A 72,089-nucleotide genomic window follows, 5' to 3' on the forward strand; every position below is an offset into this window, starting at 1 on the left:
CAAAGTAAATAAAGTTTAAAACAAAAATTAACTACACTTAAACAAGGTTTTAAGTAAAAACAAACTAACTTAAACAAAGTCTTAAACTCAACCAAATGCTTAAATAAAATAAACACACATTAAAATGGGCTTAAATGAAAATTAATCCAACAATAATAAGTTTCATTAAATATTAAAATGACATTAAAGTTTAAACAAAATATTCAATTAAAGAAACAAGAGAGAGAGAGATTAAACAAAAATTAGTCTAAATCAAAAAATTCTGCAACTCTAAAATAAGCAAACATTTAATTTCAGTAATAACCTTAAATGAAAGCAAAATAAATTCAGCAATGAAAAGAATTAAAACAAACATTAAATTTAAGCAAGGTAAGAGAGAGAGAGAGAGAGAGAGAGAGAGAGAGAGAGAGCCATGAGGGTTCTCCTTCCAAGCTGCGGCGGCGCAACCCCCAAGAAGAAAACCCCAGCTGCTCCTTTTCGGCCCCCCTCCAAAAAGCACACCCAACCCTAAAGCCTCCCTAGCCTCCTTTTGTATCCAGCGCCTGCCCCTAATCAAAGCCCTATTCTCTTTCTTTATCTTTTTATTTCCAGCACATGACTACCCACACACGACCCTTGAATTCGGCTGCCCTCAACTTGGTTGCATGGCCCATGCAAATGCATGGGCCTCACGTACTATGTCTCCAATTTCCAACCCTACAACTCTTATTTTTCTTTAAAGTAGTGGACGACCTCTTATAAAAAGTGCATGGCCCATTCTTCTTTTTTTTTTTTTACTTAAACACTACACACAGCCCAGCTATCTTTTATGCATGGCAGCCTCCAGCTCATGGCCCATTTGTTTGCATGGCCCATGCAAATGCATGGGCCTCCTTTGAATTTCTTTTGCAATTCAGGCACAGAAACTTCTAGCCCGATTTAGACCTTGATATAGCCAATATCTCTCAAAACTCAAAACATGAAAGTTGTAGAACTTTTTCTTGGCGTTCAACGGCATCTTGAATCATCTCAATCGGAGTTTAGATGAGAGAGTTATGCCCAAATTACGAAACAATGTCGAAACTACCTACAATCGCCCAATTAGCTTTGTTTTGCACTTAACACCTCTGTTTGCATCATTTTGCATGACCCACTTCACTTCTTTAATTCTCAAAATACCTTACAATAATTAAATACAAAAACTCAGAAATTTAAGATAAGTATAGGATAAAAAATTCAAATATTAAAAATTGAGCTCAATATTAAAATTTTGGACATAATTAGGCATTTAAGTGAAATTGCAAATTTTAAACGCCTAATTATGCAACTTTGACACGTAATCACTGACTTTTGTCCTAAACTTGTGAACTTTAAATCTAAACATTTTAAGTGTTTAGTAATTCTGAGCATTTTTAAATGGTGCGACCCTAATTTGAAGATTTTTGGATTTTTGGATCTATAACATTGAAAATTGATTCGACTTAGATTGAGAATCAAGAAATTGAATTCAAGTTGATTGAAATTCGCATACTCTTAAAATCTAAGTTCCTTGAATATTGAATTGACACTTTCTTTCAAAATCGAGTACTTTAAGATGTTTCCAATTTTGAAATTTTGAAACAAATCATTCAATTCACAACCATTTTTATTAAATGAAATAAAATACATGGAAAAAGAAACAAACAAGAAATTTAAAATTTATTAAAAGGAAAATAACAATTCGGACCATTCATAAATTTCTCGGACAAAATGAGGTGTCAATAATTAGTGCGTGACGCTTCTAATTTACTCTAAGTGGCAATCAGGGCATTTTTCCTCTTTTCTTTGCTTCATCTCTTCTTATGTCGTGAACACTCATATGAAGTGACCTTACTTCTTACATTCACAGTATGTACTCTCCTCTCTTTTCTTATTGTCTTCTTTATGAGACTTGTTTAGGAACTCCCCTTTGATCCCCTTGCATTTAAAATACGTGGCCATATTGGCAATTAGCTCTTCATCACTTTCTTCTCCAAAGCATTTGCATGGTTATACTATCTTGAAAGCTATGCTCTTTTTTTTTTCTACACGAGAAGTGTTAGTGTTATTCATTGTTATCTCATAAGTAATTAGTAAGTCAATCAATTCATCTAAAGATAAGGAATTTAAATCGCTTATGTTATAGCAATGATTTTTGCTTCCCATTTCTTTGCTAAGGATCTCATGATTTTCTTGACCTTGTCACTAGTAGGAAAAATCTTACCAAGCCCCTTCATTGGGTTGATGATACTTGTAGAGCGATTGTACATGTCTGTTATAGATTCTTCATTCTAATTTCATTCTTACTCATAAGCATGTTTACCTTTGACTCACTCCTTTACTTGGTTGGTTCTTTCATACAAAATTTCTAACCTATTTCAAATTTCTTTTGTAGAGTCACAACTTGAAACTTTATTATACTTGTCCTGAGTTAGAGCACTATATAAATTATTGACAGATTTTGTATTTAATTTTATGTTTCTTTCATCAATCTCATTTCATTTGTCCTCATACTTCGGAGTCAAGTCACCATTCTCCAATTTCATGGGAATTTTTAGACCTTTAAGGATATTTTTCTAAACTCCTACATCAGTTGACTAGATGTAGGTTTCATCTGTGCCTTCCAATAAGTATAGTTGGACCCATAAGGGCGATAGGTTTGTGGATTGTTCTTCATCGGTCCTTGGCTTGCCATGGATGCCTACAAGTATTTACTCTAGGGTACACACAAGTATTCAATGCTAGAGTCCTACTTTGATATCAATTGTTGGTCCAATAAGGCACCCAATGGGGTAAATTGAGTAATTTTAAAACTTTTACTTTTTATTGCAAATTATATAACATGTCCAAAACTTAACTTTGCTTTTAGATGAAATAAGGTCAAAGAGATGAACATACAATTTATCCAAACATGTAAGTTGGTTGATAAAAAAAATAATTACTATGAAATACACAACCACAATATAATTTACTCAATCACCACATTGGTTGATTAAAAGAGATTAACGTAAAGTACACAACCAAAATATAAAGTAAAGAAATGATAAGAGTGGCACATAGAATTTATAATGGTTTTTTTGTTTTTTTGTTTTTTACCTATGCCCACTCTCCAAACCAACTAGTTTGATCCTTTTACTAATACCCATTGGTATTACAAATTCTTGGACATCCATCCTACCATTTTTGGACAACTACCAACACCTCGTGTTGTAGCACCGGGGACAATAAAGCCTTACAAGGTCAACACAACCCCAACAACAAGACCCTTTGGCCAATATTAGTGCAAAAGCACCTCGGGAAATACCTATCCCACCGAGATTACACCCAACCAACAGACAATGTCATAGCACTCTAGGACACACGTTCCACCGAGATTACACCTAAATAAAGAACAAGAGTATAACACAATTCTAAGGTCTTTTCTAGTTTACACACGCAATGTGACTATTTAAAATTTATAAGCCTAGAAAACCTTCATAAAGTGCTTAAACTATTAGGTAGAATGAAATGGCAAGACTGTACAATAAGAATTCCAACAATAATACAATCAAAATTGAAAAGATGGCAGTGTGAAACTTTAGTGTGTAATTCTATTATTCCTATGTGTTGTACTTGATCTTGGTCTTTCGACTAGTATATATAGAGTTTAAGTTGTTTCGCAGCTCAAATCTTTTGGATTTTGTAGTAAATGGATGATCAAGCGTAAGAATTGTCACATATGACAATATGCATTGCTGCATTATCTAAAGATGGAAACTCGTGGCCATTTGGAATGATTCTTCTTGATTCTCCAACTTAAATTTAAACTTTAATAACTTTGACACATAAAGTCAACAATCTATCTAAGATATCAATCAATGAAATAGGAAATAATTTATATCATAATAGCTCAGCAAGTTGACCTAAATACAAATTTATCTAAACGATAATTTATAGTGAGCTTGTAAGTGCATCTATAAATACATTTGTGAATGAGTCTACAATTCTATGAAAAGAGTTTGTGATTAAGTCTGTGAATGATGAATACATTAATTATCAAGTAATGTTTTTCAATCATTAAAACTTAACTTCAACATCCCATTTAGGACAATTTTGGTATCGATGAGGTCCGTTGTAGATTAAACAACTAGACTTCTAGAAACTTTGGGAAACATCCTTCCCTTTCTTCTAGTTGTTGCCTTCACCTTTGGACTTCTCTTGTTTATCCTTCTTCTTCCCCTTCTCTTCCTTAAACTTTCCTTTATCCTTGTCTTTCTTAGGCTTGGCCTTGGGACCCTTGATCTTAGTGTTGATTCTGAAATCAGCCAAGCCATCTGTTACTGCAATGGCTACTAGGAGATCTTTCACTGCTTATCTTTGTAGTTCCATTTGTGCCCATGGTTGGATACCAAAAAGAAAACCGAACAACTTATCTTCCTATGACATGTTCTTAATGTCCAATATCAAATACTTTTCTAGTTCAATCGTTATAAGGACTCCCTTGCAACCCAAGTCATATTAAGGAAGGAATTAAACTTTCAATTCCTTCTTCAAGGTCTCCCTCGTCTTAATTTGGGGTCTCCCTACATTTGCATCATCCTCTATCCACGTACATCACCATGACTTAGCATCACCTAATAGATACATCGATGTTATGACAACCTTTTCATTCCTAAAATATGACAGTGTTGAAGTACTGCTCCATATCCCATAAGAAATTCTCAAGGTTCTTTGCACTATGACTTCCTTCGAAGGATTTTGGTCTAGGGACTCAAATTTTGTGAGAGGCCTTACCCCTGCCAAAGCTTGAGGAGATGGCATTTTTCACAAGGCTAATTTCACCATTTATTAAGCCAAGTATGCCATGCAAGGTCTTTGTAAGGATCATCATATCCTATAATATAGTCAATATCTTGGCTTATTAATAAACACAAAATCAATATTTCATTGTTGCAGTTCAGCCAATTCCTTGGTCAAATGTTTACACTGCACTACCAATAGAATTGAGTCATTGACTCATTGGTCTAAGGAAGTTCTTTGAACGATCCAATCGATATTGCTAATCTAAGTTTGCCATCACTAAACTAGACTCTCACACCAGTTATTATAGGTTTTAAGTTCACATCACACAACTTGGCATTGTGATGGCACCAAGTAGCACACTTGGTTAAGACAATGACACATAATTTCACAAACCTAGCTACTGGTTAATCCTGCCAATGTATAAGCCATATGACATGCATAGTGAACAATGACATTCAAGCAACAATTTACATGAGCAACACCTCCCAACCTTATTCTTTATTTAAAGACAAGGTTTGTACTCTTTACATGTGCAAGAACACCATACATGAATTCCTCTAGTGTCCCATGACACCCATATGTCATATTAATACACAACTGATACCTCCAACTGCTTAGGGTCTACATTTGACAACCCAAACTGTCTAAGTTGTGCTAGAAACAACCAAATTTGACCAACAAGGCCAAGTAAGTTAATATTTACAATTATATGGATAGAAACATTCTGAGATGTCAACCCAAGAATTCAAACTTCAGCCAAGCTTGTATGCCAGCCTTATAAGGAAAACTGCCAAGTAACTACCCTTCTTGGTCAACATGTCAACATTGCAACATTTGACATTAACACTGCATACTGCCCAAGGGTTAGAACTTTGTGTTAAACATGGTTTCCCTTTAATCATGACTTATTCCATTTCCTAACAACACTATATATATCAATGAGAAACTTGACATACCCGAGTTGACCATCTGAAAATGTCAACCGAAACCAACCATGGTTAGCAACCTTGTCAAGGACCATGGCCCTATAACCATGTCGACTAGGAAACTTAGCATCTATGTACTCTTATTTTAGAAACATAGACTATCCAACAACTGCATGCCAAGATAACCCATGACAGGTCATCTTAAGCTACTACCTTGGCACATGGGTTACCCACGTTGTGTGCTTTGGTGATGTCAAGCTAATTAAGAGTATGACAGTAGCCCACTCAGTTGTTATATAATGGAGTATTCATTTATTGGCTAGTTGTAGCTTGCTTGCAAGATGAGTAGTAATTTTTGGAGAATTAAAATTAATTAAATGAAAGAAATTTGCTGGAAGAAGGTTTTGATTTGTGCACACCTTGACATAGTGGAGAAGAGGGTGAAGGAGAGAATATATACTTGGCTGAAAGTTTTTGGCTTAAACCTGCTTAGTCATATTGATCTTGATGATCAAATGATGATTTCTCATCTGATTAAGCTAAAATTTTAGAAGATTTTTCTTGACTCATTTTTTTTATTATGAACAGGGTAAGCATCATTTGATTTGGTTTTGTGGCTATGACAACAACATTTGCTTTTAGGTGAGACCTCTTTATTTTTAATCTAGTTTGATTCCACCTTCTTGGTGATGATTCATATTGTATTAGGTGCCAAGAATTTGTAGTTCTTGGTAATTATAGTTGATGTATGCCTTCAGTTTCAACTACGAAAGACTTATTATAACCTATTATTTGATATAGTAGAAGTTAGAAGTAGACTTTAGTCTCATGGTTTTTCCTTCACCCTAAAGGGTTTTCTAGGTAAATCTTTCACCTTTGGGTATGTGTGGTTGACTTGTGTTGTTGATTACTTATAATTTTAATTTTTAGTGATTAATTATTCTTCTTAATTTTGATTTGAATTATGGGAAGGATTTTCTTGTGTTATTGTGTCTTGGCCATCATCTTTGTGTCTCCCCTTCTCTAACAATCCTAGAAACTATAACTCTCAATAAAGATGTCTCCTAGGGCCTTAAACCTAGGTGGAAACTTCAAATAAAAGGAAACATACAAGAAAACAAAACAACACAAAGAAGGAAACTAGGGAGGTATTGATCAGGCTGCAACCTTACTACCTTTCTAAAGAAAAAAAAAATGTTCATACCTTATCAAGCCAAAGCAGGCAATTATGGAAGAGGTGGGGCCCTAATAAAGTGTATAAAATCTAATGCAAATTTAATGTAGAGAGAGTGCTAGTGTGAAACTTTTTTTTTTTTTTTCCCTTTGCAATTAATCGAGTTAAAGGATAGTGGAAACACGCCAAACTCTTTGAAACAATATACAAATTACCTTTGCATAGCCAATACAAATGGAAGAGACAACATTTGCAATTTTAGGCTTAACCCTTTTTTTTTTCTCGTCAACAAGAATGTGGTGCAAGTCATTTATTAAAGTTAAAAGAAATTTTTTAATAAAAAAATGTCATCCTTAGCTAAAAGGTTCGGGCTAGGAATGTCACTTTTGTCTTGGAGGCTAGCCAAATTTTATACATCTACCACGAAAATAGATCTTAAAAAAAAAAAAATGTTCCTTCCTAAACATAAATACATTGATAATCTACGCTCAAAAGGCCAATAGCACAAAATGGAAATTTGGATTGATGTGGTTGGGATAAAGGTGCAAGGGATAGCCCTTTTGGCCACAAGTTCTTATTTAACATGCCTTTATAAGAGATGTATAAATGGTAAGTTGGAGGCCATCAATTCAAGTTGAGAAAGCTTTGTTGGAGACTATATAATAAAATGAAAATACCAATACACATGGATAATGCAAAACATGGCATGTGGCTGAAACTAAAAAATTTAGAGAAAGTATCTAGCATAAAAGGAAATGAAGAAAACCATTGCATAATTGTTCAAAGAGATGTTATATATAACTAGATAGAACCACAAACAAGAGGATTGATTCCAAAAGAAATCCATTGCGATCTCACTTGAATAAGAATGGGAGTACATTGCTAAATATAGGTACACCACAAGCAAATCATTTTCTGAAGTAGGAAGAACATGATTTAAGGTTGAATATAACTTCGAATCCATTGTGGAGTTAGTCTTTTGTATTTACTAAGTTTTTCCCTTGATCAAGAATCAACATAATTGACTTTCAATCTAAATCCTTATTCAATGTGCGTAAGTTGTTTTTATTAAAGCATTACCATACCTACCATTAATACAGTGACCAATATCTCCTCTTAAATAAAACTATATCACTCAATCCTCACATACCAAACAAATTGAGTGGAGAGAAGTGGTGACAATAAAAACCCCAAGCTCTCTCTCTCTCTCTCCAAAAAAAAAATCATTCACTCTCATTCAATCAAAATTAAAATTTTAAGGTGAAAATGAGTAATAAAGTTAAGAAAAATGCTAGTGTGACACAATTTTGTTTTTTGGGTTCTATCTTAGAGCTCGTTAGACAAGTGGTTAAGATTGTAGATCATTTTATGCAATGGACTCAGCTACCATTTGTTGGCGTGAGCTGTCATTGTAAACAACCAAGAGAGATTTGAGGCATTTGAAATTTGTAAAATCCCATAAATCAGGGTGGTTAGCTTGAGTCTAGGAGATGAAAAACTGTATAGCAAAGTTAAGTTTTTTGTATGTAAGAAAGGACAGACGGCTGAAAAAAAGAAGAAGAAAAGGAGTAGAATACAAAAGATAGATTTTTTACATGGTATCAGAGCCAACGAGTTTTGCCTTCCTGTATTGCATCCTAACCATACATCTATTCATGGCGGACTCTGATGATCTGAACTCTTCTGGTGACACGTCTAATCTCTCTGATTCTATCCTTGAATTGACTACAAGGATGACCGAGGTTTTGAACAACACTCGAACCCCGACCATCACCACTGAAACATCCGCTGCTCCGATCAGCATTAAGTTGGATGGTTCCAACTATTCACTATGGTCCCAGGTTGTTGAGATGTATATCTCTAGCAAGGATAAACTGGTATTCATTAATGGAGACTTTGCCCAGCCACTATCCACTGATCCCTCCTTTCGCAAGTGGCGCACCGATAACGCCATTGTTAAAGATTGGTTAATTTCTTCCATGGATTCTTCCTTGATTGGGAATTTTATTCGATTTCCTATGGCAAAGGCGGTTTGGTATTCCATTGCCACTACCTTCTTTGATGGTAGTGATGCATCACAAGTGTATGATCTTCGACGCCATGTGACACGGCTGAAGCAAGCCGCTGGCTCGCTGGAAAAATATTATACTGAGTTGCAGGGTTTATGGCGTGAAATTGATTTCCGCCAGCCAAATCCTATGGAATGCTCTGTTGATATTCAGCATTATAATCAGATCATCCAGGAAGATTGTGTTTATGTGTTTTTGGATGGTCTTGATGATCGGCTAGACAAAATACGGGCTGATGTTTTGCAGATGAAATCATTTCCTACTGTCGAACAAGTGTATGCGTGTGTTAGACGGGAGGCTATTCGACAGAAGGTTTTGACTACCCATGACCCCGATGGGCTCCAAGGGGCTATCTTGGCCTCAAAATCACTTACGTTAAGCACCTATGCCCCTGGTAAATCTTCCAAGCCCCAAAATTCCACTAATGCGAAAAAATGTTCTCATTGTGGAAACCAAAAGCACAAACGTGAAACCTGTTTCAAATTGCATGGGTACCCTGATTGGTGGCATGACCTTCAAGCCCGTAAACGTCTTGCTGGAACTGGAATGAATGGAAATTCAGGCACAACTGTTGTTGCTGCTGCAGAGCCTCATCTCTCCCTTATACATCCAGCCGCAATGTTCACGGATGCTCCTCCTAATTTAAACTTAGGTATCCCTGGTCTTGCTCTTCCTACCTCCCACCGAGATGCAGACTATAGTGCATGGCTTCTTGACTCGGGGGCCACTGACCATATGACTTTTGCTGCCTCGGACTTCTCTCATACCTCTCTTCCGCAACTCACCAGCATAGCCAATGCAAATGGTGTTATCTCACCAATCACTGGCGCTAGTTCTGTGACTTTATCTCCATCCCTGTATTTATCTAATACTTTACTTGTTCAGTCTTTATCCTATAAATTGTTGTCTGTAAGTCAGCTTAGTGCAGACCTTGGGTGTGTTGTGCTTATTTATCCCAATTTTTGTCTTATTCAGGATATTCTCACCAAGGAGATAATTGGACGTGGTACTTAGAGGGAAGGATTATATTATGTGGAAGACATTAGTATCGTCTAGGCCAATCACATGAACCATCCGCATGCCGATAAAGAGACACTACTTTGGTTGTGGCATTGACGCTTGGGACACCCATCTTTTCCTGATTTGAAGCATGTTTTTCTTGATTGGTTTAAGCATTTACAAACTCCTGATTTGAAATGTGACACTTGTATTTTGGCTAAAAGCCATCGCGCTACTTATCCTTTAAGCATGAATAAAAGTGACACTCCATTTAGGTTAATTCACTCTGATGTATGGGGGGCCTCACCTGTTACTAATATGTCTGGCTTTCATTGGTTTGTGATTTTAGTGGATGATTGTACTCGTATGACATGGATTTACTTGATGAAACACAAAGATGAGGTTCTTAGAGTGTTTGAAACATTCCATGCTATGGTTGGTACTCAGTACGGTGCCACCATGAAGGTTCTTCGCTCTGATAATGGTGGTGAATATGTCAATAAGCACCTTAAAGCGTACTTTACTCAACATGGTTTAATTCATGAAACTTCATGCTCACAAACACCTCAACAAAACGGTGTTGCCTAGAGGAAGAATAGACATGTTCTTGAGACTGCCCGTGCTTTGCTTCTCGGTGCTCATATGCCCAAACGTTTTTGGGCTGATGTCGTCTCAACTGCTGTCCATCTTCTTAACCGAATGCCTTCCAAGGTTTTATCCTTTAAGACACCACTCCAATGTCTTTCTACTTATGTGTCACTACCTACTGCACTAATGCTTCCTCCTCGTGTCTTTGGGTGTGTTGTCTATGTGTATCTCCACAAGAACCAGCGCACTAAACTTGATCAGTGTGCATGTCGGTATTTGTTTTTGGGCTATGGCATCCACCAAAAAGGGTACCAGTGCTATGATCCTACCACCCGTAAACTCTATGTGACTATGGATGTCCAATTCTTGGAGACTGATATGTTTTTTTCCTCTTCGACACCTACTTCTCCTCTTCAGGGGGAGATACATAATGAAAAGTTGAATTGGTTCCAACATGAGGCGCCAAATGAGTTTGATTGGTTGGCGCCAAATGAGGGGCCACGTGAACATGAGGGGCAGGATGGGCCGAATGATAACTTAGGCATTGTGAACTCTGAAGCTGAGATATATCCTATTGCAGAGCATGCAACATCTGAGACTAAACCTATATCCCCTCCCTCTGAAGTGTCAGTCGAATCATCTCCTGAGAATACTCCTGAGGTAGGTAATGTTATTACACCCTTACATACCGATGATATAGATGCTTCTATGGGTAATGTCTTACCTCACAAGTACAATCGTGGCAAGCCACTCTCCAGATATTGAGGAACGAAGGTCGAGGTATCCTATTTCTAACTATGTATCTACCAAGGAACTCTTTGAACCTCTAAAGAAATTTGCACAAGAACTCTCTATATGTCAAATTCCTACCAGTGTTCATGAGGCATTGGCAGATCCAAGATGGACCCGAGCTATTGAGGAAGAAATGGAGGCACTACTAAAAAATGATACATGGACTCTTGTTCCGTTACCTAGAGGAAAACGAACTATGGGGTGCAAATAGGTGTTCTCCATTAAACACAAAGCAGATGGATCTATTGAACGGTACAAAGCACGACTGGTAGCGAAGGGATATACGTAGACATATGGTGTCGATTATCAAGAGAATTTCTCACCTGTAGCCAAGCTAAATACAGTTAGGGTATTATTGTCTCTTGCTACAAATCTTGATTGGCCTTTGCATCAATTTGATGTAAAGAATGCTTTTCTCAATGGTGATCTCCAAGAAGAGGTTTATATGGATGTTCCTCCTGGTTATACAACATCTTCAAAGAATGGAGTGGTGTGCAAATTGCAGCGAGCGTTGTATGGACTGAAGCAATCACCACGAGCGTGGTTTGGAAGGTTTAGCTTGGCAATGAAGAAATATGGCTTCCAACAAAGTAACTCTGTTAGTTAGGCAAGGTAATTGCTTTGATAGTCTATATAGATGACATTATTATTACAAGAGACGATGAAGACGAAATCTCTCTGCTTCAAAAGCAATTAGCAACTGAATTTGAGATGAAAAATCTGGGAGGACTCAAGTATTTCTTGGGAATTGAAGTTGACAGGTCTAAGAAAGACATATTTCTCTCCCAATGGAAATACATATTAGATTTGCTAACCGAAGTAGGGATGTTGGAGTGTAGGCCTACAGACACCCGTATGGTTCAGAATCACAAGCTTGGAGAATACCTAGACCAAGTACCAACAGATAAGGGAAGATACCAAAGGCTAGTTGGTAAACTCATTTATCTCTCACATACTCGCTCAGATATTGCCTATGCTGTAAGTGTCGTAAGTCAATTTATGCATAATCCAAGTAAGAGTCATATGGAAGCAGTGATTCTTATACTTCGATACTTGAAGTCATCCCTGGGCGAGGGACTTATGTTCTCAAAACATAACAGTCAGCCGATGGTTTATGGGTATACGGATGCGGATTGGGCAGGTAATATCACTGATAGAAAGTCCACATCAAGATATTTTACATTTGTTGGAGGAAATCTTGTTACCTGGAGAAGCAAGAAACAAAAAGTGGTAGCCTTGTCAAGTGCTGAAGCTGAGTTTAGGGGAATGGCTAAAGGTCTTTGTGAACTCCTTTGGCTAAGAAAGCTACTAACTGAAATCGAGTTTGCCCCCACTTCCGAGATGGATCTCTTGTGTGACAATAAAGCTGCAACTACCACGTCTGACAATCCTATTCAACATGATCGTACTAAACATGTGGAGGTGGATCGGCACTTCATCAAAGAGAATCTTGAAGCAAAAACAATTAGGTTTTTGTTTGTGAAATCCGAAGATCAATTGGCAGACATCCTTACTAAAGTTGTATCTAGCAAGGACTTCTACAACTCACTTGACAAGTTGGGCATGCGAGACCTCTATGCATCAACTTGAGGGGGAGTGTTGGCGTGAGCTGTCATTGTAAACAACCAAGAGAGATTTGAGGCATTTGAAATTTGTAACATCCCATAAATCAAGGTGGTTAGCTTGAGTCTCGGAGATGAAAAACTATATAGCAAAGTTAAGTTTTTTGTATATAAGAAAGGATAGACGGCTGAAAAAAAAAAAGTAGAATACAAAAGATAGATTTTTTACACCATTTTGATCAATTTGATGGCCTAATGGATAGGGGTGCAAACGAACCAAGATGCACATGAGTGGCTCTAGAGCTTGGCTCGATAATGGCTCGTTCAGGCTCGTTTATTATCTAAATGAGCAAGTCCCAAGCCCAATTTTTAGGTTCCATTTGTTAACAAGGTGAGTGTGAGCACAACCAAGCTTAACTCGTTTCGGCTTATGAGCGACTCAATAACTAGCTCGAATGGGCTCGTTTATTAGGCTTGTTAATGAGCTCAATAATAAGCTCATTAAGTTGGTCCAATCCAAAGAGTCTAATACTAACAATATTGCCCAAGGTTAAAGGCACAAATTATGACCCAAACAAAATAGATGAATGACACTATTATTATTATGTCATTATAAAATTTCAACTCAAGCTTGAGTCCAAGCTCGAGCTCAAGCTTGAGCCTAGTTTTGCAAATGAGTCGAGCCCAAACTCAAACTTGAACATGTTGAAGCTTGGCTCAACTGGCTCATTGACAACCCTACCAATGGACCATTAACTTGCAACTGCGAGGAATATTGAGAATTCCATTTATTAGTTTGTTCCACATTGAAAAAAATAGAGTAAAAAATGGATGTTTATATAAATGATTGGGTTCAAGAACCAATAGGCTTAAACTTTTATGTCCAGTTGATATTCACTCATGTATATCAAGTCTGCCTATAAGGACTCTCCTAATCCCAACAAGTGGTATTAGAGTCAATGGTTTAGAACTCTGAGTGAGCAACATCATAAAATCAAAGTATGAAGTTAATTCTCTTGACATGCTAACAATTGGATCAAATATGTGACTAAGACAAATAAGGATCATAAAATACCAAGTATATGGATTCAGATATAGTCAAGATGTGAGGGATAGGATTTGTTTGGAGACATATGAAATGCAATTAAGGCACTTAAGGCGTAAGAGTAAGGCACACTTAAACAATTGTTAGAGAGTTGGACTTGCTCTGAGGTGATTTTCACTCAAGGTGGAAAGCTTGAATTAGGCTTGAAAATTTATGTTGTGTAAAAATCCCCAAATATGCACAGCGAAATATATATATTTGTATGTAAAATATCAAACACACTGCAACAATCTAATGATGAATACAAAATAATTCCACAACCACAAGAAATAAATTAAAGCAATAACAATCACAAAGACACAGAGAATAACGTGGTTCGGCAATGCCTACATCCACAGGAGCAAATGGCAATGATTCACTATATTCTTGTGTAAATTACAAAAGCAATACAAGAATCCTCTCAATTCTCTCTCAACCACACTTGGGTTACCATATACAACATATACTATGTATATATAAGTCTCCTCGGAGGTTTTCCCCCGAAACCCAACCATATTAATGTCCAAATATTCAAAATTCAAAATTTGAGTTGGGTGTCCTGAGCCAAACCATCGACTAATTGGGCCAATTAGTCAATTGTTTCAGAAAAAATGCAAATTGTCTAAATTTTGGAGCAAACTATCGATTGTTTCAACCAATCAGCCAACAGTTTGCTGATGCTCCTCAGCACATGATTTTCAACTATATTTTCTTCTTTGTTTATATAATCCATCAAGTATATAAGCCATAAAAGCACAAAAATCTCCACCTTGGTGAGTATACGCCCCTTAGGAGAACCTAAAAAACATAGCTCACTGCTCCACTTTGAACTTGGGACGTTAGGTTGGGACCATCTCCCATCTAGCAACTAGAGACAAACACCAAGCCCAAGCAACATCGTTTGAACTTGCCGATGGCAGCTTCAGCTTCTACCATCAACCTCGATATAGTTGTAGATGCAATACCCTAAGACTGCGCTCTAGGCTTCCAACAAGGCCTTCCCACAATAGTATACACAAAAGCTGCTGCAAGCCTTTTATAACCAAAACCCCCTGCATAGTCTTCAAAAAATCTCACAACTAACGGTCTACTCTATTGTCTGCCAAAACACCCCATTACATTATTATGAGAGACCTTTGACATATCCCGGACATCACAGCCTATCCTTGGGTACCGAGTGGTAGACATTCCATATCGATTCTCCACAGAACCCCCTTTAGACGACAAACAAAGTCTCCACAAAATCACTCTGAGATAACACCAATCTCCATACAGCTCTATCCACAAAGCCACCCTAAGATAACACTAGTCTCCCTACAGCTCTATCCATGCAAATCATCAAACCAAGACCCTTCTTGGCCATACCCAACATATTTATGTCAAAAACTTTTAATAGAGTTCCCAACTGATAAGCCTTAGTCAAAGCCTTCCCAGCCAATAACATATCATTCACACAAAATAGATACATCATTCTAGTGCATCCTATCACCCTCTTCCACACTGGAAGTCTCACTAACTCACACACCTGGTACATATGCAATACTTCCATTTCCTCCACCATAACACTTATCCTTCTATTTTTCCCTTTGTTGTACATGACAACTTAAAAAATAGTAGGAACCTTGCTGCTGGTAGTAATGAATTCATATAATACCAGAATGCCAAATTTATACATCAGTGGTGGTTTGATAGTGCACATGGATGCACCATGATCTTGCTGGTCTCCCGAGCTAAAACTCCTTGCTATATGAATTCTGTCATCTCTGCCCTAAGTATGTTGCTCCAACCGCATCACATGCCCATTTATACTGTGATTATGTTGACCAGAGATAGAACTCCCTGCATTTCTGCCCTGAGTCCCTAACTCCACCTGAATTACATGTCCACTGCTACCACAGTTTTCTGGTATTTTTTTCTCTTCCTTTACCTGAGGACACACCCTCATGGCTTTATCACCAAAAGTCATGTCCTCGATCACCCCTTTACTTGCGACAAGATCACCCATCTCGCACCCACCTTTCTTATACCTCAGAAAGATATATTGTCCAAACATAACACCAAGCCTAGATCCTCAATCACTAGAATAGTGCACTGGTAGACATCCACTCATAATCGAGTAGTCTACCGCAAAATCTACTCACAATTTACCTGTAACTCTCCCATCTAGTGATACCTTTGGCTATCGGTCACACAAGAAACGCATCATACTCACTAACTTCACCAAGATGTACTCTGCAAGCATCTGTTAGAGACATATTAGTCATTTTAGAAAAGGTTTAAGTGAGATTAGTAAAAATAATAATGTTTTTAACCTCGGTAAAACTTCCCCAACCCGAGAGGGTCGGTCGACCAAACTTAAGGTTCGGTTGATCGAGTGTCACAGCTCGGTCGACTGTGGAGAAAGTGAACTAAAAAATGGTTGACCAACTTAAGGGTTTTAAAGCTGACTTTCCAAATCCGCATGGTGTAGTCGACCAGATTGTTTTGAACTATAAAGTTTGATTGACCAAGCGATTGGAATCTCCCACGTGGGGGTTCGGTTGACCAAGGTGTTGCCTATATAATCTTGGTCGGTCGACTGGGAGGTCAACTTGTTGACCGGAGGAGGTTCAATCGACCAGGTCTTGCCTGTATATATTTGGTCAGTCGACCGAGAGGTCAACCTGTTGACCTAGTGGGAGTTCGGTCGACCGAATATCTCAAAGTAATTGAGTTCGATCGCCCGAACATGCCAATTTCGGCATTTTCGATCCTTTTCTTTAAAATGATGTCCCTAATTATATGATGTTTATTTTCAAGACTATAGGGGACATTTTTATGCAATATTCAGGGTTCTAAGGTCAGTCTAAGGCCTTTGAGAAATAACCGTAAAAATCAAGCGTTGGTCGACCGAATGGTGCCCTAAGGTCATTCGGTTTCCTATGGTTAAACTACGGCCAACTAAGCATATAATTCATATCATGCAGATGCATGCATTATTACAAACCAAAAATAAAAATTAAATGCAATATAATTACAAAACAAATGTTTTCTTCTTTGCTCTTCTGTCTTTCGTGAAAAACGACAGTTGATGTGAGCTTTCTGGCTTCCATCTTCCTCTTCTGCATCTGCATTCTCAATTGTAAATCTGTTCAAAATACTAGACACACACATGAGATACTTGTACTTTGTCAGCATCAAAATATGGATCAAACTCAAAAAGTCAACAAATACCTTTCATGCTAAACCCACGAAAAACATACGTCTACCCCATGATGCTATCCTCACCAGTCTCCAAACATCTGAGTATATGTAGTCACCCATATGTCTTAATCGCATATGCCATAGAATATCTGACTCAGATTCTACAGATGCAGCTCCACCTACAACCGTAACACCCTGCAGTACATAGATATTTCCCGCTACCTTTTCTCCTTTAATCACTATCGAGTCACCTTCACACACTTTCATTTCCCCACCTTCAAACTTGTAATTGTATTCATTACAATCTAAAATGCCTAATGAAATAACATTCTTCCTTAGACCCGATACATGTCTTACATCACATACGGTTCTCAAAACACCATCATACATTTTGATTTTGGCTTTTCCAATACCAAGTATTTTGCATGAAATATAATTTTCCATCAAAACACAACCATTATTAACTGACCTGTAGGTGCAGAACCATTTTCTATTTGCTATTATGTAATAAGTGCATCCAGTATCTAGGATCCAAGAATCATCCGTGAGGCACTTTGAACCCAATAAAACACATAGCATACCACCATCACCGCTTTTTGAGTTTCCTTCCACTACATTTGCAGATTTTGACGGACCCTACTAATTTTCAGCATTCCCATTGAGATTTTTGAATTTGAGAGAATTTTGGTCTTCATCAAATTGCTAATCCTTACTAATTATTGCAAATGAACATATATATATAGGCAAGGAGGAATTTTTGACCGTTAGGGACTCAATAGGGATAATTATAAAAGTTTAAAACAGGTTTAGAAAAATTAACCTAGCTTACCCCTTTTAATTTTTAGTAAAAATTAATTTACCCCGTGAGATTCGGGTGCCCAGTCTGAGGTTCGGGTGCCCGAATAGATTCACTTGAAAAATCAATTTTTAAAGGTTCGGGTGCTCGAAGTTAGGGTCAATTGGCTGAACAAAAGATAGAAGCATTCTGTCCGATGTTCGGGTGCCCGACACTAAGTTTGGTTAACCGAATTGTAACGACCCCCTTTATATATATATGAACTACTCACACCTAAAACACTTCACGTCATTCTTCTTCCCGGACTGCAACCGAGATCCGCTCAGAGACTTACGTCTCCCATGTTCTTGGTTACTTTTCACCACAAGTCCTTCACATTATGAAACATCATCACTGACAATTTTTCTTCGATGAAAACCAAGCAATGCATTTGTCACTTCTTCCAAATTTAGGCTTTCCTTGCCCCATGTAAGAGTGGTAACCAAGTTCTCATAAGTTTGAGACGTAGGTAAAGAATTTAATAGTATCAGCGCATTGTCTTCCTCCTCTAACTTTACATCGACATACCAAATCACTCACAATCTGATTGAAAATGTTGATTTGCTAGTTCAAATCCGAACCCTCCATCATTTAAGCCAATACAACCTTTTTCTTAAGAAAGAGTTTGTTCGATAAAGACTTAAACATATATCAACTTTTTAATTTACGCTAAACTGCTGCCAGAGAATCCTCATCCATGACGTGATACAACACGTCATTAGCCAAACACAAATGGATGGCTGATACTGTCTTTGCCTCGAATTCATTCCATGTTACTCCATCCATACTTTCCCGTTGAATTCCATACAATGCCTTCATCATCCCTTGCTACACCAAGAGATCCTTCACCCTTCTCTGCCACAAACCAAAATTCTCAGTTCCATCAAACTTGACAATGTCAAATTTCGTAAATGAAGATGAAGAGATCATTACAACAAAACTCGAATACCAATTGTTGTGTAAAAAATCTCAAATATGCATAGCAGAATATAAATATTTGTATGTAAAAGATCAAACACACTGCAGCAATCTAATGATGAAAACAGAATAACCCCACAACCACAACAAGTAAATTAAAGCAATAACAATCACAAAGACACAGAGAATTACATAGTTCGATAATACTTACATCCATAGGAGCAAACGGCAAAAATTCACTTCATTTTTGTATAAATTACAAGAGCAATTCAAGAATCCTCTCAATTCTCTTTCAACCACACTTGGCTTACAATATACAACATATACTATGTATATATAAGACTCCTCAGAGGTTTTCCCCTGAAACCCAACCATATTAACATCCAAATATTCAAAATTCAAAATTTACACTGGGTGTTCCGAGTCAAACCTTCGACTAATTGGGCCAATCAATCAACTATTTTAGACAGAATGTAAATTGTATAAATTCTGAAACAAATCATCGATTGTTTCAGTCAATCAATCAACTATTTGCTGCTGCTCCCCAGCACGTATGATTTTCAATTATGTTTTCTTCTTTATTTATGTAATCCATCAAGTACATGAGCCACAAATACACAACAATTCATTCATATGTGACCATAGAAGTAGACACATAAAATTTAGAATTGGTGAGGAACGTATCCCATGGTTTCATGCCCTTTCCCATGATTGAGTAATAACTCTTAATTTGTTGCATAACAAGAATGGCTTATGTTCAAGGAAGAGCGATTGACGCTTGGAAATGAGAAGGAGACTGTTAAAAATTCTACTTGTGAATTTTCCTACATTGAAAAATAAAGTAAAAATTGAATGTTTATATACATGATTGGGTCTTCACATCTTTCAGTTTTAGTAAAACAAGAATAACCTGAAAGTAGAGTCAATTTTCAAGCATCACAATATGCTTGGAGAGAGAGTCCAGCTAACCAACTGGCCTCCTGGCAAGTGCCTTGGCACATTCATGGCCAAGATGTACCACGCATGTTGGCTGAGGCCAAACCATTGGAAAGTATCCTTGGATTTGAGAATGAACAGAGACTTTTCAATATATTTACATACTATCAACCTGACGAATAACCATAGCTTGCCCGATAAGAACATTCTATCCAAAATATGTTACAAAAGAACAGCACAATGAAATTATGACCTTTCAAAAAAATTCACTATGAAATTATGGTTGGGGATGCCCACGGATAAGGAAATTTTTTTTTTTCCTTTTGACTGCTGTTTATTTGCCTCCCCCCTCCCCCCCTACCCTTTTTTATGATTGAGATGGTTCCCCATCTCAATCATTTCACATGCATGAAGAAAACAATGCAACATAAGGTGGTATATCTCAAGTCACTTGGTATTGTGGTGCTAATGCAAAAATCTGAAACAATTTGCTGCTTTTGATATAGCAGCATTACAAATCTCCCCTTCAAAGAACTTGATGCTAGAAATAGTGACCAATTAAGCAAAAAGAATCTCCCATTCAAAGAACTTGATGCTAGAAATAGTGACCAATTAAGCAAAACTATCTTCGCCACGCAGCTGAAGAAGAACCTCTTTTATCAACTCAAACTTGGGAGTGGAATACCATCAATCATCCTTGGAGGCAAATTTGGGATCTAGTGAGATCTCTATTTCCTCGAGGGAGCGGCCTTTAGTTTCAACTAAGAAATAATAAGCAAATATTGCGGATAAGATGGAAATTCCGCCGAAGCTTGCATAAACCGAAGCAACTCCAAATTTCTCCACCAGTTCAAGGAAGAACAGACCCACAACAAAGTTACAAACCTGAATCAAAGGGTGCATACTTCAAATATTAAAATGAGTTGCAACATCATGGAAAAAAAAAAAAAAAAACAGGTAGAAGAGAGAGGAAAAGCATACAAACAATTTTGAAAGATTAAAATCATGCGTTAGACAATTGATATACTCCATAACCCATAATTTAACAATTAAAGCTGTGATGTCAAGCAATAATCTAAAAACATGTTTGTCCTTGTAATATTTAAGAAAATCCTATTTTTCCCTATACGTTCAATGATGCAATTTGAGGACTTATACTAGTCAGTTTTTTTGCAAAATAAGCTTACCATCTAGATCAACCCTCACAACATTTAATGGAACTTGTTGACATGTAGTCCCACATGATATAGAGTAATACAGTCTACTCCACCAAGGAAAGGGAACGGGATTCCTTCTAAGGAGAGGTTGGGAATGATCGTCAATTTTTGGTTGGAAAATTAATATTACTTTTTTTAACTCTAATTGAAGCTTTCTATACCCACTCCAGCAATCATAAATACCATTCCAATCATACAACCACCTAATAAAACAAACAGTCACAAAATGCTGGATGTAGAATTGGGAATTCTAATTCCTTCAGTATGATTACCCGTCATTTCTTTTAAACCAAGTTTTTAAGTATCCAGCACAAAGACAAGACTCATAAAATTTTTACACGATCTCTTCTAGCGCCAGCAAAGGTGGTACAAATGAATTTTGATTTAACACTGCAGTTAGAGTGATCTAACAGCCAAATGATGTGAATTGAAACGAACCCACCCCTGAGAAGATTTTCTGATGACAACATCCAACCTAATTTGTAAGTACAAGTACTTAGAATTGACTAAAACTATAGAGGTCAGATAGCTTTTACCCAGAGTACACGGAGTTAATTTATTATTCATTCATTTGAAGCTCGTGTAGTATTACCTTTTAAATAACCAAAGTGGAAGCAGCCACACAGATATAAATCTTTCACTTAAAAAAAAAAAAATTCTTATTACCTGCTAGTGTCTTAGTCTAGAAGCAAAATAACTCTTTTCTTCTAAAAAGCAAGAACCTATGGATCAGATTAATCAATTACATACCCAGTGAACAGATAAACTGAAGCCCATAATCTTTCCACGTGTTCTGTTGCTGCTAAGCTCTGATATGATAAGACCAGTTACAGGACCAGCTCCGAGAGCAAAGGTGAATATGTACCTAAGGATGAACAAAGTGAAGAAGTTTCAATAGTCGCATTAAATTTGTGATATCCAACCAAACATTAAAAATTATAATGGGGAATTTAGAAATTGAATGAAATTAATTCATCCCCATCCACTCCCACCCCCCTCTCCTGCAACCCCTGCCCAACCCCTAGCTGACACTCCCTAAAGCCAAAAAAGGAACATTAAAATAAATAAATAAATAAATAAGGATGTTAAAGATGATAATATACGAAAAACAAACTAAACTTATTCCAAACATTACTTCAAACAACAAGCAATTTTTAAAGTTCCATGTAAAACTGAATAAAGTTAGTCCTAAGAAAAGTAGTTCTGAATATGGCAATAGTTTGTAAGACATAAGCAGCAGAACTTCATTATGTCAAGGTACACCAATATCAATGACACATCTATAAAACACGAGCAACAGCATATTGCAACTCCAACCTATATCTTGCCATAACATATCAAAGTGAAAGAAGAAAACAAAAAACAAACAATAAGTATCAGATATGGAGCTCTCAAAGCATAAGTGGGGTCACAGTTTTAAATGATGCAAGTGAAGGAAATAATTTTTAGGTTTGTTGGATTCTTTTCAGAACTCTCATGCTGGGGACATAAGAGTCAATGCTTGGATAATACGGGTATTTTTCTTGTAAGACATTTTTCTCTCATCTAATTCAATCTTCCCATTGTTTTCCTATAGGCAAGTGTTTCTGAAGAGCTAAAATCATGGTTTTAAATAGCAATAGCGGGTAGTGTAACATAATGGTAACAGGTGCAGTGGGAAGCAGGCTAGTGGATGTTACATATGGGAAGGACGTGTAACAGCCGTGATTTTTTTTTTTTTTTTTCAAGCATACACAATCTTATGTATATTGGTATATTTGCTTGTTTTAAGTTATTTTCTTAAAAAGAGTTTCACACTACATTTGGAAGCATGGATTTCGGGCCTTGGACTTGGATTTGTGTGGATTTGAACAAAATTCAATACAATTTTGTATTACATTTTATCCAAATCCACACAAATTTAAATTCAATGTCTCTCCCAAACACAGCTTTAAAATTATAATATATAATCATAAAATTTATCATTAAATAGATAACATACAACTTGAACAAGAAAAAAACTAGAAAAGAAAAGAAGGTTGAAGTTGAAAAATATAGAAAAGAAAAACTGAAATACTAATATTATCAAAATAAGTATTTATATTAAGCAAAATAGGGTTTCAAATCAAATTGTTAATGCATATCTTGTGCACATTAAAAATAATAATAATTTTTGTATCATTAATTCATTAGCATCCTCATTATAATCTCTTCCCATCTCCTCACAGCTTAATAAGAATAATTTATGGAAGGGGGGAAAAAAAGAAAAACTAGAAGAAAAAGCTTAAAAGTGAAAAACATATTTTTGCTGCGACAGCCCTGTAGCGGTTATATAAACAGATGTAGCGGGTGTTACATAAACGGTCAGTAACGGCTGCTACAGCTGTGATTTTTTCTTCCCACTGATGTAGCCGTGAGTAAAAGAATTGGAGACCCAAAAAACCGCTATGTAATGGCCTAATAGTTGCCGCCACTATTTAAGACCAGGGATAAAAAATTTCAAAGGCAAAGGTTTTTGGATGGATGACCATTCTTAATAAACCTCAACAATCTGTCGCCGACTGGAAGACGATACATGGCTCTCTCCCCTTATGTGTGTGTAATGTGTTATGCATCTAGTAATGAGATCATGCTCATTTATTTATTCATTGCTCAGTGGCTCGGTGCTTACGGGCTAAGCTTTCTGAATTGTTAGGAGAGTGTTGAACTTGACCAGTCTTTGGAGGATTTACTGTTGATCGATTTTGTTGGCCTTGGGAGGCAAAACAAGAAGGTTTTGTGGTGTGTGCAGTCTTCACGTTATATGGGTAATTTAGTTCGAGAGGAATTCTCAGATTTTCCAGGATCATGCTTCATCTCTAGATTCAATTAGGGAAAGAATTATTTTTTTGGCCTCTTTGTGGGTGTTCTACCGGGTGCTTTGGGAGCATGGCCTTCTCTGATATTCAGCACAATTGGTTGGTCCTTTTAGCTTAGTTTTTTTGGTCTTGTTTTTTGTATTTTCTAGCTTCTGTTTTGTTTTTCTTTTGTTCTTTGAGGATGTCTCACCCTCTTTGTAATTACTAATTTATTCTTTCTTAATGAATTTCTTCTTTCCCTTCCCAAAAAATATTAACTGCTACTGAGTGAAGAATCATACATGACAGTTCCCAGTATCGATAAATTGTGACCAAGTTGCTCATCAACAGCAGAACTGATGCCATAGACAACGAGAAACATTGAGACAGCCTGCACAAAGACGAGGAGTACGTAACTTCATCTCATAAGATGCATGATTATATGATATTATAAGTTTTAATTCAACTATAAGAGTACCAACACCAAGGAAATTTTATCCCACCATGTGTGCAATTTAGCAAGTGAAATGGCACCCTCCCACGATGTATCCAACAATTCCATCTTATTTGTTCTTTTCATCAGTAACTCAATTATCAATATAAGCATCTCACTCCTACTCACCATTCCCAAGTAGCTCCCAATTAAAAGCCTTTGTCTCCCTTGCTTATCAACTAAGTATAAAGCACTAATTGATCCTGAATATGGCAATCAGTTGACAACAGTGAGAGGGCATTTTCAACCACAAATACACAGATACTTGGGTGTACATTATGTATAATAATATAACATCCAAACCTGCAAAGTTGGTAATTCCTCCTAAGAAGCTTGCAAAAGGACCACTTGTGATTCCCTCATCTTTGAAAGTCAAGGATGAAAAATAAAGAACCCCATTAATGCCCGCAAACTGTTGAAGTACAAAAAGTGCACCCCCAATGAATGCAACTGCAGTGACACAAACATCCCTGTCTGAAAAGTGTGTTGTGTAGCAATATAAAGTGTACATATAAACCGTACTTAGAAAGTAACTGTACATAACAAGAAAGCAGTAGACAATAGACATAAACATAGTGAGAAAATATGACGCAATATTTGACACAATACTAACATGCCATCCAATATTTTTCATTCTCCATGAATAAAATTTTTAACACAGAAAGCTGCAAATCAGGGATTTTTGAACTTTCTCAAAACTTTCTGTCAAGTCATCCAACAAAAGGATTATCGCTCTATTAGGAGTTGCTTATATGTCTGAAAACCTTTAACTCAAACATACAAGAAAACTTGCTCTCTTTGTGAAATTTGTGCTGGAAAAGTTTATCCTTATAAAATTAACTTTGTTTTCAACCTGAAAACTTATGACATCCATAAACCGCCTCAATACCTCTCAAGTGTGGCTCTTCAAGGAGTTCCAACCATTTGCTGTCCAAGTCACTACCATTTTTTCTAATGACTGACTGAAATTCTTCAACCACTTTGTCAACTTCAGATGATCCCCAAAGGTTCTGAATGGTTGTTCTAGCATCATTCAGTCTCCCTACCTACAGCACCAACATGATCAACGTTCCGAAAACAAGAAAAGAAATAAAACTTGAAGATTTTGTCATTCAAAAAATCAAAGAGTCCTACTTTATATAGCCATCGGGGGCTCTCTACAGCGAACTGCATACCAAAGGCAACAATAAAAGCAGGGACACTTGCAATATAGAGAATAGTCCTCCACCTGAAAGCTATGATTAATTAAATTCTACCCAACAGTTTCAGAAAGAAAATCTACTGTTAGAATTGTCAATAACCTTCCAATCAGAGATCAGAACAACAATTTTAGCTTCAGAGATATACATATTGGAGGATACGCAGTCATATCTAGGTTAGGTGTAATCAGAGCAGGAAAATGAAAATGGGGCTTTTAGGGACAGACTACAAAAGATATGAATTCACCTGTCTCCGAACATATGAAAACAAAACTCAAAATATGGTTTAATGCAAGAACTATTAAGACAGACTATTTACAGTAAATTGAAGAAAGTGAGATCACCATCTTCTAGCAGTTAAAATTAAAAGGGTCAAAAGACGCTACTGAGCTATAAAAAAGTGAGAATGTAGTATGCCTGGAAAATGCTCATATAGATGTCAGTGACAGTTTTCATCATATGTCACCTCACTTATAGACATTGCCTGAGCAGTTCCTGGGGGGAACACATGCATGGGTTTAAATAGCTGAAGGTAACAGGTGTAGCGGGAAGCAGGAGCAGCAGGTGCTACATAATGGGAAGAGGCTGTAACACCCATGAATTTTTTTCAAGGACACAATCTTATGTATATTGGTTTGTTTACATGTTTTAAGCTCTGAACACTTTTTAAAGTTTTACTGCATTTTGGATCCTTTAGTTCAACTACTCATGTTGGTTAGTGAGCAACAAATTTTACATTTGTTTCAAACCACCATTGAGATAAAAATAATTATATATATATATATATATATATAAATAATTCATTTATTCATTAATCATATGGCTGAAAATCAATTAATAAAAACAAAATACATTATACAACAACAAACAACAATAACAAGCCTTAAGTCCCATTAAGTAGGGTAGGCTATATGAATCCTTTTATGCCAATCCACTTGATCAAGGGCAATTTCTTCGGCTAACTCAAGAGCTATTAAATCTTTTCTCACCGCCTCATTCCAAGTTATTTTAGGTCTGCCTTCCTGTGCTTTTGCCGTTAACAGTGATTTGCTCGCTCCTCCTCACCGGTGCCTTATTTGGCCTACGTTTCCCCAAACCATCTAAGTTGCCCCTCTCTTTATCTTATCTTCTACTAGTGCTAGCTAGGGGAGCTTATTGCAAACATGATTATTCCTTAATTTATGCTTTAATGTTACACCACTTACCCACTTTAGCATGCGCATTTCAGCCACTTTAACTTTTTGAATATATTGTTTCTCAATTGCTCAGCATACTGATCCATATAACATAGTTGGTCTTATAGCCATCCTGTAAAAATTTTCTTTTAATTTTAGTCGTAGTCTACAATCGCATATCATACCTGAAGCACTCCTCCATTTTACCTAGCATCTTTAATTCTATGTACTACATCCTCTTCAATCTCTCCCTCCATTTACATAATAGATCTAAGATATCAAAATCTACTAGTACTATTGATTTCTTAATCATCAAGTTTAATCTTATCTTCAATATTCCTCCTTACATGGCTGAAATTACATTTCATATATTCTTTCTGTTTCTAATTATTCTAAGCCTTTAGACTCTAACATTGCTCTCCAAAGTTCTAACTTAGATTCAACCCCGCTCCTACTTTCACCAATCAAAAAAATATCATCCACAAACAGCATACACCGTGGTACCTCGTCTTGTATATTCCTCGTGAGTTGATCAATTACTAAAACAATAAATAGGAGCTTAATGTGGAGTCTTGATGTACACCTACTTTGATTCGAAATTTTCTAGACCCCTCCTATAGTCCTAACTCTAGTTGTTACTCTATCACATAACATCAGTATATTTGCAACATATTCCCTTCTCACCAAAGAACGTCCCTAGGTACTTTATCATATGCTTGCTCAAGGTAAGAATACATTATACACTCCATTAATATATTAGGCACATAAGACACACAAATATAAATTTAAAAAGTTCCATTATTTTACTATTTAAAATAATAAAAGTACAATAAATTTAGATCAACAAGTTATATTGTATAAATAAAACCTATGCTTTAAAATATCATATAGAATCATAAAATTTACCATTAAATAAAAAGAGCACTAAAACTTGAACACAACAAAAACCATAAAAGAAAATAAGGTTGAAGTTGAAAAACATAGAAAAGAAATATCAAATTACTAATATTATTAGAATATAATTTTTAATAAAGAAATAGTGTTCATATCAAATTATTAATTAATGCAATTGAAAAATATAGAAAAGAAATATCAAATTACTAATATTTTAGAATATAATTTTTATTAACAAAATAGTGTTCATATCAATTTTATTAGTTAATGCAACTCAAGAAATATTAATAAATTAAAAAAATCTGATATCATTAGCATCCTCATTATACTATCCTCCTCCCTCTCTACACAGCTTATGGAGAGTGATTTATGGAAAGGGGAAAAAAAAGAACCACGAGAAAAGTAATTAAAAATAATGTTGTAATAACAATTTAGTGAAGGGTACTATTGCGGCCATCATGGTAGTCTGTATGGCTGTGAATTTCCTTCCAACCAATTTAGCAGTGTGTAACAGCATCGAGAACCCAAAAAACCAAACAATTACATATTGGTCGCGACCACTATTTATAACAACAGAGAACACTAAGTCCAACTAGCTATGCCGGAGTCTAGTTTCCATCTTCTGTATTATATGTTTTACATACTTATAATAGATTTCGACAACTGATTAGATGGACCAATCTGCAGCCTATCTAATTACCTTGACAGAAATAATTAATTAATGAGGCGGCAAGTACACAATGACGAAACTTGATGCTAACTATGACTAGATATTTGAGCAATCCCAACTAACACTTCTACACAAGTTATACGCACTAAATTTTTCTTTTATTTAAATTTGATCTATTGACAAAGACTGCAAAATTCTAAAGCTAAAAGTAAAATGGAAAATTGAGAATGGCATCCTTCCTCTTCTCTACCCATTTCAAAATATGTATTTCATTTCCTTCACTTGAATACATCCTGGAATTATCATAAAAAAATTCATTCAAGATTTTAATTTTTCTGCATTATTCCCAAAAATAATCACAACATATTATGAGAGCCAATCGCTTAAAGACCTTTTAAATTGAGTAGGAAGCTCCTGAGTTTATAAATCAACTGCGAAAGCTCAATGTAGGACAGATGTAGTAATTCAGAAATGAGAGAGAGAGAGAGAGAGAGAGAGAGTTATGCAAGAAAATTAAAAAGAAGAGAAGAGGAGAGGAAGAACAGAGAAGGAAGAAGAAGGAGAAGAGAGGGAGGGCTGCCCGAGAGAGACAAGAAACTGACACAGAATTCTGTTTAAAATCTGATGACAGTTCCAAATAACTTACAAGTCAAGTACATATACTGACCACTAACTAAAACACATATTTACATAGAAATCCCAACAAAACTAGAAATTACAAAATAAAGAAATATTTAAGACAAACATAATTTCCTAAAGCTATGCCTAAAATAAGCATGCCAAACGGGTGGCCTAAAATATCTGGGTGGTTCTCCATCTAAAAGGAACTCTGCTTCTGAGAGTGTGACTCTAAATATAACTCTAACTCGGGAGCACTCTCATGGATGGCATTCCCGGTAAGCCATATAGCATCTGAATTGGCACAATCCCTCCACCAAATCAAACTGTCGAGAACCACCCCAAGAAATCATAAACTCATCATCCAAAATAGACTCCACTGTCTCCTGTGATCAAGAAATGGAAGGAGGCTAAAGAACTGCTAACCCTGCATGAGTACCAAATGACAAAGCAACAGGCTCAAAGGTTCCTCAGTATGGTGTCAAATCCTCCACATTAAAGACTAGATTAATGGTCATATGAGTAAGCAAATCAAGTAAAATATGATTTAGGTCCAAGTTTCTTAAGTATGAAGAAAGGGCCAAATGATGTGGGCATGGAGCTTTTGAAATGAGTTTCTAGGGTAATGTTCAGGTCTAAAGCAAACCATGACACTATCACCCACATTAAAGTCTCTAGCTCTACAATGCACACGTGCAGCAAGTTTGTAATCCACATTACTCCTGGCAAGTTTTCACCTGACCTTTACATGCAACTCATGGATGTGATGAACAGAAGATTGAAATACAGGCATCTAGTGGCAAAGGAACAAGATCAATGGGCGCACATGGTTTGCGACCGAATACACACTCAAAAGGGCTATTACCCATGGACTTATTCACAAAATTATTATAAGCAAACTCAATCGTAGGCAGCACCAAATCCCAATTGTCTTGTTGTTCTCCCACTACACACCTAAGTAGGTCACCAAGATTATGATTCACAACCTCAGAGGTGGCAAGCAAAAGAAAACATCAAGTGAGTCCCACACATTTTTCAAAATGTCTTTGAAAAGTAACTAGAAAACTCGATATGCCTATTAGCACTAGAAAGTTGACAAACCATGCAAATTGAGGACCTCTTTAAAGAAAAATTAAGCCACATGAGATGCATCAAAAATCATATTACATGGGATAAAATGTGCATTCTTGGAAAACCTGTCAACAAAAAAAAAAAAAAAAATGTAATCATGTCCCCAAGCTGTTTTAGGGAGTCCAAGGACAAAATTCATACTTAGGTCTCTCCAAGGTATAAGTGCCAATGGAAGAGGGGTATAAAGAACACTGTAGTGTCTCCTAGATTTGGCCGATAGGTACGACATAAGACGCTATCCTAGCAACATTCCTCTTCAAGGACGGCCCATGAAACCTGTCCTCAACTAAGGCAATGATTTTATCCTTTCCCAGATGACTAGCTACCCACCATAGTGCAACTTGGAGCCAAAAAGATCTATAAAGCATGGGGAATGCATAACCTATAGATAACCCTCATGGATGATAAAATCTACAAAAATACCTATGATGGCCTTCACTCACTTCCTTAAAAGAAAGGCCCAAAATCAAGACAAGTAGAAGACTCATCCTTCGACCGATCAAACATGATGATCACAACTCTTATAATATGGAGAAATAACTACTATTAAGGCCATCAAAGGCCTTAATCTCAACATTGGAATAATGTTTAAGAACAAAGTTATTGAGTAACTCTACCGAACTAGCATGCTTCACACTCAACTTCTTCTGTGAACTCAGATACGACAAAGCAAGATGGTCATAAACGCATGGGGCAACAATAATATATCTCAACACAGCACCCAAACTCTTTGTCATATGTGCTATATTATTGTTTAGCATCTAAGATTTTTTCAATGAAAAATGCTATAGGGTGTCCCTCCTGACTCAAAACTTCATCTATACAGCTATACTTAGCCTAGAGGCATCACAAGCCATCTCGAAGACTTTACTAAAATCTAGATAGGCATTCATCTTCTACTCGAACTCTCCAAAAGCTCTGGAAATTGAAGAGGTCCAATAGAACTCCCATTTCCTTGGGCAATTAGTATGGGAGCCATGATGTTGCCAGAATGCCTTATGAATCGCCTATAGAAAGTAGCTAGGCCATGAAAGCTACGGACCTCAAAAATAGTTCTAGGCTCAGGCCACTCACAATAGCTCTAATCTTATCATGATCAGTACCTATTCCTTGCAAAAAGACCACAAGACCAAGAAAGAGCACACTAAATTGTAAGAAGCTACACTTCTTGAGGTTAGCAAACAACTTATCTTTGCTCAAAGTAACAAAGACCTCATGAACGTGCTCCTTAGTCCTCCTTAGTCTTGTTACAAACTAGTATAGCACCAAAATAGACCACTAGAAGTTTTCCAACCTTCATAAAAGTCCTAGCAGCATTAGAAAGTCCAAAGGGCACAACCAACCACTCAAAGAAATCATCCTTGGTTCTTAAATGTTGTGTTACACCCATCACCTAGTCTAGTTCTAACTTCCAATTTGGAACCACTTATAGAGAAGTACTTTTTCTAGAAAAGTACGTATCTTTAAAAAAAAATTCTTTTATTACAAATACTTTTTCAAATATATACTTTTTTTTAGAATATACAAATTTTATTTGAAAAAAATAGTAATTCGGAAAAGTACTATTTGAAATAAATACTTATTTAAGTGTAAAACAAACACTACTTATTGACACAAGTACTTGTAAAAGGTACTTTCTTAAAAAGTACTAATTTTTTATGATGTTCCAAATAGGGGCTTAGTAACACTCACTGCACAAGTCAATCTTCGAGTACCAATTGCAATCAGCTAGCATATCAAGTATATGCTCCAGTCTAGGGATAGGGAACCTATAGTTGATAATAATTTCATCGATGGCTCTACTATCCACACCCATCCTCCAATATCCATTCTTTTTAACAATTATATGAGCTGATATTCCACAAGAACCGAGGCTAGATCTCACAAAAGCCTGCCAAGGAATTCTCCTACCAGCTTATTCAATTCAGCACTCTCTTTAGGTTCATCCTATAATGGGGCAAATTAGGTAATTGTGAACTTCGAATGAGATCTATTGCATGCTGAATGTCTTGCATAGGTGGTAGCTCACTGTGTACTACATCAAAGAACTGAGCTACAACTCTCCAATTTGGGTGGATGCTCATATGGAAACTCCCCATCCTCAAAAGGAACTTCTTGGGTGATGGCTACTAAGATACACCTATTTCCTAAGCTCTCGCCCAAAAGTCCTATGATGTAACAAGTGAACGCTTCTTTGGACTAGGACTTAGAGGGGTATCTCGTTCCTAAACCTAAGATCCTCAGGAGTGAGTTTGGTAGCGATCAAGATGATCTTCTTATCTTTATGCCTAAAAACACATAATTTTATCCCTTACCATGACCAATCATATAACCACAGACATCCTAACTAGTTAGGCCACTTCCATCAGGAGTACATCACAATAAACCCTATCTTTATAATTTTACCCATTTGGATGGGGACAAGACACCTCTCTATGATAAGTAGATTTGTTCTATTTACCCAATTCACTTTAAAAGGTTGGGGATGTGGCTCTCCCTTAAGGTTTAATCTTCCCAAAGCAACTTTGGAGATCACATTCATGCTACTACTCCCATCAATGACTAGCTTGCATGTCCTGTCCCCATATCGAATTGAGGTGTTGAAAATAGTAGAGTCCCATAGTGGACAAAACATATCTAACCACACTAATGTGGTTATCATCCTCCTCAAAATCATCTACAAGCTCACCTTCATCTCCTAAGTAATCAACAACATCTACAACCTGATAATAATAAGGCATCTCATCAGTCTCATTCTCTAAACCGAAGGCTCGTTGAGGACAATGGGCAGCTATGTGACCTCTAGCAACTAGCATGGCAACAATGACACTACATAGATGGGTTACTAGCTTGAGGAATACTAGATCCACTAGAGCAAACATGTTGGGACTATATTTGCTTTACAATACCCCCTCTAGGGTTAGATTAAGGAATGATAGACCTAGATTGAGGAAAGGATTTGGAATAATGAGACTTAGTCACCTGAGATGAAGACCTACATCTTAAGGTACTTTTTCAATGGCTATAACCTTCTAATAAGTTGCTTCTAAAGAATTAGGTGAAAACAAGTCAACCTATCGCCTAGCATCCTCTTTACGACCATTCACAAACCTAGTCATTGTGTGATGTGTGACCTCAATAATACCACTCCTAAGAATAGCTCCTGAAGTTGCTAAATTAGCTTTACTACAATGGTGGTTTGTTGACGGTTCAAAAGATAACTAAACAATTGGTTCTCATAGGAAGGAGGGAGGTACTTCTCTTTCAAAGAATCTCATGACTTCCCATTGGAAAATAGGAAGTCCATCCAACCAATCAAAGAAAAGTTGAGGACTTGAACAACCATCAAAATCACAAGAACACCTAGGTTTTATCAATTAAGAATTGCCAACAAGGTGGGAACTAGACATGTGGAATTGACTCATCATCTTTTTAAACTTTAAAGTAAGAGAAAAATAAGGACTGATGCAAATTCAGACAAGTACCAATTGGATAGACAACATTAAATTAATTTCCATGAAATCCTAGTACTGTAAGCTTGGGAACATTACCAAATAGTCCTTGCGGTGAGTTTCAAGAGATTCTTCAAATGTTTTACTTCAATTCTCGTGGTTGCTTCAAGAAAATTCCACTAATAAACATGAAAAATGGTGCTAGCACACTGAATTTATCTTCAAAAGTATGTATCAAATAACTGAAGATGAATTTCTTGAGACCAACATCAAAATCTCTTGAAGGAAAAACAATTTGCTGCAGTAAATCTCAAAATATCACAGCTTGGTTCCAATATGAGTGTTGGCAAGCCTTTAAAAGACGAATTTGCATTGACAGTCCATGATCTAGTAGTATAGATCAAAATATCTTGAAGCCAAGTCAAATTATTGCAAAAATCCAAAATATCATGGCTAAACTCAATTTATCATGATTTTGGAAAATGCAGGAGAATCTGGAACTGTTCCACATGTACATTGCCGGTGCGTGGGGTGCATGTGCCACCGGCGAGGCTCCTCCAGCAATGGTGTTCCAGTTGGTAGTAGATCAAGGGCTGGCGAATGACCGGTGGTGGTGGTGTGTGAAAAAAACACATGTAGGGTATATGGTTTGATACAATGTGAGCAGAATTGGAAGTGCATTGCACTTAATTTGGGTGGATTTGGTTCAATTTTTTTTTTCTAATGATCTTTCAAGGGAGATTGTAGTTGGAGATAGAAATTAGATGGATTAGTTACACAGGAAGATTGTGGATGAATCAAAGTTTGCTTTTGATACCAAATTGATGCAGGACAGATGTAGTAAATCAGAAATCACAGATAGAGAGAGGGAATTATAGGAGAGAATTAGAAAGTAGAGGAGAAATAGAGGAGGACAGAAAAGAACGGAGAAAAGGAGAGAAGAAAGGTTGCTGTGCAGGACAGAACAGAAGAACACAGAAAGAAAACTGAAGGCAGAGCAGAGACTAGACAGAACAGAAGAGAGAAGGGAGGAAGAAGAGGAAAAAAGAATATGAAGGATAACACAAGGAGGGCTGCATGAGAGAGAGAGAGAGAGAGAGAGAGGGGATGTAGAGACTTGAAGAGTTATAGTAATTAAATAATAAAAGAAAGAAGAGAAAAATATTTTTCAAAAGGGATTTCAGCAGGGTCTCATCGACGAGTGAAGAAGTGCTTGTCGACGAGCAAGGCTCTTCGGCTCGTCGACGGGAACTCGTGCCTCGTCGACGAGAAATTACTAAGAGAACTTCTTCCAGAGCCTGAAACACGTCGACAAGAAGAAGGCGTTCGTCGACGAGACTATCGCTTGGACTCGTCAACAAAGAGATGTGACTCGTCGACGAGGCCACGTGGACCAACATCTTATAAAAGGTCAAGAAGCCATTTTTCTTGCGAGAAACATGCAGAAATTCTCTCTCTCTCTCTCTCTCTCTCTGTAACTCCGACCCCCTCTGCCTTCTCTCTAGGTTTCTGAGCCGGTTCTTCTCCAGTTCGACAATCCGAAGCCGCCACGCTACTCTTGGGAAGTTTCTCTTCATATCTGCAGGAATAAATCGTTGGCTAGGCCAACTTGGGCACCATCTCAAAATTTGGGTAAGTTGATTATTTTAAGTTTTATTAAGGAATTTTGTATTTATGTACCAAGGAAAGGTATTAGATGGGTTTATACTGAAATTTTGTTGGGGGAAATATAATTTCAGGGTGTTGAGCTGGGAATACCATGGGTGCAGGGTTGGTTAATTTGTGGGTTTTTCAATAGGTCAGATAAGGGGATAAACTAAGTCAGTATTTTTCATAAAATTATTTACCATATTACAGCATTTAATTTCAGAAATTATGAATGTATTAGCACAGTATTTGGGAATACTGCTGTTGAATAGGAAAATGGATTTAATGTTAATTAACAAGAAATATGATTTCAAATCAGGTTTTATGCTTAAAGGTATTATTCATATTTGTGTGGCATTAGTATTATTTCCATGAAATTATGTTATAACAGAATATTATGATTTCCCCAAAATAAGCATGTTTTTCTTAGTTTTCAAGAAAACCATGAAAACAACACAGGAACTATGATTTTATGAATATTATGTTAAACAGTACAAGAATTTCATGTTCATTATGTTATGATACACCGGCGCAGATGTCGTGATTCATGTTGGCTCAGATGCTGTTATTATGTATGATATGCAAGATTTCATGAAATATTAACATGTCAAATATTATTATGATTATGAAACAGTTGTGTATCAGTATATGCAACATAGTATATGCTATCAAAAACCTGGATAGTTTAATTTAGATTTCACGAGCACAGTACCGTAACTACAAGTTCAAGTTCAAATACAAGTTCATGATAGTGCTACCACACATCTTATGTACAGTGTGGGAGATGGCAGTCGATGTGGCTTCATGGTAGTGCAGGCGCTCCCCTGACAATCCGGATCAAGTGGAGCAAGTCCATCGTACCTATGACTCATGTTTGACTTAACGTGGTCAGCTAGCCATTGCTAGGTACCGCCTTCAGGCTGCACAACCCAGTCATGTGGGGGTAATACATGACATCAGCTAGCTATCCATCCTGGATATTATTCATGTATTGTACAATTATATGATTTTCATGTATAGTAATTTAGTACATTATATCATGTTATGAGGTATCATGTTTTATTCAGATACGATATCAACAGTTTTTACCAGATATGATTTATGTACTGTTACTATGTATAACACAAAAATACTCATGTTGCCACACACTGGTGTTAGTTTATTTCCCATACTGAGAGGTGTCTCACCCCAACTTACAAAACATTTCATGAATCCAGCTACACAGGCGGACCGAGCTCCATGTCAGTAGAGGCAGTTTATACTACCCCGGTGGGAGGGTGAGTTACTGAGCTAGGGTCAGATGATTTTTGGATTATGATCCTACATTTATCTTTTTGGTCTTTTGGGATTATATATGTATATATAACAGATTAGTAGTACTCTGGTATTGTAACTGTTAGGAGGTATGTATGTAATTTATGTTTTCCGCTGCTTAGGTACTAGAGTTGTATTTTAGTTATATCCTTGGTACACATAGATCCAAGTTGAACATGTTTTATCAGCTTAACAAAATATCAGGATTATTATATTAAATGTTAATATGAAAAACAAATTGGTAAATTAGGCAGGTCATTACAGGGGAACTGAACGGGAATTCTGATTCAAATCTGATAACGTCCCAAATAACTTACAAGCCAAGTACTTATAGCCACTACAAACTAAAACGCATATTTACATAGAAAACCTCACAAAACAAGAAACTACACAAAAGAAATGTTTAAGATAAACATAATTTCCTATATCTACGCTTAAAATAAGTGTGCCAAATGGGCAGCCTAAAAGATTTAAGGTGGGCCTTCATCACTCATCTATAAGTTTTTTAGATAAGAGAAGATGTATAATGTGACCCATGGATTATGTTAGAAAGGAAGTAGAAAATAGAATAGAGAGGAAGGTTTCTAGGAACTAGAGAACCTAAAAAAGGTTAGATCTAAGGCCTTCCATAGTATTTATACTATAACTCGTCTAAAAAGAAGGTCAATGATGCCCCTTAACAAAAAGTACAATAAAAGATCACTAATACCCCTTAACGCACAAGAACACCATAACACTCCCCCTTGAGCTAAGGCTTATATATCATGCCCCTTGTCTGTTACTAATGATCTAAACCTGGGCACCCCCAAAGACCAAGTGGAAAAATCAATTAATTGATACTTAGATTTCATGTGAGTGGTCTTATTGTCTTAATAAGCTCTTGCAAAAGCTTTTCTCGAACATGCGGACAGAAAACATCGATGTGTTTAGTTCTCTCATGAAAAATAGATTTAAAGCAATATGAATAGTTGCTTGATTACCTTCCATCGGTTCCATAGGCTGAGAATGTTGAAATTTGAGTTCTTTGAATGTATTCTTTAACAAATCCCTAACACATCAAATGAGCCATGGCCCTGAACCCAGACTCTGCAATTGACCTTGCAACTACAGTTTACTTCTTCCTCCTTCAAAATACCAAGTTTCCATCACCAAATATTCTGTCAAAAGAAGATGCTAACAAAAGCATAACCATGATCTTAATATACAAGACTTCTGCTAGGTGCACCTTTGAGATATCTCAAAAATGCATATAACACTAGTGCCAAGAGCAAGGATAGTCAACACTAACCAACAACACCAGTTGCAAACAGAAATACCCTACCTAGTGACTGTAAGATAATTCCACTTTGCCACTAGTCTATGGTTGGTTGAGCCAACAAATTACCCACATCTGACATAATTTTATCATCCGGATCCTAAAAAAAACTATCTCATCCAACAAGTCGAGGAAAAATGTCCTTGGTGGAAGTATTCATGAACAAAAGCTGGGTACCTCCATTCTCAGGAAGTATTTCAATGGTCCCAAATCTTTAGTTTGGTACTGTCTACAAGAATCACTTTACATGCTCTTCCCTTGGCATCACAAACGATGATTACAGTCTCATCCACCTAAAAAATAAATAAAAATTTTCCATCATCGCCATAGAAAATTGAATAATCTACTTCACACCATTTGAACACCAAAAGTCAATCAAAACTTCACTAAACCTCCTAAATCACGCTTCAAGCCATATAAAGAGTTTTTCTAGACTATACCAAAATCAGAACTTCACTAAACATCCTAAATCACGCTTCGAACCATATAAGGAGTCTTTTTAGACTATACCAACTCTAATGGCCCCAAGCAACAAAGCACAGGTTGCTCCATGTCAACTTCTTTTTGAGTAGTAACAAGGTGCGCTTTTCTTTTCTTTACTTTTTTTGAATTTCAGATAGACTATTTCTCCATGTCAACTTCTTTTTCAGTAGTAACAAGGCATGTTTTTTTTTTTTCAAGGCATTGTTAACATCTGATCAATGTAAAGGCCAATAAAAATGACAAAAAAGATAGATGCAAAAATGCCATTATTGCCCTGCTGTATACCTGAGTGTACCTTTAGCCACTAATCCAAAGACTTTAATCTATTAACAAAATCCTCCAGGTTTGACTTCAAAATATACACCTAATGACAACCACTAGTAGGGATACTTATCATCGAGAAGCTTTACAAGTTCCCAACAATCATTCGCCTACAAAGTAGACATCTCTCTTCCATTGCAACTCTCCACTCAAAATGAAATAAAGCTACAAATATTGACCTTGGAATAGGGATGGATGATAATGTGGTAACTGAACAGTAGAAGGAAGGGGACAAAGAATCATAAGGTGCAAAGATAGATGTTGAGTACTTACCTTTTCAAAAACCAGTATGAAGGTTAATGTTAAGAGTGACTAGATTTATATACAAGGAGATGTAATGCATAGCACCAAAATATAATAGATTCTCAACTAGTTTATGTTGTTGCTCTGTATGTAACTACGAATTTTAGGGGAGGTCTGTGTCTTTTTCCAAAATTCAGGGGAGGTAGAGCCTACACGAACATCACAAGTACAACCAACACACACTTAATTGAATAATTAAATCATATGAAAAAGTAAATTAAGCTCATACTTTACCAATAAATTTTACCTTGGACATCATAAGCCCTGTAGGGTTCTAGGTCTTAGATCAATGCTCTAAAGGTTTCTAGGAATTGGACAACCTACAACTAGTTAGGTCTCCCATTACACTCCTTAATACAAGGCAACGTTCATAAGATACCCGTTAATGCTTAGTAACACGGTAACACTGGACATATTCAATATGCAAATGCCTTAAATAAGTAAATTAGGAAAGAAATCTCACCAATGCGGATCGTCTTCAGAGGGGATTCCTAAAAATAGGGATGCAATAATCCCAAGGCACGTGCCAATTTGAGACAAGGCTCCCAGTGAACCCCTATATTTTGTTGGAGCAACCTACAACAAAATCAACAACAAACAATAATAAATAAATAAATAAATAAATGAAATAGAAATGGTCGGCAAAGGCAATACCCAATATCCTCCTATATAAGTAAAGCAGTATTGCTACAGTAGAAGCATCAATGGCAGAATGAATGTTATAATGAATCCCAAACTCAAATGAACTAGTAAAAATGCTCATCACCCATACTTTGAATAATTGTTTATACGCTTTGAAAAAATCTTTAGTGTTTATACCTAAGTAAAATGGTTGGTTCAAGGGCCTGATTGATATACATCACACAGAATCTCATGCCCACCTTTTTTTCTACACTTGCATACTTCTTTAAAAATCATCTTTAATTTTTCTACCACACAATGCTTATAGTTCATTCCAACTGACTAGAAATAAGGTTGAAAAGTGAGAAAATTTCCTAACCAACCCCCTGCCAACTAGGCAATTCCCAATAACCAGAATACAAATTTACGATCTTATCTGGAAAGGGTAGAAATTGAGGACTTGAACAAAGGATATTGAGTATTTAGCATAATTGACATCAAGCAGTACCTCTGAAATATAAATTGGAACAAGAACTGTGTTCACACCAATACCAAGGCCAACAAGAAATCTTCCCCAAAGCATTTCATTGACTGAATGAGCTTGTGCACTATGACAAAAATGAAAGGGTAAGATATCATTATTTTGAAGCAAATATAAGAAAAACTAGGTTATAACATGTGGGTATGAATTTCTTTTATCAATATGAAGGTGGAGCGTATCAAGGCAACACCACAGTCTGGGTATGGGAAGACAAGCATATGCAGAACTTTGCTAATTATGTATAAGCTTCACTTTTGTTTTCCTGACATTAACTCTAAAGAAATATACCCACAGGGGCTGGTTGTGTTGGCAAGGCGTGTGTGGAAAAGGCATGTGTGGGAAAGAATCCACCGGGGTTTGAGCAACTGTGCTTGAGTAACTGTGGCTTGTTTATTGTGACTTTCTTCCACTAACCTGGGCAAAAGACTGGGGGATGGTCCTCTGCCTCTGGTTTGATACCGCTCAGGGGGGGAGGAAGGGCAAACGGCGCGTCCAAGGCTTGAGTTTCAGATTACTTAAAAAGCAAAACTCTATAGAAATACAAATAGTGCCCCTCAATAGTCATACATAAAGTAATGAATTTATTTTAAGTCTTGAAATTGAGAAGCTTGAGCAAAAATGTTCTGCTAAATTTGTCCGAACACATGCTAAAAGGAGGTAAGAAAACAAATCATTTGCGCAAAAAATTCCAGACAAAACCTGGTAATTGTCCAAACAGTTTTGATATTTGACCACATGCATTTTCCAAGAGGTGCTTAACAGGAATCACATTTTTTTACTAAGAGTTCATACCATCATACTAGGGATAGGGTTAGGATAAGATAGTTGGCACAGCAAAGATCTAGAATATAATGAAAGAACAGGAATTGAAGGCACATTTTGTCCCAGTTAATTGTTTGAGAAAATAAGGTCCTGAATATAATGAGAAAATCACTAATTACTGTTCTAGCAGCATACTAGTTTATGTGCTTTGTAATTACTGATTCTGAATTTCTTCAAAATTATGGGAAATGCATACATTATCGCAGCACACATTATCCACATTCTTCAATGATTTATCATAACATCCTTAATGTAAATGATAAGAGGAGCATTCTTCATCAGCGCAAACATAGTTTCCTGATACTGCTTTCCACAAGGGAACAATGAAATCATAATTATAGCAACATGAAACTATCAACAAAAAAACAATGGGTTATTTCTCCAGCTATTGCTTACCTTAATTCTGTGTTAGCTTTGAGTGCGATTTCTTAATTGCCTACTTATGGATCTTCAAAGCCCCAAAGAGAAACAGTTTTGGATACACATTATGCCCATATCCTAAAAATAAAAAGAATAAAGTTTATATTCTGCAGATTGCATATTCTGTCTGCATTTGAAAACCAAAATAAGGCTATAGCTGTTGAAGATGTCTTTCAAAGTAGACCTGCTTAAATCAAGCCAACTAAGTTCAAACAAGAAATTGCAATGAAAAATAATGACCAGAAAATTTCATAACTTCATTTAGATCAAATATCAATGTTAAGGCTTGATGCACATTGTTGGCTGACTAACAGCTTAAGCTTTTAGGTGAAGTTGTAATCTAACATGATATCAAAGCCATGGTTGCCAAGAGGTCCTGGATTCTAGTCTTGTTGCTTGCATTTATTGTATAGTTGTTTAAAACTATCTTATTCCCTGTATGGGTGTTATTTATCGATGTGCAATCCGGCTGCATGTGCAGGGGAGTGTTAAGGCTTGATATACATTGTTGGCTCACACAACCTAACAGCTTAAGCTTTTAGGTAAAGTCATAATCTAAGTCAATATTACAAAGTCAAAGTTCACTATATTATTTTCAAAAAGAAAAATCAACACAATGAACAAAGTACTCGACATACGTTACCTTATAATAGCCCCAAGAACCAATGGTATTGTGTCAATCTGAAAAGTTCGTCGACAACCAAGTTTGTCGCACAAGGAACCTGAGCTTATGCTTCCAATAAATGCACCAATAACAAATATGCTCACCACAAGTCCCTCAAGTAGTGAGTTTCCTTCGAAACCAAGCTCCCGTGCAATTGATACAATGGGACCATTCATTACGCTGGGAAACACACAATCCAATGCATAATTAAATCAGAAATAGATTACAGAGAAGAATATTAATCAATCAAAATTATCGTTCAGCTTCACAGAATTACAGATGCAAATTATAACTACTAATGAATACACCTAAACGGTCATACATATTTACTGACTTGACTCTAATCCAAAATCATCATTTTATCTAACATGTGCCACAGATATCTGATGTAGTTACAGTTGAGCATGTAGTTACAGTTGAGCATGAGCTAGTCATCTGCAAGTTAGTAAGTTCAATTTGTCAACTTGTACACTGTTGATGAGGATAGACAATGGAAAAACTGAGTCTTACTCCTCTCTGCTCCTCTTCTAGTCTCTTCTTCTTCTTCTTCTTCTCTCTCTCTCTCTCTCCCTACTCTTCTTGCTCCTCCTTTCCTGTATCTTCTGGTCCACTTCTCAAATCCTTCCACTGATTACATGGTGACAATCTCATTGAATTCTTGAATCCACAGTGACAACGGGAATCTGAGAAGTTATTTCTGCACCATGGAGGGTGTAATCTGGTCTTGATATCTCTTCTTTAACTCAATTATTCTCCTCCTCCATCATTTTCTGTTAATTTCCTCCATTGAACTCCAATTGCACTCCACCTGTTTGTTTATTCATCTTAAGAGCCGCTAGTAACAAGAATTAACCAAGGCAGAAGGAACAAGGCAGCAACAAGAATCAAAGTGCATTCAGGAAACTCCCAACAATGTGATTCAAGAATCAACTGAAAAAATTGAATGAAAGAGCTAAGAGATCTGATGATGTGACTCCATTTGCAGTTTGCAGTTTGCAAAATGAGCATTTTATGAGGGATCACAGCAACAATGTGCTTCAAGCTCTGGATCCCACTACTCTTCTATTTCAACTCATTATCGGCTATCCTATATACCTATTCCCAGTAGATCTTTTCATGTATACTTTCTGTAGACAATAGTGATGATTTGAATGCATGGCTTTACAAACGCAAACAATTCTTTGAAATTGATGAGACTCCTGTGAAAGAAAAAGTTAAGTAGCTTTGACTCACCTGGAAAGAAAAGCCTTGAAAAGGCATTAAGCTTTTATGAAAATCTAAAAGAACTAAGAAAGTATTGGATTGGGATAAATTGTACATGCCTTAGAGATCAGATGTGGTGACATCGCTTTTGATGATCCAGCAGCCAACCTGATGAACCTTAAACAGGTGGGGACAGAACAGGAAAATCAGGATCAATTTGATAAATTACCAAATAGAGTCCACTTATCAGAGGAATATACTATTAGTTGCTTCCTAAGTGGCCTTGAGGAAGAATTCAGAATCCTGTAAGGATGATTAAGTCTAATCAGGACTGTATCTTCCACAAGAAGCTACTCTTCAGGCTTAAACAAGAATTCCAAACTAATTCCCAAAACCGCAGCCTTATGTGCTTTATTATCCACCCAAAAAAACTGTACCCACTACTCTACTAGCAATTTGGAGACAAATCATTTTGTTATGCCTGTGAAGACTTTTATGAGAAAATATCACAGAAAGGGCTAAAGTGTCATGTTGTGAATGTGAAAATATATTCACCTCCAATCATAGGCGCAAAAATAGACAATTGTTCAGGTTAGAGGCTCAAATTGATAATGGGATATAAAAGTGATGAATCCTGTTGAGAACAAGAGGAATCAGCCAAAGTAGCCGAGAAAAATGGCATTACCAATACTCCTTTTATTTCAATGCATGCCTTCTCAGGTTTTTGGACATACCAAACAATGAAGGTCAAGAGGTTTTTACCAAGAAAATTCCAAATGCCATACTTACTGATTCAAGGACAGTTTCCTTAGTTATGCTTAGACTAAAAGGCAGGTTGCAAGCTCCAACATTCACCACCATTAGCAGTGACAGTAGAAATAGCAGTAAGATAAGTACCAAGCTTTGTGCATAGGATTTACTTTGGTGATACTTGGAGCCAAGTCTAAAAGCTGATATGAGAATTCTAATCTGGAAGGCCATGATATGCTATTAAGGGCGGTCAGGGTGGAATACATTTCTACTTAGGTGCCAATGGTGCAGAATTTCCAGGATTTAATGATGAACTTTTGAGTGCAGGGTAAGACACATGTGGTACAAGGATTCTAATTTGTGTGTAATCCCATTTGAAAACCTAAAAAATACCTTCATACAACAATATAATGACACTATGGACTAGCTTAAAATATCGTACCGAGGGTCTGACATCCTCCAATGTATTCCTAGGTCTTTCCTAGTAGGGAGCTTTCATGCATAGAGAGAAATGGATCCAAACCTCCAACATACTTAGAGACTTCAAGTAGACAAGCCTTTTGAATATGAAAACAACTCAATAATCACCACCTTGGTGAATATTCAACCCCCCACCCCCCCTCCTGTCCCTTTCCTGAGCTTTAAGACATTTATTTGCCCCTGAAGCTGTAAATCACTAATTTAGTTATCAGCAAGATGGAGTAAGTTCAAGCAATGCAAGAACTTCAGATGCATCTTCTTTGGCAGCCATCTTAACAAGTTGAATCTCAACGATAGAAATCAATTCCCGTATATCCTGTCATATCTAACAATAATGCACTTTTTCTGGCATGACCCTTATTCAACACTTAGTAGGGCACTCTAACTATCACAATACAAATAAACAGTTTGCCACACAGTCTCCTACGTAGCCTCCATGAATTATATCCTGCCTTAGTGGCCGATAGTAACAAATAACTGTAGCATAGATTTCCAACAAGTAGGTCCACTCGTCATACTATAGACATAATCTGTCCTGTCACTAAATCTCCGCATAGTCTGCATAAACGTACCCCTAAACAAAAGTAGAATCCTACCACATACCAAACTCAATACAAAAATATGCATTACCCTTCAACTAGACATAATCTGTAGTGACATCCTGCCATCTAAATATCTGCGTAGTCAACATCAGCATGCCCCTTAATTAAAGCTGAACCATGCCATGTACAAACTTGATGTGAAAATCTCTAGTCTCTTCGAGTATGAGAGGACTCACTTCAAAGCTCTCCAATGCTCCTTGTCTAGTGTCACAATCCAAGCTTGTTTAGGACATTATGCTTGCTTGTGACTGCTTGTATTGTGTACATGGGTAACCATTATGTAAGTACTAGTGTAGGTTTTACTCTTTGAGAAAGATAATGCCTTAGTAAAAATAGTGAGTGCGACTCCTCCATCACTTGATGTTTACTAGTGACAATAGCATAGACACTAGCTATTTTAAACTCCCCCCCCCCCCCCCCCCACTAAACATACATTGCCTACAGAAGTGTGCATACTAAATTACATTGCTTTAAAATTTACCACATGACTCTTGTTTGCTTTTATGTTTGCTTATTGTCTCTGCTTCATTTGTGTTCGATGGTTTTTAATTTGTTCATATGGTGCAACAGTGGTACATTTCAGCTAACTAGTTAAGCTAATGTGCTGTAACTATTATCGTACGGAACTTCACAAGGAGTGAAGTAATCAGCCAATGACACTTGGATTTGCCATAAACCTATTTAGTATACTAACTACACATGCAAGATCAAGATGAGTTCAAACCATGACAAACATCAAGCACGGACCTTCATTACCATTCAATGACTGTGAATTTCTTCATACGGTGAAACTGTGGTACACTTTCAGTTAACTAGTTACGCTTGTGTTCTAACTATTGTCGCACGAACCTTCACAAGGAGTGAAGTGTTCAGTCCATGACACTTGGATTTTCCACAAATTTACTCAGTATACTAACCATGGTCTTAAATTTCCACGAAATTGTCGAAATTTCCATCGAAATTTCCGATTTCCGTCACCCTAGAAATCGAAATGGCAGTTGATTTCCGTCTTGCATAATTTCCGTCGAAATCTCAACGAATCATCTGAAATTTATCGGAACCTTGAAATTTTAGTGAAATTTTTCAAAATTTTAACTATGCAATGAAATTTTGTAGAAATTCAAACGAGAGATTCAGAGTGAAGTGAAATTTCTCTTTTAATTTATTTTATTGAAACAAAAGGTAATCTCAAGTGCTTTTGAAATTATATGAAAAAATAAACTTACAGTAATATTTTATTTAACCATTCATGTCTAAATTATCAATATTTGTATAATAAATAATTTTTAAATGATTTATGAATTTCATTTGCATTAACTGAAAATATATTTAATGCACATTATCTTACAAGTATGTTTGATACACATACTATTTTACAACTTTTCCACTTCATACAAAACATAGATGTATTTAATTTGTAATATATTAGCCTTAAAACTTATCTTATTATGTTTGTTAACCATTTCTAAAGTTTTACAAATAATTTCATGCTTTACTACTAGTTTCTGTTATTTTTTCAAATCGAAATCAAAATTTCTGTCAAAATTTCCATACTTTTGGAGCTTCGAAATTTGAGTCGAAATCGAAATTTAAGACCTTGATACTAACTACATGTGCAAGATCAAGATGAATGCAAACCATGACAGACATCAAGCATTCCAAACATTGGTTGTTATCGATCCCTTGCCATTTCCTCCACATCCTACATTGATTGTGGACATTGTGCTAAAGATAATGTGAAATGATGGGGTAGACAAGTAGCTAGATTACTAATGTTAAACCTCTTCAACATCTATCCTACATAAGTATTTGAGAGACCCAAAGCTTCTATTATTTCTTCTTTCTCTAAATTTCCATCCCAAGGATCTTGTAGCTCCAAGGTCCTTGATCTCAAATTCCTTACTCAACAAAGATTTCAAATGATTGACATCATTCACTTTCTTTACAGCAATCAACATACTATCCATATACAGCTAAAGCTCTATAATAAACACAAGAATTACATTCATAGCAAATAAATCTAGTAATCATCGTGTATGAATCGAAGAGTTTGAATCACCACATATAAATATGCTCCTCTAAGTCACAAAGAAGGAATATTGTTTTAAGCTCTGATTCTCGATCAAACTAAGCTACTATGGCTAATAAAACTCAAACAGACGTATGTAAAACAATTGAATAGGACCCTTGATCAGAGGCTATCTCTTCCCTTTGAGAGCACCATTTGGCCGCTAGCTTGACCTTGAATCATTTACCTTCCTTTTCCAAAGCAATTTTGTCCTTAAACAACCATTGGATTTCCTTCTTTCCTTCCTTTACGAAGATCCACTAGCTCCCAAGTTTGATTCTTGTGCAAAGACTCCACTTGTCCACCTCTTGCATCATAGCTTCCCTTCACTAGTTTTTCTTTGGACTTAAACAACATCGTAGGAGGAGTATGTATCTCCATAGCTAGTCACTAAGTAAAGAAATCATATCCTCAAAATTATATCTCTATGGTGCTTGGGTGGTGTGTTTGGATTTGTCTATTTATAGCTACACCAGATACTCATGTAATAGAAACCATTCTTGTTGTTCAACTAAGGGCACTTTTTAGTTGCTAGTTCTGTTAACCCACAAACTCCACTTGAACCCTTGGTCCTTCCCTATCAACCTTGCAATGTGTTCATCTTCTTTATCCTCAACCAAAGCCATGTCTCTACTCATCACACCTTGTTATCATTAGATCCCACAACTTGAATTTTTTAATATCTTTTCTATATCAAATGAAAATGCAACTCTAGGATTTAGGGTCTAGCTTGGATCAAATCTCATTGGGAATATGAGCATACGTTGAATAGTTGTAAATCCTCAATGTAGGGTAGTGGACTACCCAACTTGTCCAAACATCCTTGGCCACTTCACCATCAAGCTTCATAGTAGGTGACCTATTAGTAACATAGCAAGCTACCTACTACTTTTGCCAAAAACTCAAGCAAGGTTGTAGTCTCATACTCCTAGCTTTCTCAAGCAATGCTAATGTTTTTTTGTTCATCACTTCATCCTCTTAGCCACCTTGTTTACAATGGAGTCTGCATACTATAAAATGTTTGACAATTCCATCCTATAGAAGTTCAAAAATTCATCTAACTTGTAATCTAGCCTATTATTTAACCTAAGACACTTCATTGATTTCATGTTTGTTTCTTAACCTATGTTTTCATAGTTTGAATGTGGAGAACACTATTGGCTTTTCCTTCATTAATTGAATCCAAAGCTTTCTGGGTAATCAATGACCATTTTTCATCGTCTTAATAACCACAATACTCATTGAGCATGATGGCCAGTTCCTCTTTCTTCCAAAGAAAACAATCTCACTTAAAGTGTCCCTTCTATTTGCACTTGAAATATTCAACGTTCTTGGCCCTTGATTTGGACCTCAGTCATCACCCTTATCCTTGGATTTGACTCTTCCATGCTTGGCCTTTGGCAACTAAGCTTTTTGGTCATAATCCTCCTTAATTGAGTTTCCTTGAGAGGCTAAAAGCACTAGCAATCTCTTTATAGCTTAGGATGGAGTTCCAATACAACAACATTGTAACTAAGCATTCAAATGAAAGAGGAGAAGAAGATAATAATATCAACGCCTTATCTTCGCCTTCAATCCTCATATCCACTTTGAGCAAATCAATAAGAATCTAATTGGACTAATTCATATGCAAATTTAGATCTCCACCATCAAGCGTACACAAAAACATCAATGTATTCTTTAAAATATTATTGAAAGTCACAATACATGTGCTCTCCAATTCCAAACCTTTTTCATTTTTTCTTCCATTAGGTCAAGGCATGCGAAATTAAATAGAATTGATGGCAATCTATTCGAGTTTTATTAAAATCATTCATGACCATCCATCTTCTTTGGTTTTTCTTATGTTAAAGCCCGATAAATCTCCATTGATACCCACAATTGCAATCGAATGAAGTTTCCTTTGTCTTCACCTAGCTCAACCTTGTCATGACCTAGATGCAAAACCGTAAAAACCCTAACATGATCCTAGTGCTTTGATACCAATTGTTCTTAAACAAATCTTAATGTTATGTGCACACATCCAACAAATCAAAAGACAAAGAAAAGAAAATAAAAAGCATAACAATTTACGTGGTTCAACAATATTTGCCAGCCTCCATGGAGCCTCTATGAAGTCTCCACTATATCATCAATGAAAACAGCCTTAGGTGGCTACAAGTCTATATATATAGCCTCTATGCGAAAAACTCAAAATACCCTCATGCAACAGTATAAAACATCACACTCTTGCTCAAAATACAATATCACGCCCCCACACACACCACCCCTCAAAAAAAAAAAAAAAACCCCTAAAGGAATCTTTTCTATTAGGGAGGTTTTGAGCACGGTGGGCTCAAGCCCTTTGGGTCCTTACCCACCATGCAAAAACCCCCGCTTATTAACCCCTTTGAATATAAGCTACAACTCAACATTTGGGAAAACAAAACTTCCATGATAAGGCTTCCATTGTATTGCTGAACCCCTCTCTCTCTCTCTCTCTCTCTCTCTCTCTCTCTCTCTCTCTCTCCTGTATCTTCTGGTTTTGCTTCTCAATCAGATTAGTTTCTTGAATCTATGGTGAGAATATCCTAAAGTATTTTGTGAAATTTCAAACATATTCACCTCGAAATGAAAAAAAAAAACACACACACACACAGAGAAGAAGAAGAAGAAGAATTCACCCTATATGATAACCAAAGAGGAAATTGGACATGGAAGCCAACAACCCATGGGGTAAAGCAGGCAACCATCCCAAATCAAATTCTTCACCACCCGTTACTTCTGCTCCGTTCTCACCCTCTGCAATACATAAAAATTAAAAAAAAAAAAATGATTAATTTAACCAACATAAAAACAAGACATCGCCTGCTCACCATAGTAGAAGCAGTAGTCTCGGGAGAAAGACCTGGCTTCTGCGTCGAAAGCTGCTTCTTTGATGCCGAAACTTCCAATCGTTTCGGCCGAAAAGGGTCACCGAAACGAAGCGCTTGTTGCTTGCAGTAAAGTTTCGGGTTCGGGCTGGAAGCAGGGATCACCGGGACTGGGCCAGCCGGCCGATGAAGTACAGCAGCCACCCACATTCAAAGAGCAGCGGAGGAATCGACCTGCTGGATTATTTATTTATCTATTTATTTATTTTGTTATTTCTCTAGGCACTGTGTGATCTGAGGCTGCATATCAATACACTGTGCGGAGTGCCTGTAATGCGTTCGGAATCTGTGCCAGTGGCTCAGGTCAATCTTAGACATGCCTTCTCATTATCACTCGTTTTTAAGCATTGTAATTTGTCACAATCTCGCGGCCATACAATACAACACCAACAAAATAAAACTGTGAGCCCCACGGGTGAAATCGATTATATGAATCATTTTTCGTCATTAATCATTTCTTTTAACAAATTTAAGAATATTAAATTCTTACTCACTATCTCCTCTCGAGTTATTTTAAATCTATCTCTATCCATTCTACTGCCTCATTTTCCTTACTGGTGCACTATGTGGTCTACTATCCATACCAACTGAGTTGTCACTCATTTATCTTATCTTATATAAGAGTTACACCTAACTTACTGCGAATATGTTTATTTCTTAATTTATCTTTCAATGTCATATCATTCAGTCATCTAAACATTCTCATTTTGATAATTTTTACTTTTTGAATATTATATTTCTTTGTTGCCTAACATTCTGATCCATATGGCATAACTGATCTTATAACTGTCCTATAAAACTTTTCTTTCAATTTTAAGAGTATTTTATGATCACAAAACACACTTGAAGCACTTCTCCATTTTACCCAACTTGCTTTAATTCTAAGCATTACATCATCTTCAATTTCTCCTTCAATTAATAGATCCAAGATATCGAAATCTACAAGTGTTATTTATTTTTTCATCATCAAGTTTAACTTTATCTCCAATATTCCTCCTATCATTACTAAAATTATATTTCATATATTCTATCTTATTTCTACTTATCCTAAAACCTCTAAATTTCAAAACTTCTCTCCATAATTCTAACTCGGCCTCTACTTCATTCATAGTTTCGTCAATTAATATAATATCATTTACAAACAACTTACATCATAAAACCTCATTTTAAATACTCTTAACCAATTGGTTTATCATAAAGCAAAAATATAAGGACTCAAAGCAGATCTTGGTTTACACCTATAGTATTTGGAAATTCTCTAGTTTCTCCATTTATAGTACTTACACTAGTCATTACTCAATCTTACATATCCTCAATGATATCGGTATACCTACTACATACACCCTTTTTTTTTTCTAAAACCCATCATAGAACTTCTTTAGGTATCCTATCGTATGTTTTCTCAAGGTCAATAAATATCATATGCAAGTCCCTCTTCTTTTCCTTAAAATTTTCCATTAATCTTCTTAAATATATATAGCTTCTGTGGTAGATCTTCAGGCAAAAAACCAAATTGATTTTCTGATACTTTCATTTCTAATCTTAATCTTTGTTCAACTACCATTTCTCATAGTTTCATCGTATGACTCATAAGTTTAATTCCACGACAGTTATTACAATTTTGAATATCTCCTTTATTTTACTATATAGACATTAAAATTTTTTTCCTCCATTCATCTGGCATTTTCTTAATTTTTATAATTCCGCTATCACCTAAGTATTTCCAAACTTCAATTGAGATGTTATCTGGTCCCATAACGTTCTCATTTTTTATCTTTTCTAGTGCAAACTTAATTTCGTTAACTCTAATTTTACGAATAAATCTCATATTTTTAGTTTTTTTCCTTATTTAACAATTCTAAGTTTAAGTCTTCTATTTGATTTTCATTAAACAACTTATTAAAGTAACTTCGTCATCTTTCTTTAATGTCTTCGTCCTTAACTAAGACATTATCATCCTCACTTTTTATATATTTTACATTTCCTAAGTCTTTACTCTTCTTTTCTCTAACTTTAGCAAGTTTAAATATATCTCTTTCCCATTCTTTTGTATCTAATATATCATATAAACTATTAAATGATCTATATTTAGCTTCACTAACGGTCTTTTTTGCATCTTTTATTGCCTCCTTATACTTTTCGAACTTGTTTCTACATTTTTGCCAAGTTTTATACCAAATTCTTTTTATCTTTATGACTTTTTGTACATTTTTATCCCACCACCTACTTTCTTTGCTATTCGAGAATCTTTCACTTGATTCACCTAAAATCTCTTTTGCTATCTTTTTAATTGAACTAGCTAATCTACTCAAAAGAATATTTGTATCTACCTCATCCTCTATAGTCCAATCCCCATTTTGATCATTTTATCTTTAAATTTTATTATATTTTCTTCTTTTAGGTTCCACCACCTAGTTCTCTTACACTGATTTATTTTATCATTTTTCTTCCATTTTTAATACATATATCTAACACTAAGATTCTATGTTGCGTGGTTAGGCTTTTACCTAAAATAATTTTACAATTCTTGCATGATAAACGATCTACCCTCCTAGTTAAAAAAAAAATCTATTTGACTTCTATTTTGTCCCATGTCTTGTGCAAGATAAAATTTTAAGTTTTAAAGACATAAAACTAACAATAGTTCACTCCAATTGAATCCAAATTATTACATTTGATATTATAATTATCATAAATTAGATGTTATGCGAATGAGTCTTGGATAAATGTGTATTTGATTTTGACGTAGGCACTAAAAATAAAACAAGGAGTATATCACAATCCTAAACCGAGTGTTTACTAGAAATATATTGATATAAGGATTGACTAAACTTCAGTCTTCAACCTTTTGAGAGACATTTTTCTTAAACAAAATCGTATGGTTAATCAAAATATATAATACTACATAGAGTTAGAGTGAGACTAATACGTTGTTCATAATACACAAGAAAGAAGCCTCAATAAAAGTGGATGTGTGAATTTGAGAAAAATACTAGGTAGTCCAATTTAAGAGTGTCTATATATAAATAGAATAGCTATTTAAACAAATACAATTTTAATCTCTGCTTCAGAAAAATAGAGAGGTGAATTAGTGAGCTCACGGTTTAATTCAAAAGGGGGAAAAAGTCTTCCCATATAATTGTATGGTCCTAATTTAACCATTCTAAGAGCACAACTACATGTTAACATTACTTATTCATTGACCCAATTTAAGTAGAATGACAATCATTTGTTGTTTTTAGCAACTTGCAACTCAAATTTGGTGTGTAGGGATTTAGCTTCAGAAGGTCAATGGGAGAGAGGTTTTGCCACTCATGGGAGATCACCATTCAAAGCCTAGTTAGAAGTGCAAGCAAGATGCATAGTTATTTCTTACTAATAGGAGATCATCGCCTAACAAAACAAAACAAAACAAAGAAAGAATATGATATTTTTTAGGCAAAATGTCCATGATATGTTAGGATACTTTTTTTTTATTAATTAGTTTTCCTTTTGAACCTTTTGTACTTATGCAATAAGATCTTAAGGGATTATTTGTTTTGTGAGATTAAAAAAAATCACCATAAAAATATATGGAAAAAAATAGTAGGAAGAATGAATGAAGATTCAAGAATGAATTAGTTCATTAAAATAATTTGGAATAACATTGCTTTTACTTACTATCTTTATGCACATAGCACGACTTCAAGGAAGAAAGTCGTGGTAGACTGATTCTTAGAGCATCACATTGCTCCTTATACATGGCAATATAATCTCATACAACTCACATGCACAAACTAAATAGTAACACAAAAATAAAATGAAAATGAAAAAAAGGCTTGGTTAATTCCTACATAGCCCTTCTTAAACAAAACTTTTTTCAAATTAAATGATCATTTCCATTAATTCTTTGAGTTTCTAAATAGCATTCACTTTAAATTGTTTTGTAGAAATATCTATAACTTGATGTTTAAACAAATAAAATTTAATTATAATTTCTTATGCACTGAGAATATTGATGCTTCATGTTCATACATTTGTTCTTACCATGAAAAAAAGAATTCTTTATCAAATGGTAGAAGATAAATTATTACAAAAAATATAAAAAATTGTAGGATTCTTTTACTGATGTTATAATACAACAAGTATTCCATAGTCCATACAACAAAATTACTTGAATAGAACTATTAGTATCTACAATATACTCTGTTAGAACCATACAAAAGCAACCACCTTAGAAGACTAAAAGAGTTCCAAAACCAAATTAAAAAGCATACTCGAAGTATTCTTCTAGGTTTTGGTGTCTCCAATGTTGACCTGATAGGTCACACCCAGTTTTGATAATGACAAATATTCTTGGTACTAATGTTTGTACTAAGACTTGCTTGCAGGTCACCTTGCGTGCATACTCGAACTGAAAGACATATTGTAATAATCCGAAAAATTATTCTTGGCTTTGTCAACGAACACAGGGGTCTCGTCGACGAGGGTTCTTTAGTATCGCGTGGACGAAATCCCGTCTCGTCAATGAGAAGATACCGAGAGAGGGTTTAAGGCAGACTGAAACTCGCCGACAAGGGTGCAGGTTCGTCAATGAACTTTCTACAGGACTCGTCGATGAGGTGACGTGTCTCGTGGACGAATCCGGCCCTATAAATAGCTGAAACTTGGATTTTTAATCAAAATTTTCAATGCAGAAACCCTCCTCTCTCCCTCTCATGACTCCCTCCCCTTCTCTCTTCGATCTTGGCCCCATTTCTCGTCGGATTGAAGATCTAAGGCCACCACGACGCTCCTGGCAAAGTTCTCCGCAAGTCTACTGGAACTGATCGTGGGAAAAGTTGGTTTGAAATTCATCCCAAATCCAGAGTAAGGTGTTTATTCAGAATATTCTTTCCCTACAGTTATAAGAAACGTTGTATGCAAAAAAAATATTGATATTTTGTTCTAGAGGATACTGTTTTCAGGATGTTGCCTTAGGAACGCTGCAGGTATAGGGCCAGAAGTTAGTAGAGGGCTTTTCAGAGTTAAGGTAAAGGAAATATGCTATGTTAGCGACTTTTAATATGTATACAGAATATTATAAATATGTATTTACAAGCATGCAGATCAGATTATTTTTCCAGAGAATTATGAATATTATCTTTATAGTAGAATTACATAAATTAAGCATGAGATTGTGTTTACTCAAATGTGTGACATGAGTTTATTACAGTATAGTATGTAGATTTTATAGTATTACAGATATTCAGACATTTGAAATTATTAGCAATGAATGAGACTTATAGTATTTCTTAGAAAAACCTGATTTGTATACCATAACACTCAGACAGATTATATAGACATATTAAGCAGTTATAGCATCAAGATGCTAAATGAGATTATTCAGAGATTACAAATTTTATACACAGATTATTCAAATATTATATACAAATATTTTATACAGATATTACAGATAGTACAGACATAAATTACAGATGATACAGACAGATATTATATATATATTTCAGTCAAATAATTCAGATATTATAGCTTAGAATTATAGTGTTATGGTTGTTTTTGAAATCATGTTAAAAGCAGCAAGATAGTTATATATTTATTTATGTACTCAGTATTATACGAAATCAAATCCCTATGGAAATTACAGATAGATATATATACAGCAGAGCACGGTACCGTTGCTAGTTTAAACACATACAACCACATAACTTAGATAATATGTGGATTCCATTTAACCGTGCGAGGAGAGATTGCAAACTCCTCAGCATGCTGGGTTGAGGTTGCCGGTTAGACGATGATCAGAGGTTAGAGATGGCCCGGAGTGCTTGTAGTGGGTTAGATTGATACAGATTGGCAGATGTATAGACACAGATTGACTTACCTGGAGGGCCGACCAGGTTAAGTCCAGCCTACGGGCTGCACAACCCTGTCATGAGGGGATATATCATGATATACAGATCCCAAGGTATAGTAGAAGTTCCTATGTATAGATATATCACACAGCAGTAGTTTATACTATTTTATCAGCAGCACCATCAGATAGCAAACTCAGATACACAGCTATGTTTTAAATTATATTCCATATATTCTGTATAGTTTATCAGCTTTCTCAGACTACAGTATCAGTATTATTTCAGTATCTTAAATGCTTAACTCAGCTGACACATACTAGTAATAGCATATTTCTACTTACTAAGCGTTGTCTCATCCCAGTTACTTAACATTTTTTTTTTTTAGGAGATCCAGTTAGCGCGAGCAGATCAGACTCATGGATAGAGATTGCTTTTGAGTTACCCTTGTTGGAAGGGTAGGTATTTTGAGACACCAGTATTTGGGATAATTTTTAGATTATAGTGATGTCACTGGCATTTTGTGTTGTAAGTATATTTTAGAGCATTATAGTTTTCTAGTATTGTATATAGCAATTCCCAACTTTGTACACCGCTGCTTAGTTATGTATGACAGACTTCTTCAGTGCTCTTTGAGCTTGGGTTATTTTTAGTAATATTTCAGAAATAAGTAGTAGATCATTACAGTTTGGTATCAGAGCCTAGGTTGCTAGGTTTTGTGGACTCTAGAATGCAGCAAGAACAATACCAGAAAATAGGAAAAGAATTTGAGGTTTGTTCTGTGGTCTAGATACAAGATTTTCATGATGGTTTCTGTGTTTTTCATGGGGTGACGATTTTAGGAAAACCATAATAAACTATCGATGAGTCGAGTCGCAGGATTGGATTTTGGGACTAGAATAAGGGAAATAGTTAACAGTGAATTTGAGGTTTAGTTAGATGGAGTAAAGTAGATCTGTATAGGATTTTAAAATAGTGATTTGTGTATTTTCAGGATGGATCCGGGTAGTAGCGGTATAGATGCTGGAGGTGACAGACCAGGACCCTCTAGTATGGGAGGTGGAGATACAGAGGTCGTTTTATGCAGCGTCACCCAGCAGGTGATGGTTGAGATGGCCAGGAGTGGAGGAGAGCGTAGCTGTATGATCGAGCAATTTACAAGGATGAAGCCTCCTTCTTTTGCCGGGGGACCTAATCCGATTGTAGTTGAGAATTGGGTTCAGGATGTTGAGGAGATTTTAGCAGTGTTGGCCTGTACAGATGAGCAGAAAGTGGCATTTGCGTCATTTAAGTTGACGAGAGCTAGTGGAGATTAGCGCATTTGATTGAGGAGCAGAGGACAGATCCAGTGTCAGTATCATGGAGTCGGTTCAAGGAATTATTCTTCGAGCGGTATTTCCCTGCTATCGTTCGAAGCGCAAAGGTAGGTAAGTTCCTACATTTTTCTGAGGGGTTGATGACGGTGACACAATATGCTGCATGATTTCTTGAGTTATACCATTTTCCCCCACATTTAGCACCATACGGAGAGAAAAAGGTAAGGAAGTTTAAAGAAGGTTTGAAGCAGAGTTTGTTCGAGCAAGTTATTGGCTTTCGAGCTTAGACGCTCGTAGAAGTGGTGGATAGAGCTGCTATTATTAAGAGAGGTATGCAGAGGAGTGCTGCAGCTCAAGGTCAGAGAAAAAGGTCCGCGCCTCAAGATTTACAGGCGAGCTCTAGTAGAGGGTTGTGGAGAGGGGATCGATATGGAGGTAGTCAGGGACAGATGATGGGTCGTGGTGGACCTCAGGGTGGACGGGTTGTTTCTACCTGTTCTAGATGTGGCCGCAGACACCTATGTGAGTGTAGGATGGTTGAGGACGTTTGCTACCGATGTGGGAGATCCAAACACCGATCTTGGTTGTGTCAGGGATTGCCAGCTCAGGCACCAGCTCCTAGACCGTACCAAGGTGGTTATCAGGCACCCCGTGGAGGACAGCAGAGAAACACGGCACCGGCGAGAGTGTACGCGTTGACACTAGGTGACGCCGATGCAGCTGGAGATGTAGTTACAGGTACCCTTACTGCTTTTTCATTTATAGCTATTTTTTTATTTGATAAAGGTGCCACCCACTCTTTTGCTTCTGCGGTATATACTAAGTTAATGGGGTATGAGGCACAGTTGTTAGATATTGAGTTGGCTGTAGCCACGCTGACTGGGTTAGTGGTGAGATGCAGGAGGGTACTCAGAGACTTTCCAGTGACTATTCAGGGAAAGATATTGCTATCTTATTTGGTAATATTAGATATGCAGGGGTTTGATATAATTCTGGGTATGGATTGGTTGGCAGTTAATCATGGTAGTATTGATTGCCATTCGAAAGAAGTAATTTTCAGACCTCCAGGCGAGCCAGAATATCGATTTCTTGGTTCACGTGTCCGTTCTTTGCCACAACTTGTATTAGCTATTCAAGTGAGAAAACTAATTCATGAAGGCTGCCAGGGATTTATTGCTTACATTAAGGAATCGCCTAAAGAAGAACTGAAGCAAGCCGATATCCCTGTGGTCAGAGAATTCTCATATGTATTTCCAAAAGAATTACCTGGCTTGCCACCAAACCATGAAGTGGAGTTTATAGTGGATCTTCTACCGGAGTCATACCAGTATCTAAAGCTCCTTATTGGATGGCCCCAGTCGAGTTAAAAGAATTAAAAGATCAATTGCAAGAATTACTAGATAAGGGATTTATCAGACCCAGCGTGTAACCCTGGGGAGCGCTAGTTCTATTTGTGAAGAAGAAAGATGGAACCATGAGAATGTGTATCGATTATAGGGAGATAAATAAATTGACAGTTAAAAATAAATATCCTCTTCCCAGGATCGATGATTTGTTTGATCAGCTCCAGGGGACCCAGGTTTATTTTAAAATTGACCTGCGGTCAGGTTATCATCAAGTGAAAGTGAGGGCAGAAGACGTCTCGAAGACGGCGTTTTGGATAAGATATGGGCATTATGAATTCTTGGTGATGCCATTTGGGTTGACTAACGCACTAGCGGTATTAATGGATCTAATGAACCGAGTGTTCCACCAGCATTTGGACTGGTTTGTAGTTGTATTTGTTGATGATATATTGGTCTACTCGAGGAGTGCTAAGGAGCACGAATATCATTTGAGGCTGGTGTTGAAAATATTAAGAGAGATAAAGTTGTATGCAAAGTTTAAGAAATGTGAATTCTAGCTGAAGCAGGTTTCTTTTCTTGGTCATGTAATCTCTGAGGCAGGTGTATCTGTTGATCCGAGTAAGATAGAGGCAGTGGTAAACTGGGTGAGGCTTGGAAATGTGCAAGAGGTTCGGAGTTTTTTAGGTTTAGCAGGGTATTATCGGTGCTTTGTGGATGGTTTCTCCAGTTTATCAGGTCCGTTGATGCGACTTACGAAGAAAAATGTAAGGTTTGAATGGAATGATGACTGTGAGCAGAGCTTTCAGGAATTATGTAGAGATTGGTGACTGCCACAGTGCTGGCTATTCCATTAGGAAAGGATGGGTTTGTGATATACAGTGATGCGTCCTTGAAGGGACTTGGGTGCGTATTGATGGAGCATGACAGGGTTATCACATATGCTTCTAGACAGCTTAAAGAATATGAGAAAAATTACCCTGTGCATGATTTGGAGCTAACTACAGTGGTATACACTCTTGAAATCTAGAGGCATTATCTGTATGGTGGTAAGTGCGAAATCTTCACAGATCACAAGAGTTTGAAATACTTCTTCACCCAGAGAGAATTAAATATGAGACAAAGAAGGTGGCTAGAACTTATTAAAGATTATAACTGCACTATTAATTACCACCTAAGGAAAGCGAATGTAGTAACAGATGCACTGAGTAGGAAATGTGGGACCAGCACTGATAGCCACAGAGATTCAGCACCCGAACTTGATGGATTTGGAGAGACTCAACATAGAGTTGGTAGAGGATGGTCCTCAGGTTTTTTATGCCAGCCTAGTTGTACAGCCTACATTATATGAGAGGATAAAGGCCGCTTAGGGAGATGACGCGGAGTTAGCAGAGGTTATGGCTAGAGTACGGGATGGTCAGGGAGAAGAGTTCAGTATATCAGATGACAGGACCCTGCGATTCCGTACTAGACTGTGTGTTCCTGCAGATATTGAAATCAGGAGAAATATATTGGAGGAGGCTCACAGATCCCTATACATTGTACATCCAAGTAGTACAAAAACGTACAAGGATTTGCGAGAGTACTTTTGGTGGAGTGGAATGAAGAGGGAGATAGTTGAGTTTGTGTAGTAGTGCTTGACGTGCCAGCAGGTTAAGGTTGAGCACCAGAGATCAGCGGGGCAATTGCAACCGCTGTTCATTCCAGAGTGGAAGTACGACCTTGTTTCCATGAATTTTGTTACGGGATTACCACCAATGCGACATGGATTGAATGCGATTTGGGTGATTATAGATCGTTTGACGAAGACTGCCCATTTTATCCTTATTAAAATTGGCTATTCCATGGATAGACTGGCAGAGATATATGTTCAGGAGATAGTTCGCGTTCATGGGGTACCGGTATCCATAGTCTCAGACCGAGATCCTCGGTTTACTTCACGATTTTGGAAAAGTTTCCAAGAGGCTATGGGTACACAATTAGATTTTAGCACTGTTTTCCACCCCCAGATAGATGGTCAGACTGAGAGGACGATTCAGACATTAGAGGATATGCTTTATCTGTGCGTGCTAGGTTTTAGAGGTAGCTGGACTCAGTTTTTACCACTAGTTGAATTTGCTTATAATAACAGCTATCAGGCTAGTATCGGCATGGCACCCTACGAGGCATTGTATAGCAGGAGATGTCGTTCTCCTCTCTTTTGGGATGAGGTAGGTGAGAGGCGAGTGTTGGGTCTAGAGATTGTGTAGCAAGCATACGACAAGGTCTGACTAATTAAAGAAGAATCAGCACAGCACAGAGTCAGCAGAAAAGCTACGCAGACTCTTGCCGCCGAGAGTTAGAGTTTGATGTGGGAGATCGAGTATTTTTTAAGATAGCTCCTCTAAGAGGGGTTATGAGGTTTGGAAAGAAGGGCAAGTTGAGCTCTAGGTATGTTCGCCCTTTTGAGATACTAGAAAGAATAGGGTCCGTTGCCTACAGGCTAGCTTTGCCGCCAATATTATCTAGAATACACGACGTGTTTCATGTTGCTATGTTAAGGAAATACGTCCCAGACCTGTTGATTACGCGCTTAAATTGCATAATTAGGTGTTTTAATTCATGCATTATGAATTATATTTTTAATTAAATGTCTAATTAATCTCAATAAATTAACATTGTGTCTTGTTTATAATATTTGGGTTTTATTGAGTAAATTATTATTTTTTGGTATTTTTTATCGCAAGACGATTGTTGGAAGCTAAAAACCAATGGTACTTCGTAATCTATGCGTAACTCTCTCATCTGACCTCCAATTTTGATGATTCAAGATTCTGTAAAAAGATAAGAAAACGCTCTACAATTTTCATTTTTTGTGTTTTAAGAAATACTAGCTGCATCAAGGTCAAAATTAGATGTGAAGTTACCATACGCTGTTTTATGGACTATTTCGGCATTACTCCGTAATCTAGGCGTAACTTTCTTGTTCGAGCTCCAATTGGGACGATTCAAAATTCTGGGGAAAGCTGAGAAAGAGTTATACAACTTATGTTTTGAGATTTGAAAAATACGGACTTGAATATGGTCAAAATAGGGCTTGTGTGTGGTGGAACAAAGAAAAAAGAAAAAAGAAGAAACAAGAAGAGAAAAAAATGAAGTGGGTCGGGTCATGATGTGACCTGGCCATGCAAGTGATGCTGGCAGGGGCTTCTCTCAGCTAAGGAGGCGCTGGGAACCCGTGGGTACTGCTGGGCGCACAAGAGCAAAAGCATGTGTTTTGGAGGGCAAGAAAGGAAAAGGAAAGTTAGCAAAAGAAGGGTTTTAGGTAGGGTTTGAGGTAGTTTTTTTAAAAACATAGCTGGGGGCTGCTTTTTTGGGGGTGTGCGCTGCTGCAAGAAGCAGAGATAGTAGCTGCTGCTGCTGTTTTGGAGGAGCTCCCACGGCCACTCCATCTCTCTCTCTCTCTCTCTCTAATCTTTCTCTCTCTAATCTTTTTTTGTTAGTTGTTTATTGTTATTTAATTTCATTTGTCATTTTAATACATGTTTTAATATTTAGTTTCAGTTGAGTATTGCATTGAGTATTTTTGCTTAGAGTTAATGTTGGGTCTATTTATGTTTAAAAATATTAGTGGATTAAGTTTCTTTGCAGATTAAATTAATGTTGAGTTTGTTTTATTGATGTGTTTAAGCTACTTTTATTTTTGTTCTCATCTCTTTCTTCTTTCTCTTCTCTCTTCCTTGCCATTTTAGTTATTCACTTTAATGTTAGTTTAACACTTTGTTTAAGTTTAATTCTCTTTAGCCATTGTTGAAGCTGAATATTTTTATTTGAGTTATTTTTATTGTGAGTTTAGTTTGTTATTGAATGAGTCTTATTTGTTTTTTTTTGGTCAAGTTATCATTGTGTTGAGTTGGGTGTTTAATCTTAAGTCATTGTTGAGGGTTTAATTTTAGTTTATATTTGTTTAATTAGTGAGTTGTTTGGTTGGTTTTATGTGTGTTAAATTTTTAGTTTAGGTTTTGCATCACTTCAATTTCATCACAAACTTCCAAAAATCCCAAGAAATTGAATCTGAATCATGTTCAGTAAAATTGTTTTCTTATTTTCTTTTCTTGTTTCGTGCTAGTTTAGAGCTAATCTGCATTCCCCGTGGAGACGATCTGACCTATTTGGGCTAATTATTACATGATGTAACTCCTATACTTGGGATAGCCCTAGTGCTACTCATTTTTAGAAGTGAGTCACCCGTCCCACATCATTAGCTATGCAAAGATAGAGCTTAAGGATTCATTAGCTTATGAAGAAGTACCGATTCAAATCCTAGACAGAAAGACACAGACACTGCGCACTAAAGAAATTCAGTTAGTTAAAGTTTTGTAAAAGAATCACGCTATAGAGGAAACTTCTTGGGAACTTGAGGAACAGATAAGATAGAGATACCCGCAGTTGTTCCAAGAGGTTTAGAGGTAATTAGGTAAAATATAATAGTTAGATAATATTTCTTTTGCAAGTACAAGTATTGATTTTAGTTAGTAGATAGTTTTTAGTGTTATATGTGTAATCTCCCAGAACATAGAATGTAACCACAGTATTCCTCCACCACAAATGAGGGTAAGTAATAAAATAATTAAACCATTTGCCTTTATGGGATGATAGAAGATAATACAGATGGTAAATTTCAAGGAAAAAAATTTTATAAGGAGGGGAGAATGTAATAATCCGAAAAATTATTCTTGGCTTCATTGACGAGGGTTCTTCAGTATCTCATCGACGAAGTCCCGTCTTGTTAACGAGAAGATACTAAGAGAGGGTTTAAGGTAGAATGAAACTCGTTGACGAGGGTGTAGGTTCATTGACAAACTTTCTACAGGACTCGTTAACGAGGTGACGTATCTCATCGACAAATTCGGCCCTATAAATAGCTGAAACTTGGATTTTTAATCAAAATTTTCAGCATAGAAACCCTCCTCTCTCTCTCTCACGACCCCCTCCCCTTTTCTCTTCGATCATGGCCCCATTTCTCGTCGGATTGAAGATCTGAGGCCACCACGACACTCCTGGTGAAGTTCTCCGCAAGTCTGCTCGAGTTGATCGTGGGAAAAGTTGGTTTGAAATTCATCTCAAATCCAGAGTAAGGTGTTTATTCAGAATATTCTTTCCCTACAGTTATAAGAAACGTTGTATGCAAAAAAATATTGATATTTTGTTATAGAGGATACTGTTTTCAGGATGTTGCCTTAGGAACCCTGCAGGTATAGGGCCAGAAGTTAGTAGAGGGCTTTTCAGAGTTAAGGTAAGGGAAATATGCTATGTTAGCGACTTTTAATATGTATACAGAATATTATGAATATGTATTTACAAGCATGCAGATCAGATTATTTTTCCAGAGAATTATGAATATTATCTTTATAGTAGAATTACATAAATTAAGCATGAGATTGTGTTTACTCAAATGTGTGGCATGAGTTTATTATAGTATGTAGATTTTACAGTATTACAGATATTTAGATATTTCAAATTATTAGCAATGAATGAGACTTACAGTATTTCTTAGAAAAACATGATTTGTATACCATAACACTCAGACAGATTAAGCAGTTATAGCATCAAGATGCTAAATGAGATTATACAGAGATTATAGATATTATACATAGATTATTTAGATATTATATATAGATATTACAGATAGTACAGACAAAAATCACAGATGATACAGACAGATATTATATATATATATATATATATATTTTCAGTTAGATATTTCAGCTTAGAATTATAGTGTTATGATTGTTTTTGAAATCATGTTAAAAGTAGCAAGATAGTTATATATTTATTTATGTACTCAGTATTATATGAAATCAGGTACCTGTGGAAATTACAGAAAGATATATATACAGCAGAGCACGGTACCATTGCTAGTTTAGACACGTACAACCACATAACTTAGATAGTATGTGGATTTCGTCTAACCGTGCAAGGAGAGATTGCAAACTCCTCAGCATGCTGGGTTGAGGTCGCCAGTTAGGCGATGATCAGAGGTTAGAGATGGCCCGAAGTGATTGCAGTGGGCTAGATTGATACAGATTGGTGGATGTACAGATACAGATTGACTTACCTGAAGGGCCAACTAGGTTAAGTCCAGCCTACGGGCCGCACAACCCTATCATGAGGGGATATATCATGATATACAGATCCCAGGGTATATTAGAAGTTCCTATGTACAGATATATCACACAGCAGTAGTTATACTATTATATTAGCAGTACCTTCAGATAGCAAACTCAGATACAAAGCTATGTTTTAAATTATATTCCATATATTTTGTATAGTTTATCAGCTTTCTTAGATTACAGTATCAGTATTATTTCAGTATCTCAAATGCTTAACCCAGTTGCCACACACTAGTAATAGCGTATTCCCGTTTACTGAGCATTGTCTCAACCCAGCGACTTAACATTTTTTTTCAAGAGATTCAACTAGGCGAGCAGATTCGGCTCACGGGTAGAGATTGTTTTTGAGCTACCCTTGTTGGAAGGGTAGGTATTTTGAGACACTAGTGTTTGAGATAATTTTCAATTTATAGTGACGTTACTGGGCATTTTGTGTTGTAAGTATATTTCAGAGCATTATAGTTTTCTGGTATTGTATATAGCAGTTTCCAACTTTGTACACTGCTGCTTAGTTATGTATGACAGACTTCTTTAGTGCTCTTTGAGCCTAGGTTATTTTCAGTAATATTTTAGACAGGTGATATCTAAGATATATAGATAGAATATATATATATATATATATATATATACTGAAAAAAAATGTCAAATAAGTAGTAGGTCGTTACACATATCATGATGGCATGCGGTGTTCGTGCCGATGAATGAAGAAGTCTGTGTTGTATTTGCAATTCTTTTTCACTTTCTTCATTCTAAGATGTAATATTATTTTAAATTGTACACTCCTATGACTTGTAATAATTTGCATCATGCATGGTAGGTAGGTATGCTCAAACATACCCTAGTTGGACCTTAGGTACCTACACTTAGTGCTTATAGTCCCCATCATCATTTATCATATTAGGGGAGTTAAAAGAAACAAAAATTTGGACTTAATCGAAAATCTTGAGAGAGCTCGGGCGACCGAAACTGTGGCATTTAAAAAGCCTCGGACGATCGAACCCCGGACAAAGTCATATTGTTGACTTCTTGTTCGGCAGACTGAACCGACTTGAACATATCTTCCTCGATCACCCGAACCCATGTCAGGGCACTTTTCACCAACCTGAGCACCCGAACTTTCGTGTTCAAAAAGGCCTCAGGCGACTGAAGTGGACCGTTCGGTTAATCGAACTTAGTGTTAGGCACGCTAACATCTGACATAATGCTTTTGTCTTTTGTTCAGCCAACCAACCTTGACTTCGGGCACTCGAACCTTTAAAAATTGATTTTTCAAGTGAGTCTATTCGGGCACCCAAACCTCATATCGGGCACCCGAATCTTGCAGGGTAAATTAATTTTTACTAAAAATTAAAAGGGGTAAACTGAGTTAATTTTTCTATACATGTTTTAAACTTTTCTAATTATCCCCATAGAGTCCCCAATGGTAAAATTTCCTCCTTGCCTATATATATATATGTTCATTTGCAATAATTAGCAAGGATTAACAATTTGATTAAGGCCAAAATTCTCTCAAATTCAAAAATCTCCTTTTAACCTATACTACTCCCAAACACTCATACACTCAATTTTCCTTGATCTTTTAAGTGTTGTGAGTATTTCTAAAGTGATTGTGCCTAATCTCACTAGCTAGTACTCTCATTTGCTATATTGTTTGATTGATTTTATTTGAGAGAATAGCATTAAGTTCTTCTACAGATTTCATTTGATAAATATTGTGTGGGAAGACTTAGTGGGTTGTGGTTCTTGCATTGTCATTGCAAGTTACCTAAAACCTATATTTTTGTGTGCAAAAATTATTTTCAAAAGTTTGCATTCAAACACTCCTTGTGCATAGTATATAGAGAACATTTTGCTGAATTTGTTTGAATCAAATTATTAGCATATTTGAAACTTTGATCTAATATTGTGATATTCAAATACTGTGTTTCAAATCCTGCTTATATATACACTCTTGATCTACATTGATTATCTAGACCTATTTGAGTGTTGAGCACACATTAGAGCACTAAACATATTTATATATCATACGTGCTTGCAATATTGCTTGAGCTATACTGGTGCACATATCTACTTGTGAAGAAGCGTATTTTCGTGTACAAAAATTTCATATCATTTGTTGTATTCCAGGCGTGGGCCTAAAGAGGGAGACTAGCCTTGTTGAATAGTCTCGGATTGGCTTAGACCCGGTTAAGAATGCTAAGTGTGCCACCCTAGTAAGGCGTGTTGTACTAGGTGCCACTCCACCCGTTTAAGTGAGCCGTAGTGGAATCCTTGTGCTAGTGTAGCCAAGGTGGGGATGTAGGCAATTTGGCCAAAACTCGATAACATATCGCGTGTAATGTTTACCTTTCTGCACTGAACTATTACTGCACGTGTATGTTTTTTTTATTGATTGCATAGACTGACCTAGGTTGTGTAATATTGTTATTAAACAGACTGACCTTGGCGATAATTTTTAAATACCCAATTCACCCCCCTCTTGGGATTGCACCAAAGCTAACAATTGGTGTCAGAGCCTTGTAACTTAGACTTAAACGTCATTTAGTAAAAGATCATGATGGCTCATGTTAGTGCATCGCCTTCATGTGAGGGAAGATTGGTCACGCACCCACCAGTGTTCTGTGGTGATAACTATGTTGTATGGAAATTCAGAATAACTGTGTATGTGAAAGCCTTAAATTGGAAATTTTGAAATGTCATTGATCAGGGTGATAGTGTGTCCGTTAAATCCATTGGTTGTACTAGTGTTTCTAAATCTAAGTATGAAATGAATGATTATGATAGGAACTTAGTGCAGGTAAAATTTGATGCCATGAATACTTTACTACATGCTTTGAATTCTAATGTTTTATGTGAGGTTATAGCGTGTAATAGTGCTAAGGAGATCTGAGATGAGATATGGAGCACTCGTGCAAAACAAAGTGATCTCTCCGTGTGACTCAAGCTCTACTAATCATGAAGGAGGTAACCAATTTTTTGTTGCTTTAACTGATAATGAGGTTATCTCTATTCCTTCGGCCTTAGTAGATAAATCTGAAAATGATTTATATGCTGATTTGAATGATGTGTCTAATTGTGAATCATATGATAGTATTGATGATGAAAGCATGCCAACTTATGAAGAATTGCAGATTGAATATGTTAGGACTCATAAGTTACTTATTAAATGCAATAAGAAATATTCTGTTTTGGAAAATAAGTATGAAGCATGCATAAAAGAATGTGAATCTAAAATTCTTGCTGAAAGAGAAAATGATCTGAAAATTAAGAGACTGGTAAGCAAGCATGAATCATTAGAAAAGGAATTGACTATTTTGAAATCTAAAATTTCTAATGATAATAATAAAGACCATCTGATTGCAGAACTTGAACAAAAGGTAAACAATATGACTAAGGAATTCATTAAGTTTCAAGATGTTTGCAAGGGTCTTAAAAATTTGAAAACAAAAGAGTTAGAAAAGAAAATAGAGGACCAATCTAAGATCATTCACACATTCACTAGAGGTAAGGACAACTTTGATCAGTTGTTAGGATCACAGAAAATGACCTTAGATAAGGAAGGTATAGGTTACAACGGAATTAGAAATAGAAAGAAGAAAAACCTATACATGGGGTACTTTGTTAGGGAGTCTAAAGATTATGCCAGTACCTCTTCCGATCTATACACCCACACCTATTGTGCACTATGTAAAAAGATGGGTCATACCAAATTCGATTGTGCATTTAAAAGAAAGGGAGTTAAAATGAAGCAAGTTCGGAGAGTGAAATCCGATCCCATCTCTTCTTGACTCTTAAGTGTTCCATTGTGTCCATAAGGCAGGTTGGGATGATTCCTTAAATCCCAAGATATCATATTCAAATCATGGAGGTCTTTGTATGTGAAGATTGGTCAATAGGGAAAAAGTTGACCTGGTTCGGGCTACTGAGCCATTCAGTGCTTAAGCACTTTGGGCGACCGAACTTGGAAGTCTGACTAGAGCGTTGACCACTCTTCGGGTGGTGGAACCTCTCAATTCAATTTCATTCAGGTTGTTGAACCAGGCTCGGGTAATCGAATTTACTTTCGGGTAACCGAATGTGCATTTTAGGTGACCGAATGCTGCGGTTCTTTTTGAGTTCGGGCTGCCAAGTCCTGGTTTTATAAAATGGAGCCTAAAATTCAACTGACCGAACCATTTTTCGATCAACAGAGCATACTTAGTGGGCTCTGCAATTATTATAGTTCAGGCGATTGAACTCCTTCTCAGGCGCTCGGACCGCGCTGCTATATAAGAAAACCCACAAAAAATAGTTCATTTTTTCCATCTACTTTTGAGAGTTCCCTTGCATTTCCTCATTTCCAGCCTAGTACCTTTTAGGAAAACTTCCTCTCACCATGTCAAGAGATTATAGACGTGCTACGGTAGGCATTTCTTTTGAGCTGTAGTTCCATACACCCGAGAGACGGATTAAATATGATAAAGTTTTCCACCTTAAGGATTCCATCCTCGAAAAGATCCTAGACATCGAATTTATGCAAGCTCACTTCAACAATGTGTTGGACATATTCAGGTTCCAAGGTTGGTACGTGTTCATCGCTTTCTAGCCTAGGGGCAAGTATCCTCTGCTCGTCCGGCTATTCTATGCCAACCTTGGGCAGGATGGCCAGGGCTATTATTATCGGGTACTTGAGATTGACATCCTCTTCGACGACGCATACCTGGTGGAGACATTTGACATTTAGAGTGGAGACTTTGTTTGTCCTGATTCGTCCTCCACCTAGATTAATGAGCAGGACTTTACGGTGAACACATTTGTGAACCTTGTTATGTCACACCCTGTAGCTGACCTAGCACACACACCTAGCTACATATGTTTGACTTTGTAGGCAAAGGTGGTACACCACCCGATTTCGTACAATATACTACCAAAGTCTGGATCTAGGGATCACGTGTCTTATTTAGATTGCTATGTGATGTGGTGCCTATTCACAATAAAGAAGTTAGATCTCCCTAGATTGATCATCCGATGGATGTTTGTTAAGATTGTGGGAAAAAGGATCATACTGCCCTACGGTGGTATTTTTTCTAGACTATTTGTTAGGGAGTGGGTTACCAGGACTACATTTGCAACTATCAAGAAAGTTAGGCCCTCCGACATCCTTAACTCCACTACCCTGAAGCTAATGGGGTACGAGCTCACTGGCAACATGTGGTTGCCCACTGTTCCTGAGAGAGGTCCAGGAGCTCAGGAGATCCCAAAAGAGTTACCCTATGTGCCGTCAAACGCCGAGATCATGGTGGCGATCACCGATCTCATTGCATCATTTGATAAGTTCAGGACCTCCATGACAGAGCAGGTGTCCTTCTCTTGGGATAGACTTGATGCTCTTTATGGATAGTTCTCTGAGTTCCAATCTGATGTGCAGGAAAACTTTCATATCCTCGATGAGCGCTTAAGAGAGATGAATGATGAGGATATTGAGGAGGATTAGATGGAGACGAGTGGTGAGGAGGATGATGATCACAATGACGAGGAGACTTAGAGGTGCATCGTGAGGATCAACTGCTCCATATTCCAGCTTTTATCTTATCTGTCTAGTGCTTTATTTACATACACTTACATCTAGTTTGTAATAACCTCAAACAACTTTTTATGTTTTTTTTTTGCCGTACACACACACACACAGATACTATCTTGTGGTGATTCTGATTTTTCTTATATTCATATATATATCTGATTGTATTTAGGCTTGCATGATTTTTATACTTATATGACTATTCCACTGAAATGCATGCTTGTATTGAAAGCCTCCTGCATGGCGGATGTAGTGATTGAGAATTGCCTGCTGGTAGAATTAGGTTCTTGCATGCTCAAAACTTTTGATATATTGCTTGTTTGAGAATTCTTTTGTGCAGGTTAATTTGGGAAATGTCCGGTTTACAGATGACATGCTGCCAAATTTTTTTGTAGACACTTTCCCCAAAATGTTGAAATATTCTTCAAAATTGAATATATATATATATATATATATATATATATATATATGTGCATGAAAATTTGGTTTTGGATTTTTAAATCATCTGCACTTGGATCATTTTAAAACTTAAGTATTTTGGAGCTGCTTGTGGATATATACTTGAACGTTTTGAAATTGGCAGGTTTTTATGGGATAAGTCATATTTTCAAACAAAATGCTACCTAAATTTTTTTTAAATAATTGCACATATTCTATTTGTAAGTGCTAAATATCTAAAAACCTGAGTTGTGCTTCTAAAATATTACTGGCATTATGCTCAAGATGATCTTAAAGAAAATGAATATTCTTAGGGGGAGCCAATTCACTTTAAAATCATACGACTCTATGAAAAATGAAATGTATTGTCTCAAATTCTATATCCTATAGAAATACATTAACAACTGGTATGGATGGGCATATCTGTAAAATTTTAATTGTTATCATAGCATGATAACAAGTGGTATCATCTTTCTTATAACTAATGGTCTCTAACTAATACTGTTATATTTTTCTACCATATAGTTATAACCATTGGTATTAGTCCCACATATCTTCTCTTGTTTTATATCTTGTGGGAATAAACAAAAAGGTTATGATAAATTAAAGTTTATAATCTTTTTGAAAGGATGAGTGAAAACAAAATGAAAAATTAATTTTTATCCTTGCATAATCATCAACTGAGGGAGAATAGGAAATTTAAACGGCTAAGTCCTTTAAGCTGCATGACATTATTTGTCTTTGACTTATGTACTAGTTGAGTTGATTGATTGAAATGTGCTATCTACTATTGATTGAAACTCAACACAGGGCACTTAGGTACAAAGTTATGATTGGGAATGATCTATTTTCAAACGACATGCACCCGGAATTTTTTTTAAATCCTCCCAATATATCTTTTGTATCTAAATGATGTTCAGTGCCTTCATGCTATAATTCTTAGCCCTTTTTTCTATTGCCAAAAGGGGGAGAAGACGCAAAACTGGGTACATTGTACATTGCTAAATTCAAATTTAGGTACCCATTGATTTAAATTGAGCTTTAATTGTCTTTATGCATAAAGTAAAGGGGAGCCTTTCTTGGTTGTACCCACTTTTGCATAAAGTATTTTTCATCATCAAAAAGAGAGAGATTGTTGACTTGATAGGTCACACCCAGTTTTGATAATGACAAATATTCTTGGTATTGATGTTTGTATTAAGGCTTGCTTGCAGGTTCACCTTGTGTGCGTACTCGAACTGAAAGACATATCATGATGGTGTGTGGTGTTCGTGCCGATGAATGAAGAAGTCTGTGTTGTATTTGTAATTTTTTTTTCACTTTCTTCATTTTGGGATGTAATATTATTTTGAATTGTACACTCCTATGACTTGTAATAATTTGCATCATGCATGATAGGTAGGTATGCTTAAACAGACCCTAGTTGGACCTTAGGTACCTACACTTAGTGCTTATAGTCCCCATCATCACTTATCATAT

The 72,089-nt window shown here is 36.4% G+C and overlaps 1 protein-coding gene across 3 annotated transcripts; it reads right to left on the reverse strand.

Annotated features, from left to right (window-relative positions):
* Window positions 1–20,283: 20,283 nt before the first annotated feature.
* LOC131148188 (probable plastidic glucose transporter 1) lies at window positions 20,284–50,248 on the reverse strand. 3 transcript variants are annotated; one of them, XM_058097916.1, is made up of 12 exons: window positions 49,952–50,248; window positions 49,728–49,845; window positions 41,941–42,141; window positions 40,023–40,122; window positions 39,357–39,469; window positions 25,506–25,599; window positions 25,261–25,417; window positions 24,675–24,821; window positions 24,501–24,574; window positions 24,181–24,269; window positions 21,813–21,927; window positions 20,284–20,730 (listed from the first exon to the last, which is right to left on the reverse strand). In XM_058097916.1, the coding sequence occupies exons 1-12, from the start codon at window positions 50,124–50,126 to the stop codon at window positions 20,533–20,535; spliced, it is 1,581 nt and encodes a 526-aa protein (XP_057953899.1). In that variant the 5' UTR covers window positions 50,127–50,248; the 3' UTR covers window positions 20,284–20,532. The 3 variants fall into 3 exon arrangements, with proteins under 3 accessions (XP_057953899.1, XP_057953901.1, XP_057953900.1); XM_058097918.1 differs by lacking the exon at window positions 49,952–50,248 and adding an exon at window positions 49,920–49,935; XM_058097917.1 differs by lacking the exons at window positions 39,357–39,469; window positions 40,023–40,122 and having other exon boundaries at window positions 49,952–50,236.
* Between the last annotated feature and the right edge of the window lie 21,841 nt (window positions 50,249–72,089).

This window comes from Malania oleifera, chromosome 2 (genome assembly GCF_029873635.1).
Source record: "Malania oleifera isolate guangnan ecotype guangnan chromosome 2, ASM2987363v1, whole genome shotgun sequence".
NCBI classification, from domain to species: Eukaryota; Viridiplantae; Streptophyta; class Magnoliopsida; order Santalales; family Ximeniaceae; genus Malania; species Malania oleifera.

Excerpts from the sequence above, each read along its gene's own strand:
- LOC131148188 (XM_058097916.1), bottom strand. The coding sequence starts at position 50,126 with ATGTGGGTGGCTGCTGTACTTCATCGGCCGGCTGGCCCAGTCCCGGTG. Across the intron at positions 40,123-41,940 it reads GTTCTTGGGGCTATTATAAG|TGCACAAGCTCATTCAGTCA; the intron begins GTAACGTATGTC and ends TTTTTGTCATAG. Across the intron at positions 24,575-24,674 it reads AGGAATTACCAACTTTGCAG|GATCAATTAGTGCTTTATAC; the intron begins GTTTGGATGTTA and ends TGCCATATTCAG.